The sequence below is a fragment of the Callospermophilus lateralis genome, chromosome 7 (assembly GCF_048772815.1).
Source record: "Callospermophilus lateralis isolate mCalLat2 chromosome 7, mCalLat2.hap1, whole genome shotgun sequence".
NCBI lineage: Eukaryota > Metazoa > Chordata > Mammalia > Rodentia > Sciuridae > Callospermophilus > Callospermophilus lateralis.
Genome location: NC_135311.1, coordinates 17,328,254 through 17,399,494, shown reverse-complemented (window position 1 = coordinate 17,399,494; position 71,241 = coordinate 17,328,254). Strand labels below are relative to the sequence as shown.

The window sequence follows — 71,241 nt, the reverse complement described above, 5'->3', positions numbered from 1 at the left end:
TAGAAAAGGATATATTGCCTCTTGGAGGACAGGAGGGTTTGAACAGAGGGCAACCCGGGCCTAAAAGTATGAGAAGATAAACTAAGAAAAACAGAACAGTGATTCCAGGGTTAGGAATATGGATAGGGTTTTGCTTTCTAAATAAAGTTGGAAGAACATGGAAAGACGAAAGATGAATGTCTCCAGTCTAGTGAATGCAAATTGAGTAAAATGAGATTCATCTCAGTTCTGTACATTTGTACTCTGAAATCCACTGTACGCTGAGCATGGTAGTATGGACTTTGGGGCTTGACATTTGTTGAGGAAGCCTAATCTTAGAGCCATGATTTGTGGGTTGGGGAGGGGAATGTTAATTTTTAAGGCTTTTGCAGGAAAGTAACTCTGTTCTCCACAGATACTTCATTTTGGGAAATGACTGTAAATAAAATGGGAAGAAACTTTCTGTCTTGTGTCTTCCTAGAGATGCTCTTTTGTTTTAAATTCCACTTTGTATGTATGTAGCAATCATGAAGGAAGTGACAGGGCCAGGGTCCTCTTCCAATCCATTGCAGCCCAAGACCCCAGTGGCATGAAGTGATCGGACTATGCCTTCTCTAGGCATTGTGACACAGGCTGAATCATCAGTGTGTGACAGAGAACCACACCTCAAACCACAGAAGCCCTTTTCATTTGGATGCACTTCCAGGTTCTCACGTGACCTCAACGGTGCACGTCTAAATTTGCTGGTTGTGTTAGCTTTTTGTCACTGAGACAAATGCCTGAGAAAAACAATGTAGAAGGAGGAAAGATTTATTTTGGTTCATGGTTTTGGAGGTTTCAGTCCAGAGTCAGCTGACTTCATTGCTATGAGCCTGTGGTGAGGCAGAGCATCATGGCAGAGAGGGAATGGACACTGGTTCTTGACCCACTTGCTGTGAGATTTAGCCTCTCTTCTGATGTTCTATGGATGCTCTTGTGATGGTACAATAATCTCTGCCATGATGCAGCCTGGGGGCTCTAGAATGATGTTCTGAGCATGCCCCGATCTCTGGACTTATTCAAGTTTCATGAACATGCTCACTCCCCATCTCCACACCAAAGGTTCTGCACTCACTGCTTCCTCTGCTTGGAACATTCTTTCCTCTTTTTCTCTCTTCCCCTGAAAGGATCAAAGGGCCAAGTTAACTTCTATGCCACCTTGAGGTTTCATATGGAGCTTCTCTCTCTCAAAGAAACCTTCCTACTCCTCTTCCTCCTCGCCCCACAAGTCTTAATTAAGTTCTTTTGTTAAAGACTCTCAAAGAACCAGTTCTACAGTCTGCTTATGCTAGGTTATAATTATTCCCTTATTTGTGGGATTACTTGATGCTTGTGACCTCCACTAGAAGTAAACTTCATGAAGGCAAGGACCTCAGTACCACCCTCAACTTGTCTCAGTATCAGTTATGTCAGGTTTGGGGAGAGACTGAATGAGGAGTGGGAAATGAATGAGTGCATCCCCTCTCCTTTCTCCCTCTGCCACCCAGGGGCCCTAAAGTGGCATTCCCTGTGACCTAGAGTCACCTCCCTTAAATACCTCCTCCAGATTTTGCCTACAGTGCCACATTCCACAGACTCAAAATCCAGCCCTTTGGACTGTTTGGGGGATGGACGGCACTTCCTGTGTCCTTCTCTCTAGCCCCAGATATCCTGAATCACTCACTGCAGGAAACAGATGCTTGAGGATTGGGGACCAGAGGTGAGACAAGTTCTCTAGGTCCCATTCAGCCTATCTCACCTTCAGGGTTAGTGGGGACTACTGGGGTTTTGTTATTGCTATTTTTCCGGTGCCTAGGATCAAATCCAGGACTATGCTAGCATATGCTCTTCCACTGAGCTACAACCCAGCCCTGTTGGTGTTTTTAAAGTAAATTTCTTGGTTAATTAGAAGCAATAGGGAAGGGGTCCATTAATGCTCCCTCTAGCCTACCTATCATCTAAACTTGCTTTTTATTTCACTGCTACTTAATCTCTCTCTCCTTGATGAAATTGGTTCTTTTAATTTTTCCTGGTTTCCAAGTATATTAGTTTCCTATTGCTGCTGTACAAATTAATCACTATTATGGTGTTTCTTTTTGCAGGCCTAAAGGGGCCCCAGGGTGCAGGCTGGGTTGCTTAGAAATTGCTTGTTTTGCATTCCAAGAGTGAATGGGTATTTCCTGTATCCCAATGGTTTATGGTGCTTTTCTTTTGAGACTTATATGTTTTTATTTCTCTGTAGCCCCAAATTCCTTTATCATCCCTAATACGTATTGTAATACCCAAGTCTTTTGCATTGTTTCTTAATTGAATATAATGAGTTAAGAAATTGAAGGACCTTAAACTTCTCATGGTGGCACATGCCTATAATCCCAGAGACTCAGGAGACTTCTAGGCAGGAGGATTACAAGTTCAAGGCCAGCCTGCACAATTTCGGGAGACCCTGTCTCAAAAGAAAAAATAAAAAGAACTAGGGATGTAGCTCAGTAGTAGAGCATCTATAGGTTCAATCTCCCCATCACTCAAAATAAATAAACAATAAAAAGAGCTGAGGCTATAGGACAGAGCACACTCCCAGGTTCAATCTCCAGTACTGCAAAAATAAATAAATAGATAGATAGATAGATAAATAAAATAAAAATGAGAAGAAAATAAATTGGAGGACCTTAAATTTCACTTTCATTTTGAAAAGTACAAAAGACAGCACATTAGAAGTTTAATTAGACATTTAAAGAATCCATAAACCAGGCCTGGAGGCACACACATGTAATCCCAGCTATTTAAGAGGTGGAGGCAGGAGGAATCACAAATTCTGTTACTCCAGCCAAGTCAAGGACCCTGTTGGATTCCAGCTGGTTAAATTCAGCTGTCCACCCACATTGGAAATAAACAAACAACATTAAAAGGGAAAATGAATTTCATGCAGTTTGGCCAAACTGGGAAGAAGCAGCTACATTACTTCTCTGCTGATCCTACAGAAGTGGTTACAATTTCCAGAAACAAAAGCCAGGTAATAAAAGTATGTAGATTTATTTAGGCTATGCGGGCCAGAGAACATTTCAGTTTCAGCTTTCTTGGTACCATGCAGGCAAGGGGGTAATTTCTTAGCATGACAACGTTCAGGAGCTGTTTCAGTTCAAGGCCATCCTGGAAACCTCAGCAAGATCCTGTCTTAAGATAAGGTAAAAAGTGCTGGGGATGTAGCTCAGTGGCATAGCACTTGCTTAGCATGTGCTAAAGCCCTGGTTACAATCCCCTCCCCTGACACCCCCAGCACAGAGAAAGAGAAAGAAACAAAAGGGGCTATGAACTCAAATTTATCCACTTATTGCCATATAACCTTCAGTAAATCATTTTACTTCTCTAAATTACAAAGTAGGAATAAATACAACAATGCATCTCAGATTTACCATCTATGAAATGAGAACAATTATGCTATCTATCCCATAGAGCTATTGTAAAGATCTGTTGAGTTATACTCACCTAGCACTTAAAATTGATCAGCAAATATTTGTATTGTTATTATAGCTAGTTTGTATTTTATCACCATGCCTAATCCATGTAAAATACAGGTTTTCATAAAAAAGGTTCATGGGATCCTAAAAGGGTCATGAATTGGCATCAGGAGGTGCATGAATCATTTAAATTACGTGCAAGCTTAGAAGGTGACAGAGCTCGTAGCTTTTCAGGTTCTTATAGAGTTTCAAGACACAGGTAGTTGAAATTAAAGACTTGAGATACCTGAGGGAAGTTCTCTGATTAGTAAATTTGCAAGGTAGCAAAAAACCTCTGGCTCTAACCTCTAGTCAATACATTTAAAATGTGATTGTTAATAGTTAGGGTTGTAGCCCAGCGGTAGAACATTTGTTTAGCTTGCACAAGGCCCTGGGTTCAATCTCCACACCCAAATAGGCAGATAGATAAATAGATAAATAAATACATACATACATAAATAAATAATTTTAAACCAAGTATGGTGGTGTACTCCCGTAATCCCAGCATCTCTGCAGGATCATAACTTCAAGGCCATCCTGGCCTGAAAAAAAAAAGAAAGAAAGAAAGTTAAGAGCTGGGGATGTAGCTCAGTGGTAGAGCATTCCTGGATTCAATCTCCAGTACTGCAAAGATAAACTATTAATAACAATAAAATAAATTGGAGGTCCTTAGATTTCATTTTGGAAGTCTCAAAAGACAGCACTATTAGAAATTTAACTAGACACTTAAAGAAGTTATAAACAGGCCTGGAGGCATACACCTGTAATTCCAGCTACTCACGAGGTGGGGGAGGAGGCTCCCAAGAAAAACATGTGATTTTATAAGAGCCCTACTATTAATCAGAGTTTCAGAGACCATCAAGATCCTAATTAATAAAAAAAAAAAAAATCTGTGAGCAAACCAGAATGCCAGGGATTGTTTGTCTAGTAACTAAAATACCTGTTCCACCAGGCATGGTGGTGCATGCCTGTAATCGCAGCAGCTTGGGAGGCTGAAGCAGGAGGATTTTGAGTTCAAAATCAGCCTCAGCAAAAGCGAGTCACTGAGCAACTCAGTGAGACCCTGTCTCTAAATAAAATATAAACTAGGGCTGGGGATGTGGCTCAGTGGTTGGGTGCTCCTGTGTTCAATCTCCAGCACCAAAATAAGTAAATCAATGAAATAAAATACCTGTTTTCCTTATTCATTTGCCTGATGGAGGTGCCTGAGCATGATTGACAGGGCCGTCAACCTATAGAAAACAGGGCCACTTGGTAGCTTCTTACAGGCATCAAGGTATCTGGAGAATAAATTACTTACTCAGAACAATGATAAAGAAAACCAGGTATAGAATTAGAAGAGATGTTTGTATATGGACTCTGATAAAATGTAATGAATTGTCCCTGTACCATATCAAAGCAACCTCAGTAATGCCCATATCATTCCTGTCACATGTACAGTCTTCCCCTCTTTCTCTTGGAGTATTACTGTGTAAAAGCAAGACCCACCTTAGCTCATCTTTTTGAACATGCAGACAAGCTCTTTCTATTCATGAATTCTTTCTGTAGAAAAGAAATAATATAATTGATCATGTTACAGGATTTTTCTTTTCTTTCTTTTTTTCTTTTTTTGGAGTGCTGGGGATTGAACCCAGGGCCCCACACATGTTTGACAGTACTTCACCACTGAGCTGCGCAGCCCACTTTTTTCTTTTTTAACAATCAGTTGCATTTTGATGAAACAGTATTCGTCTTACCTTAATTTCAATTGGTATTTCCCAAAACTCTCTTTTTAGGTATTCACTTTCTCTTGGGGTGATGACTTTCTCAGGTAGTTCATTCATTATTCATTGATTGGTTCTAGGTTTTCTGTCACAGTTGCCTTTTCATTACTAAGTCACTTCCTATGTCAACCAGAAGAATCCACCTCCCTGGTAATTACTATCATTATTGTCATCATCATCACCATAAGGATAATAAAAACAACTCTGTGAAGAGGAGTTGTGGGTGTGTATGTTAATAGAGCTATTCTTCCCCCCCCCCCCCCCACAACCCTTGGTACTTGTGATTGAATCCAGGGTCCTCTACCACTAAGCTACTGTACACATAAGCTACATCCCTAGTTCTTTGGACTTTTCATTTTGAAACAAGATCTTTCTAAGGTTCTGAGGGGGTAGTGACACCCTCAGTTGTTGAATCTGGCCTTTGAACTTGTGGCCTAAGCCTCCTGAGTTGCTGGAATTACAGGCATGCACCACCACACCCAGGCTGAGACTCTTTTTAAGAAAGGGGATAACACTAGACCCCTTCTTAAAACTAACCACACTTACCTAGCAGGCAGGAGACCCAGAGTTCAATTCCCAGTACCATTAAAAATAAGAAAAAGAAAGAAAGAAAAAAAATCTAATGCAAACTTCAAGATTGCTAAACTGCTAATATATACAGCCGACTCTCATATTTGTTGCTAATGTGAAACATTCTTTCCTCATTTTGCCTTTATGGAAATGAATCAACCCCCAAGGAAAATAGAGACACAGATTACCAGGGATACCAGAGGATACTTCAGTCCACACTTGATCTCCTCAGACATCAGAGTCAATAAATTCCTTTTTTTCTTTGAACTATTTTATTAAATATATATATATTTTATGGTGCTGGGGACCAAACCTAGGTCCTCGCACATGCTAAAAACCATACTGTACACTGAACTAAACCAAGGCCTGAATAGCGTTGTGACCAGGCTTGACACAGGGTCTTGCTGAGTTACCCCAGCTGGTCTCAGCCTCCCAAATTGCTAGGATTATGGGTGGGTTCCACTGGATCTAGCACATTGTCCTGTTTTATATTCTTCATCTTATTTATCATGTCCTGAGATTATCATGTTCAATTTTTTTTGCTTATTTTTTTGTCCCATCAGAATACAAGCTCCATAAGAACAGAGATTTTTCTCAGTCAGAACTTCATTTTCAGCACTTTTAGGAGTGCCTGGCTCATAAGAGGGTGTCAGTAATAGACACTGATTGATTGATTGAATGAATGAGTGTGTGAAAAATCAAGCAGTACAGATTCTAATCGTGCCCTCCCACACTGGAAATTTAACTCAGGGGCACTTCACCACTGAGCTACACCCATAGCCCTTTTGTTTGTTTGTTTTTATTTGAGACAGCTTCTAAGTTGTTTAGGGCCTTTCTTTCTTTCTTCCTTTTCTTTTTTTGGCATGGGGTTGGGGGGTACCAGGGCTCAAACCCAGGGTTGCTTAACCGCTGAACCACATCCTCATCCCTTTTTATTTTTTGAAACAGGGTCTTGCTAAATTGCTTAAGGCCTTGTTAAGCTGAGGCTGGCTTTGAACTTGCAATCCTTATGTGCCTCCGCCGCACAAGACCCTGTGAGCCACTGTGCCCAGCCATTCAGTGTCTTTTTAAGTTGCTGAGCCTGTCCTCAAACGTGAGATCCTCCTGTCTCAGCCTCCTGAGTCACTGGGATTACAGACATGTGCCACCTTGCCCGTTCAGAAATATAATCTTTTGTATGCTTTACTTTATCTAATCTTTACAATAACCTTATGAAATAAACAACTATCATATTATTAATTCACTTTATCATACTATTAATTTCATTTTAGAGAAGAAAACTCTTAGGGAAGCAATTTACCCAAAGTCATGTTTGATAGTAATTTGAGAAATTAGAATTCAAATCCAGACGTTCCATATACTTTCTATCCCTCAAAATATCTGCTTTATTTTTTGTAATGCAAGTCTGGAGATCACAAGTGAATTCCAAGTAGAAAAATGAGTTTCCTGCTGCTGTCCTCACCCCCACCAACCCTGTTGGTCTTATCCTCAGAGCCACCGTCAGAGAAGGTGGCTAGCTGCAGCCCCTGAAACCCCAGGGATATGGGATAGGGCCTGATCTGAAGGGTTCACTACACAAGAAAGCAGGAAAGTGCACATTATCGGTAGGCTTCCAGCTCCAAAGCAGGTAGCCAAGAAGGGCTGGCCTGGGTATGCACTAGAACCTTTTCCCCAAACTTCACTAATCAGAAGAGTCTCTCTTCCCAAGGGATGGGGCCAGGGGAGGGAGGGAGGGAATGAGGGGTCTAGAGAAAAGGGCAGAACTATTTATTTTCAAAATACTTCCATGGAGGCCAAAGTTCCTGTCTTACGGATGGAGACAGTAACAGAGGGAGAAATTTCCCAATCTCCAGCATTGAATTATAAAGAGGTACGCTTACTCCCCACCCTCCCCACAACTTTTTTTTTTTTTTTTTTTTTTGGTACTGAAGATTGAACCCACAGGCTCTTTACTACTGAGCTATACCCCCAGCCCTTTTATTTTTTATTTTTGAGATAGGGTCTCTATAAGTTGCTTAAGGCCTCACTAATTTGCTGAGACTAGCTTCGAATTGATAATCCTCCTGCCTCAACCTCCTGAGCCACTGGGATTACAGGCCTGTACCACTGCACCCAAATCAAATTTCTTCTGATTTTGTAGACTGCAGAGTGGAGCATTAGAAGACATTTTCTATATTAACAATATCAGGGCTCAATTAAACCCATAAATTATTCTGTATTCCTATATCATTCATTTATATTTGAAGAATAAACAATTGAGTTTTATTCTTGAAAGGTGTTTTCTGATATGCACAGACACTGGAGAAACTACGGGTTAATTTATTGCTCACTTTCACTTCATTCTCATTAATCTCAAATTATGCTCAAGTTAAGTAGCAGTTAAAGAGCTTCTTTCTGCCTATTAACCTATTATACTAGCTCGTATTCATATGTGAACAGTTCATGGTTCAAATAATGCTCTGGGCTTCGCAGCTCCAGCATAAAGACCAAATTTAAGACAACTAACCTGTTGTGTAGCCAGTCACATGCCCCTTCAATACACATAATGGAATCCCACAGGATTTCCATAGTGCTAATCATCAAAAGCCCTGACTAGTGTGTGTCACTGTATCAATAGCTGTGGAAACTGAGGCACTCAGTTTAATTGAGGTTAAATTTTAAATCATACAGAACACTAGGAAAGGAGGCTTAGTTTGGGGGCTTTGACCATTATAGCTACTCAACTGAAATCTCTGTATGCCAAGTATTTTTCCTGAATGCCACTGATTTCTAGGTAAAGAAAAAAATTAAGGAAAAATATAGTTAAAAGAAAAAAAAACATTAAACATGGTAACATGAAAGGTAAGACCCTTTGTGATTTAGACCTAAAATGCGTTGTGATTTAGACCTAAAAAAAAGACTCAATGCCTTTATATCACTATTTATGTACATTAAGTATGTAACACTATTTATGTACTTAAAATATGCTTAAATTATTAGAATAACTTCAGATGCTATCAAGATCCCAGCAAGCCATAAAATATGTGTATCTTTTTTTGAAATGGGGCATTGCTATGTTGCCCCGTTTCAAAAAAAAAAAAAAAAAAAATGGTTGACCTCAAACTCCTGCCTAGGCCTCCCAAGGATCTGGGACTACAGATGTGCACCACCACTCCAGGCCTACACTAGCTTTACAGCCAAACTTCAACTCCTTTTTAGGTAAAGGCTATTCACGAACAGCTCCAGGTCCTCTATAGCCTCATCTCCTAGTCTCCACAGCTATGGTGGAGAAACTGAGCATTTTGCAGTTTCTCATATCTCCCAGTCTTTGTGTCATTTCTTTTCCACCTGGCTACTTCCTAGGCAACCCTCAGGATAAGGGAGTTAGCCACGAGCAGCTTGAAGTCGGATTGTTTTATATATCCTTGTGTCCTTGGGTTGCTCAGAGTGACTTCCTTGAATGGATTTCAAAAATCAACTTTGCTGGACACTGTCTAAATTCACAGCCCAGAGGGCTTCCATACCTGATCACCTGACCTTTATTTTCTCTCTTTTCTATGCCCCACTGACTTTAAGACTCCAGTTGGGTGTGGTAGCACACACCTATAATCCTAGAGACTTGGGAGGATTATAAGTTTGAGGCCAGCCTCAGCAACTTAATGAGACCCTGTTTCAAAAGAAAAATAAATAAATAAGCAAGCAGACTCAAGCCACACAGTAAAAGACAATTCTAAATTCATTAAGAAAATAGTTAACAGGTAATAATTAATATCCAGGTCAAAAGGACAGTATATAATAATCACAACCACAAATTAGTGAGAAATGTTTCTTCCTCCCTCTTTTAAATTTCAATGCAATTAATTGTTTTCAAGTTACCTCACATAGCCTTGTATAATATGTATACAAGGTTTACTTGTAAACATTTTATGTCTTGTTTCTTTCTGGGCTCTCATTTCATAAAGACCAGAGACATGTTTTTATATCTCCACCCCAGGTGTGCTGAGAGTGCTTTCTTATTGTAGACATTCGGAAGAGATTTCATTGAAAATTTAATTTATTGAGAACCTACTGTGTGCTAGGTATGGTGACTTAACACTGGGGATATTGGTAATGCATAGTCACAGCCTCTTCCCTCAGAAAGAAAAACATTTAAAGTATAGCTTAAGGATTATAAACAGGGTTTGGGTGTAGCATAGTAGTAGAGCTTTTGCTTGGTGCATGTGAGGCCCTGTGTTCAATATCTCCAGCACTGAAAGAAAAAAAATTACAAACTGGCATATTGGAGTGCTTTGAGAGCAAGGAGAAATCACCGCACTGGGGTGCAGAAAGGTCTCCAAGCAAGGTTGCCTTGATTTGGTGTTAAGGGGTGGGATTAATACCAGGGTTTAAATCTACACTGAAAGGAAGAAGATGATGAGCCCAGCAGGAATTTAAGGCAACTGGTGCTTCCCAAGTCCCTCCATGAACTTCCTGGGATACATCTACTGTTCATCTGCAAGGCTCCCTTGAGAGGCAGAGAAATAGAATACTCATGGGTGCTAGAATTCAGAAACTCCAAATCGTCCAAACAAGTAAACAGGGTGGACAAATTATCTTCTTTCCAATGAGAATATTGTGCTAAAATCTGATTTGTACCTAGGAATCATTAGTATAAAAGTTCCTTACTTTATAGGATTGATAGTTCTGCAGGAGAACTTGGCACTTGAATTCTGTGGCTAGCTCAGAACAAATGCACACAATGTTCAATGGTTAAACATATAAGCATATAACAATGGTTAGCCAGAGTGGGAATGTTTATAAAGCTGAATTCCAATTTGATTATGAGCATCCTTGATTCTGATTTTGATCCTGGGTGACTCTAAACAACCCAAATAGGGCATGAAAGGGCATGTGTCATGGTTTGGATGTGATGCATTCCCCAAAAGCTCATGCATGAGACAAGGCAAGAACATTCAGAGGTGAAATTATTAGGTTATGAGACCCTTAACCCAATCAGTGAATTTATCCCCTAATGGGGACTAATTGAGTAGTAACTGAAGGTAGGTAGAGTGTGACTGGAGGAGGTGGGCATTGAGGCTGTGCCTTTAGGGTATATATTTTGTATCTGGTGAGCTGAGTCTCTATCTACTTACTGATCATCATGTGAGCTGCTTCCCTCCGCCACACTCTTCCACCACGTTGTTCAGTCTCACTTGGAGCCTAAAGGAATGGAGGTGGCTTTCTATGGACTGAAATCTCTGAAACTGTGAGTCCAAAATAAAACTTTTCCTTTAAGTCACTGCAGTGAAAAAGCTGACTGAAACAGCTGCTTTCCATGGGGTTTAAATATAAAGGAATTAGAGGTGGTAAGTGCCTCCTTGGTCAATATATAAATTAGGCCAGACTGACTTCATTTTTCTTTTTCAGAATCAGAGGAGTAGGGGAGGAAGAGAATACAGAACTTGAACAAAAAGTCTTGCTAGTCTAATTGCACCAGGTCCTCGCTCTCTTTTAAACTAGTATTTCTCATTGTATCATTCATTTCGAACTAATCACAGCTTTGTGATATCTCAGAAATAGTTTTAGATGTCTTTTAATTATTTAACTTTCCATGTCTGTGTTTGTATTCTTGTGTGTTAGCCCCCCCCCCCCCCCAGAGGAAGGGAGCTTTTTGATGTTTTAGCTCCCTACAAGTCTAACACAGTCCCTTGCACTTTACAGCTTAAAAAAAAAATACTAGTTAAGGAATTAATAAATGAGTTTTTAGGAAGAAAGAAATTAAGATAAAAAACTTCTCCGTGAGAATGTGTATTTCCATGTGTATTTCAGATATGAATCAGCTAGTCAGCGAAAATCGTGCTTTTAATGTTCACCAGGTGTAGACAAAATCTTCCGCTGAGCTTGAGAAATTCATCACAGGCAGAATAATAAAGTGGGCGGAGACATAGAAGGCTCAGAACCTTGAGGAGGTGGAGTCACAGAAAGTTTGAGCATTTCTGTCCAATCAAAATGAGACGGTAGGAGGAGGAGGGGGAGATAAAGGGGGAGCGGGAGATCAAGAATCCTGCCCAGTTACAGGAGCCAGCCAGTGCGAGCTGCAGCTTCTTGGCTTAAGTGCTTCTGCCCACCGAGAGTGTAGGATTCTTTGGCCTGCTCCACAATGGCCTTCGCAAATCTGCGGAAAGTGCTCATCAGTGATAGTCTGGACCCTTGCTGCAGGAAGATCCTGGAAGATGGAGGGTTAATGGTGGTGGAGAAGCAGAACTTGAGCAAAGAGGAGCTGATAGCCGAGCTGCAGGTAAGGTGAATCGGAGAAAAGCGAGGTCTCTGGGGCATCCTCCGCTGAAATAGGCTGGCTGCGCCCAGGCCTGCGCGCCCCCTTCCCGGCCCCGCATATCAGATTCTCGGCCTCCTGAGACTGGCAACTAGCGGGGAGAGGGAGAAGCGGGAGGAACTGTGAGCTGTAGGGTGCAAACTATCCGTCCAATTTGCAGCCGCGTGTTCGCGTTGGCTTGCCTCCCGCGAGCACTGCAAAGCGCAGGCTGCTCCAACTGGTCCTGCCGGCGGCCCGCGAGATGCCAGCGCGGCTCCTGCACCTTAGTGCCTAGTGGCTCTGGCTGCCAGGCGCCACCTCCCCATTCCACTCCTTCTCACCGGAGCATCGAGGGGAGGGGCGCCAAAGTAGCCTCCCCGAGTGGAGCCCAGCTACTGGCCTTCCCCATCTAGGTGCTGGCCCTCCGGGTCGCGTTCGGCCTTCGCTGGGGGGCGCTGGCGAGTCCCAGCCAGTCGCGTGGTTGCTGGGGAAGCTTCTGGGGAAGGCCCTCCTGGAGCTGCCGCTGCGAACCGCCTTTCGTCTGATGCAAGACCTCCGCGAGCTTTCACGGCTCCTCCGCCTCCTGAGAGCGCCTGAGGAAATGGGGCGGGCTGGGGGCGCGGCGAGATCCCCGGGCCGCCCACGCGGTCGCCGCCACAGCGGTCGCGGGTTGACCTCCACCTTTGGCCTCATCCCTGATTAAGGGTGACCGGACTAGACTAGAATCTGATTCCAATCGCCCGTGGTAACTTTATTCTTATCAGATCTTCCGATTGTTATATATAATTAATGAAACCGACTCCAAATCTTTATCTACCTTCTTTGAAAATGTCCTGTCAAGTTTGGGGACTTTTTTTCCCTCCAGTTGCTGCGTTTCCTGCCTCTACATTCCACCCAGCCTCCCAGTCTCTAACTGCCTTACCCCATCGAGCTGTTTTCCCTATCCGCTACACTCGCAGAGAAGCTTGTAGGCTAGTTCGGGAGCACAGAGGACACACAGGAGACAATTGATCTGGTGACATGGTGCTTGGTGCTCAGATTTCAAGTTAGAATGCCCAGCAGCCTAGCCTAGCTGATGCTCACTTTCCCACAGGAAGAGTGCAGAGAGAGGGTGATCATCACAGACTGAATTGGTGGGCAAGGGCTCGGGACCCGACCCTTGCCTTGAAGCACGGGTGCTTGGTTGGATGGTGGGCTCCTCACACTTTTCACCTCCTTTTTTTGTATAAATGGTATCAGTGGCCTTGGCTCTGGGAGATGACCAGCGTCTCACCTCCACCTCTACCAGAGCACCAGTGGCTGCAACTGGAGGCTTGACAACTTTGCAGTGGAAGTGAGAAATCTTATACCGCAATGAAGCAGGATTGAGAAGGGAAAGCCTCTTCAGGAAGCAGGGAGGGCTTCCATGAAGTCCGGAAGTTGCATGGTGGGGGTGGGAGTCTGTGCTGAAGCCAAGAACACTTTCAAGGCTCCGAGAATTCTTGGCAGGAAGAGAGGGGTGTTTGTTGGCTCAATTGACTGTGGGCATTGTTGGGTTGTTTGAGTGCTCAGCCTTCATGTCTGTCTTGGTAAAATAGTTCGGAATGCCAATTAGTCTCTTGGGCAGCCACTGAAGGGCTCTCCTTTCCACACTCATTTTATTCTGCAAGGAGAGGGGTCTGGCAGAGTGTCTCCAGCCCTCTGCCATTTAAATCTTTTCAATGCTGGAGCAAGCCTTAGCACCCATGACAGGACTGGTCTTCCTACTTTAGCTTCACTGCTTTGTATTCTGAGCAGGCGCTATTTGCACGCCCTCATCCCTGATCAAGAAGTGTAATCATCCCCTCTCTCTCCTAGTAGTGCATTTTAGACTTGAACAGAATCATAGCTCATTAGTGGGTAATGAAGTTAGTTTAATGGGTCAGCATTTTAAAAAACAAAATAGATAATCAGAGAGCAATGCAGATAGCAAGGATATTATTTCATTCACTTTGTTTCAGTTATATGTGTAGGTGTGGTGCCTTAGTATGAAATCACAACTTAAAACTGTTTCTCAGTTAAAAAAAAATAAAAAGCTTGGAAGGGGTTAGCGATGTAGCTCTGGAGTAGATTTCTGGCCTAGCCTATGTGAAGCCCAGGGTTCAATCCCCAGCACTGCAAATGAACAAACAAAAAAACTAATTTAGAAAACATTAAATTAGAAAAATAAAGCATCTGTGCAACTCATGTCTTAAATAAACCAAACATGCAGGAAAATGTTTAAATAATCTTATCATGTTTCAGGAACTTTCAAACTATGACCATGTGCCACCATTACATCCTAACTCAATACTCTCATCCACATGTGTGCACCTAGACATATATAAGTTTATGAAATAATACTACATAAGATGTATTCTGATATTTTCTTCTATTCATTAAATAGCAATGCTGGTCAGTACCACTAAATTGAACACTGGTAATGCATCTAATCTACTGAAGCACATTTATATTTTTATCTTAGAATTTTCAGAAATATTAAGAAGGAATAAATTTTTCTATGCAAGAGTCTACCATTTCAAAAGCTTTTTAAAAATAAACATTACATTAGGATTTGGTTTGCATGTGTTAAATAACCACCTAGTTAATCAGGATCATACATAGAGTGCAAAATAGAGTATACCTGTATTCCCTGTTGCTGGGGAACAAGACCAGGAGAGCTTCATTGATTTGCCCTAAGTCAGAGGCAAGAGCAACCCTGAACTACCTGCAAGATCAAGTCTGCCCTCCTGGGAAAGGAAGCATGTGTGAACTTGAGGAATGGGACTTGGTTTCCACTGCTGACTTAGCATAGTTTGTCTGGAACATTCATGAATCAAACTGATCTGTGGCCTGCTGTTTTCCACCTAAGGAGACGGGGAGTGGCAATGTGCAGGGAAGCCCTGGGTGTGCCTGTTCCAGCTGCAGCTCTGATACAGAAACCACAGCCAAGAGCAGTAAACAACAGAGTGTATTTGCAGTGAGATGCTTGATTCCCAAGATGGTAGGGAGGGGTGTTAAAAAGGAGGGCTGGTGTACTAAGAAGAAAGCTCTTTTGGATCTTTGGATGGGGCCATAGTTTGCACAAGTAGAAGAAAGGAGTGAGCAACCTGGAGCAATTTTGGAGGGAAGGAGTGTTACTTTGAGAGTTCCCTTGAAAGTAGGTTGGCTGTCGGGCTCTCAGTGAATTGTACTGATGGAATGAATAGGGAAAAGGTGGCTGGTGAGGTTGTGGGAGGTCTTGGAAGCTAGACAACTTTGACCAGTGCCATTCTAATATGGAACCAAGGTCTCCTGAATACAGTCTCCAAAGGCCAACTGGTCCTTGGGACAGGCCAGCACCAAATGCACACTAGTACCCATCAGATTGGGGGTGCTTCTGGCTCGTTGGTGTCCAAGAAGGCTGGCTTGGGAAAAGATAGAGAGATTGCAGGGTAAATCTCCATAAAGAGATCCCTCCAAAGAGGTGCTTTTGAAAGGAAAAATTGTGCTGTTTCTCTGCTTGTTCTTGGGTGATGCAAGAACAGGTGGATTCTTGGGGAATCTGCATCCTTTACTGTTGGTTTTTCTTGTGGGCAGCAGATTTCCAGAGCTTGGGGAGTGTGATGACAGCTTTGGAAGAAGCACTGAAGGAGGCCCAAGGGAATGACTGAGTAGAATATCCGGAACAGTTCTCAGGGAAGGATGTAGGCCTGGAACTGATACAAGGGATACATCCCTGCTTCATATCTTCCATCACCCCACCTTGTCAGTGGAACTTTGACCTTAGGTCCTGGGTTGACCATTTCCAAAGGTGGTTTAATTCCTCAGTGTGTAACCAGTTACCTAAGGGGTAATTACTGGCCTCGAAGGAACACACTAAAAATGAGCAAACCCTGTTTTTACTCATATTGTTCCAGTTGCCCTCCAAAAAGACTATACAAGACACACTCCCATTTCCCTACATGTCTGCCAACACAGAATTTTATCAATTTTCACTTTGCCAGTATGATGGCTGAAAACATTTGAAATTTGCATTTCTCTTTTTTTTCTTTTTCTTTTTTGAGATAAGAGTCATGCTAAATTTCCAAGGCTGGCTCAAATTCGTGACCCTCCTGATTATGCATGTTTTTTTTTTCCTAATGCTTTTTTTTTAAATTCTTTAATTCATTTGAAGTTTTAAAAATTTGAAGTGAGCTAGTAATTTAAATATTTTTCCTCTTGAATTTTCCTAACACTATACATGTTTAGTCCTTCCTATCCCTGTCAATTTGAATTCTGACTTTATTTTCTAAATTCCCACGTGTTCATAGGTCTGTTTGTCTAGTGCCTATTTGGTTCTGTTGATCAATTTCTAAATATGTTTCTTGTGCTCTCTTTCAACTTGTTCTCCCTTTTCAAAAAATTCCTGAAAATCCTTAAGCACTGTCACAGGTGGATGACATGCCTTGTTATCACAGTCAAGGGAGGGGGTTTCTGGTGTTTAATTGGGGGAAGGCAGTAGGTGTGGGTTTCTGTGGGCCTCAAATCACTGAGCTCATTCATTCACTGGGGGTGTTTAATATGGTTATTAATATGCACCAGCCTGCAACCCAGATTCAATTTGCTCTTGTAGTTAGAGCTATTCAAGGCCGTCTGTGGCTCCCCATGGGCAGGCTGACTGGAAGGAGTAGGTAGCCAGAAGATCTGGGGCCTTTATTGGGGGATCCTAGAGACCATCTCACAGGAGCCACATATTTCTGCCAGTGTCTCTCTTGGTTCAGGTGTTTTTAAATCCTATATTTGTAAGATCTTAGACTTAGACCCTCAAACAACTTGGACTTAGCCTGGCACAGTGGTGCCTGCCTCTAATCCCAGTGATTTAGGAGGCTGAGGCAGGAGGATCACAAGTTCAAAGCCAGCCTCAGCAACTTAAAGAGACCCTGTCTCAAAATAAGAAAATAAAAGTACTGAGGATGTGGTTCAGTGGTAAAGTGCCCTTGGGTTTAAAAAAAAAAAAAAAAAAAATGGGCTTGATTCCAGCTTCTGCTGTATCCTAGCTGGATATAGAAATTACCTAAATTCTTTAGGTTTCAGTGAACTTGTCTTAATATGGGGATCATCATACTGTTTCAGTATTACTGTGAAGCACAGTGCCTGATATAAGGGACTTGCTCAAAAAATGTTAACTCTTACTACTAGTAAATCCCTCCAAGGGATTTTACAGTTTAGATTTTACACCTAACCGGCCATGACCCTGACTCTGACCTTATCGTTTGGACATCTTGAGAAGCTTTGATATAGTCTGAGCTTGCCAACCGCAACGACTTTCCAGTTTTTAGGGCTGGTTTTCAATCTGTAAGAGTGACTTCGGGCAGCTTACCTGTCAAACCCTGTTTTTCACCTGAAAAATGAGAATAATTATGCCCCTTCTCTTTGGAGTTGTGATAGGAATAATGCAAAGCACCTGGTATAATGCCTATACTCAGTAGGTGCTCAGTCGATAGTTTACCAGCATAGCCCCAAGCCTGGTGAGACTGGTACTGTGGAGATACAGAATACAGATACAGAAAGTGTGTTAATACAAAATCCTCTCTAGGGCTTCAGTTTCTCATCTGCAAAATGGGCTTGGGCCAGATGTTCAGGAATGTTTCTTGGAATCTCCTACTTTGAAGTTCTGTTGCAGAACCACAAACACAAAAGGGGTTGGAGTGCCTTTCAAGCTGCCTGCATGGGGCTCTCTGCTGGCAGGCACAGCCCTAGCCAGTGAGGATGTGTAAGTGCAACCACCTCTAGACAGAAAGTTCTACCACCACTCTTGTATGAGTATACAAGTACAGTGCTTAGAAGCCCTCCAGATCTAAATATTCTATGCTACAGCATAAGCTTCATTCCTTTTCTCTCCTCAGGGAAGATAAATATCTCTCTCTGCAGTTAACTACTCTGTCCAAGTGTGTTCCTAAACTCTAGGCTTGTGCCTAATAATGTGGTTTTGTAGTAGTGGGGATTGAACTCAGGTGTGCTCTACCAGCCCATTTTATTTTTTATTTTGAGGCAGGGTCTCACTAAGTTGTTTGACTAAGATGTTCCTGATTGGCCTGGAATTTGTAATCCCGCTGCTACCACCTCCCAGGTAGCTGGGGTTACAGGCATGTGCTATCACCACCTAGCTGGGATCTAGATTTTTTCTAGAGGAGGTTTCATGGAATTCAGCTGAGACCTCTTGTGGGGAAAATGGATCAAACCCTTTCAATTTATAGATGGAGACTAGGGGTGAGGAGTCAGGGGACTTGTCTGGGTGAAAGATAGGGGTTTAATTTTAAAATTTATTTATTTATTTGATTTTGCAGTACTGGGGGTTGAACCCAAGGGTGCTTTCCAACTGAGCAACATCTCCAGTTCTTGTTATTTTTTATTTTGAGGCAGGGTCTCACTAAGTTGCTGAGGCTGGTCTCGAACTTGTGATCCTCTTGCCTCAGCCTCCTGAGTTGCTATGATTATAGGCATGCACCACTGTGCCTAGTTCTCCTTAACTATAATTGAAAATTACTGATTTCTGGTCCATATCTCCCTGTAGTTTTCAGTGAGGATATCTAAGTTGCCTGTGAGTGGCCACACATTGCCAATTGTGTGGCTTTGGGAACACATCTCTTACTCTGAAACCTCAGGAGGTCTTATAGAATGACTTGGTGTCCCCGATTTTTTCTTCATCTCCGTAGGACTGTGAAGGCCTTATCGTTCGCTCAGCCACTAAGGTCACTGCTGATGTCATCAATGCAGCTGAGAAGCTCCAGGTGGTTGGCAGGGCTGGCACAGGTGTGGATAATGTGGATCTGGAGGCTGCAACAAGAAAGGGCATCCTTGTCATGAAGTAAGTCATGGAGGCTGAGGGGTGGGTGTGGAGACTAACAGAGGGATGGGGGAAATTTTGCTTAGAGACCAGGTATGATGTGCACTCCTTTAATCCCAGCAATTTAGTGAGATTCTTAGCAACTTATCAAGACCCTGCCAGAGTTAGAAGGGCTTCCAGAGGGATTCCTGGTCCAGGCCCTGAGTCCCTATGGACCATCAACAACCTATAGTATAGCCTTTCCGAGATGTGTGAGGTTGAGGCTCTCTGTAATCTCAGTGTTTCACATACCCACCTATGTATAGTGCATGCACATTTGTAGCCTGGCTTGGAAATAAGAATATTAGTGAGTTTATCTGCTTGGCCCATCCCCTTCCATTGTTCTATTCATGGCTGTTTTCATTATTATTATTATTATTTTATTTTTATTTTTTATTGATTTGGAATGCATTACAATTCTTATTACATGTGTACAGTACAATTTTTCATATCTCTGGCTGTAAATAAAGTATGTTGACATCACTTTGTGTCTCATACATGTACTTTGGATGATGATGTCTGTCACATTCCACCATCCTTACTAATCCCCTGCTCTCTCTCTTTCCCTCTCACTTCTCTGCTCTATCTAGAATTCACCAATTCCTCCCATGCCCCCCCCCCCCACTGAATCAGCCTCCTTATATCAGAGAAAACATTCAGCATTTGTTTTTTGGGGGGTTGGCTAACTTTAATTCTTATGCTATAGGAGTCTTATTATTAGCATTATCTTCTCCAACGCCATCCCTTTACTTGCAAATGCCATGATTTTATTCTCTTTTATTGCTGAATAAAATTCCATTTGTGCTGCTATAAACATTGATGTGGCTGTGTTCCTGTAGTATGCTGTTTTTAAGTCTTTTGGGTATAAACAGAGAAGAGGGGATAGCTGGGGCAAATGGTGGTTCCATTCCCAGTTTTCCAAGGAATTTCCATACTGCTTTCCATATTGGCTGCACCAATTTTCAGTCCCACCAGCAATGTATGAGTGTACCTTTTCCCCCAGATCCTCGCCAACACTTGTTGTTTGTCTTCATAATAGCTGCCATTCTGACTGTAGTGAGATGATATCTAAGAGTAGTTTTGATTTGCATTTCTCTAATTGCTAGAGATGTTGAATATTTTTTCATATATTTGTTGATTCATTGTTTATCCTCTTCTGAGAATTGTCTGTTAATGTCCTTGGCCCATTTGTTGATTGGGTTATTTGTTTTTTTAGTGCTTAGCTTTTTGAGTTCTTTATATACCCTAGAGATTAGTGCTCTATCTGATGTGTGAGGGGTAAAGATTTGCTCCCAGGATGTAGGCTCTCTGTTCACCTCACAGATTGTTTCTTTTGCTGAGAAGAAACTTTTTAGTTCGTTTCCATCCCATTTATTGATTCTTGGTTTTAATTCTTACACTATAGGAGTCTTATTAAGGAAGTTGGGGTCTAATCCCACATGATGAAGATTAGGGCCTACTTTTTCTTCTATTAGACGTAGAGTCTCTGGTTTAATTCCTAGGTCCTTGATCCATTTTGTGTTGAGTTTTGTGCACACTGAGAGATAGGGGCTTAATTTCATTTTGTTGCATATGGATTTCCAGTTTTCCCAGCACCATTTGTTGAAGATGCTATCTTTTCTCCAGTGTATGTTTTTGGCACCTTTGTCTAATATAAGATAATTGTAGTTTTATGGATTAGTCTCTGTGGCCTCTATTCTGTACTATTGGTCTACCGGTCTGTTTTGTTGTCAGGGCTGGTTTTTGTTGGCTCTGTCATACTTAACCTCATACAGTCCACAAACTTTCCTAATGGAATTGAGAAACTGATGTGACTCCTTGAGAAACCAGCCTCTACCTCAGAGCAAAGCCTGTTCAAGGAAGGAGGTGTGACCCTTGTCCTTGGAAAAACCCACAGAGCACTCCTAGGCACATACCCTGCTGAGTTGTTTGTCTACAAATAACAGGAGAGATCTGCGGCACCAGGTGTCCCTGACTCAGTCAGGCTAGGTGAGGACCCATAGCAATCCCCTAGCAACCACCAATCAGCATGAGTCAGGGAAAATACCTGGGTTGCCAGATGACCCCCCCAGTAGTTTATGGTGGTTGATAACATGTTGGGAAACCATGTAGTTTAGCACGTACTACCCTCGTGGCTTAAACCAATCAGTTCAAATGAATCCCCCTTTTGTACTAACCAATCACCCCTACCCAACTTGTTCCCACCAGTGAATGTGCTAATCAAGGTTAAGAGTTGTTGTTTGACTTTCCCTCGGTGTGGAATGATTTGCTGTGTGATGTTGTGACGCATAGAGTATTCCCCAAAACCTACAAAATCTCACTGAACAAAGGACCGGGACTCACTCCCTGGGACCCCTGCATCGGAACGGTTGAGAGACAGCCTCGAGCTTGCAATAAAGACTCTTGTGTGATTGCATCGGATTCAGCTCCTGGAGGTCTATTGAGGTCCCACGAATCTGGCATTACAGAATAACTCCATCCTTTCTCTTCCTTCCCTTCTGGAAATTAGACCCTAGTTTTTTAGACCCAGGAGGAGAAGAGTCTCCTTTATGGTGATGTTTGCAGAAAGCTGTGGGCAAAGGTCATTGTCAGCATGTTAGTGCTGCACCACATCTATTCAGGCACTTTAGATGGTGTACAGGGCCACCACCCCCAGTCCTCCTCCCTGACCTTAGGCCTTTCTGATCCCTCAGGGATCCATTGTCCTTTAGACCTTTCCCTTCCACTGCCCTCCCCCTCCCCCTGGAGGGTAGGGGTCAATTTACCCAAGGATTGACTGAGGTCAATATCCGCGGGTAGAAATGTTAAATGCTAACTCACACTGGCCCTAGACCCAGAGGCAGCCAGCACCAACCCTCACCTCTTTCCCCTCCCTGGACAGCCTGTTCATTGGAGGAGAATGGGTAGTGGGGAGTTTTGTAGAAGACAGACTCTGGGAGTTCCTTTATCGTTTTCCGGATCTCTTGACTTTTCCTCCTTTATTTCTAGAGATGAAAGGATCCAAACCAGTAGGGGAAGAAGGAGGGTGAACCATGTGTGTTGAACTCTTTCAAAAAACATAAAAAGATTTTTAAAAAAAGAAAATAGTTCTGTAAGTTTCCTCCTCTAGTCTCCTTTCTGTAAAATGGTCAGTCAGCAGTGCCCCCTGTGGAGGAGGCATTCTTGCCAAACAAGTGAAGATGAAAATAAAACGCTTTGTGATTGTGTTCGTCAGCTTTTGATCACTGTGACCAAAATACCCAACAAGAACAACCTAGAGGAGGAAAAGTCTGTTTTGGCTCATGGTTACAGAGACTTCAGTGTGTTGTCAGTCGGCTCTTGCTCTGGGACTGAAGTGAGGCAAAGCATCATGGCAGAGGATATAAGATGGTAGCTCATGGCAGCCAGGAATCAGAGAGAGAGAGGCAGAGAGGAGCCAGAGAAGAGTCAGAGACAAAGTATATAATCCCCAAGGCAAGTCTCAAGACACCCACTTCCTCCAGCTGTGCCCCATCTACCTTTAGTTACCATCCAACAATCCATTTAAGTTACTAACTCATGAAACAAATTAATCCACTGATTAGATTATGGTTCCTCTGATCTAATCATCTTACCTTCAGCATTAACACAGGAGCTTTTGGGGGACACCTCATATCCCAACCAGAATGCTAATAAAAACCAGGTTGTGTAACCTAAAGAAGGTCTCTGGACAATGGCCTGACATGTGAATTCAGTAGACTGGCTCAGCCATCACCGACACAGCCTTGGTAAGATTGACGACATGGAGCAGCAGGGGATTTGTGCTTTCTATAGGCAGGTAGATATGAAAGGGCTGAGCCACTTACACGTCTCCTAATCATGTGGAGTCCTTCTCTGCCCTGGGAGAAGTGAGGTATGGGGTAGAAGGGCCAAGTGTTTCCCTGAAGGTCCCTCTGCTTAGGAACAGTAGGCCAGGACAAGGCAGCTTCCTGCCAGTCGTGGGCCTGGGGCAGGAGTTCATTGGAGAATCCAGGACAGGGGTCTGGGGTTGGGACAGAGGAATGCTGGGTCTGGGCCTACTGATGTCTCCTCTTTTCTCTGGGTTTTAGCACCCCCAATGGAAACAGCCTTAGTGCTGCAGAGCTCACCTGTGGGATGATCATGTGCCTGGCCAGGTAAGCATTTGGCTTCTCAGCAGAGCCAAACCCTCTGGTATGTCAGTTATTGTGACTTGTCAAGCAAACCGATGGAGAGAAACTTAAGAGGACTTTTCAACCTGGCAACCTGTAGACTGCCGAGAACCTTTGAGGCCATCAGTCCTCTACTCAGTACCCCTGTTCCCAGCACACAGGGGTTATGGCTGCTCAGGGTGCTAGTGAGTGCTCATGGGGAAGGGGTGGATACAGAGCTCATTGAGAGAGTGTGCACAGTGTGATCTTCCTTCTATATCTTCTTACTCATTTGCCTCTCTCTACACCTTCATGGGCTGTGACTCTCTAGCCTCCAATCCTTGCATGTTTTCCATACCCTGCTGCCTGGAACATCTTTCTCTACCACCTTTGTCTAGGTACTGCTTCTTATTTTTTAGCTTATTTAAACTCAAGATTTTAACATTTATCTCAAATGTCATCATTCATTCACGAAGCTCCCTTTGGTTTCCTTACCTGGGCCCTGGCTGATTCTCATAGCCCCCAGGGCTTACCTGTCACTGCCCTTATAAATATGTAGTGTAATAACATGGAATCCACACCTGCTCCAGATTCCTGTGCTCACCTGTGGATTCATAACAAAACCAAACCCAAGTGCTCAAATCTCTTACTCTTCCAGCAGGGGGTCCTGGAGGGTGTGAACCACTTGAATAGAGGGGACAGTCCAGTGATCGGATTGGATGTGGCGCATAATGTGCATGAGTCCCATTGTGTCCATTGTGTTTGGTACTCATTTGGCAAAAATGATGCACTTCTGTTGAATAGGCATTTCATGAATTTCTGTGATCAACAGGAAGGAAAAAGCTCTCATTAAACAAGGCAGGAAGCTATTCTAGGTTCCTTTGAAGATTCTTGAATCCTTATACCAGGGGTCCAGGTAGCCAGATCTCTTTACTCATGCTTGAAACCTGCTGGGCCCCAAAATTACCCTTTTCCCATCCAGAGATGATGGAATATTCCTATAACCCCAGTTACTTGGGGAAGTTGAGGCAGAAGGATCACAAGTTCAAGGCCATCCTGGGAAACTCTGTGAGATCCTGGTCCAGGTTTCCTGGTTCCAGGTTTCCTAAGTCAGGAGTTGCCAAGGGTCCCCTTATTTCTAGTAGAATGACCGTCGGAGGGTGGAAGCTGTGCAGCTCTGTCTTGGTACTTCCTTCCTGGGTTGGTGGGAGCCTTGGTGGGCCTGCTGAAACTGTCTCTGTCCTTGCAGGCAGATTCCCCAGGCGACAGCTTCCATGAAGAATGGGAAGTGGGAGCGGAAGAAGGTGAGCAGTGGCCTGGCCTCATCCAACCGGGGCTCAGTGCCTGAGCTCCACACTCAGTATTGAATCAACTTCTCTGCCTTTTGCCCTTTGCAGTTCATGGGAATCGAGCTGAATGGAAAGACCTTGGGAATTCTTGGCTTGGGCAGGATTGGGAGAGAGGTGGCCACCCGGATGCAGTCCTTTGGGATGAAGGTAAGAGGTTGCCAGACCCCTTGGACATGGGGCTTTCTGTACATTTTGGAAAATTCAGTTTAGCTTGGGAGAAAGCCAAAGCCTTTGTCTTAAATGGGTCCTTAGAGCTCCTGATTATACATTAAAGCCAGGGATGGAGGGAACACTGATATGCTATCCAGGACATTTGAACTCAAAAGCTGGGAATACTTGATAAAGGACCGTCAGCTCTCCAGTGAGTCAATAGCCCTGAATCCCAGTGAGCTGGAGAGGGTTTTAGCTCTCTGTCCATCCTGTCCTGTCTGGCTGTGAGGACTCCTGGTTTGCTGTCTCTGCTCTCCTGCATTACTTTATAAAACAGCATCAAATACTTTTAGTACTACAGTTGTCCAGTACTTTTTGTTTCTCTTCCTATTCCAGAAAAGATTAAAAAGTGTGTGGGGTGTGGTGGCACATACCTGTAATCCCAGCAACTCTGGACATTGAAGCAGGAGAATCCCAAGTTTGAGGCTACCCTCAGCAACTTAGCAACTTAAAAAAAATCCTGCCTGGCCCATACCTTTTCCTACTCTGGGAGCTCAGAAGACTTCTGGTCAAGGGAAAACTGTGATCAACAGTAGTGACATCCCCTCAGGCTAATCCAACAGACCATACCAACAGGAAGACCAGTCAATTGAGAGAAGGGTCCTGCAGTGTTGCCCAGAAAGGCTGGAGAGATGGGGGTGGCTAAGAGTGCCAGCAGACATCCCCGAGTTCACCATGGTTGTTGAAGGAGTTACAGGGGTTATGGGTCAAACTGCAGCCAGGAAGCCTTTAGTTAAACATTAAGGAAAATTGTCTTAAATATAATCAGACCATCATATGTCTAGAACATGTTTACATAGAGCTGCTTTGGAACTTTCCCGTTCTCCCTTGCTCTTTCTCTTCATCTCTATCCCTCCTACCTTCTTACAGCTAGAAGGGATGTTACAGGTCAACCCTTAACTCAATATTGATTTCCAGATTTGTAAGTCATTGCCTAAGAACTCAGAAATGGATGGCAGCCTAGAACCCATATGGGCGTCCCATTATACCACATTGAATATCTTCCTCTGCTTCCTGCCTCCATTCTTCACCCTATTTATTTAAGTCTGATTTCTTTCACAAATCTCAGCAACGGGAAGGAGAGATATTTTTCTAGATCCCTGAGAAAGGTGGGCATGGCCCAGCAGGATCTTTTGATCATGAAAACAAACCACATCCTTGCTCTGTGTGTAGGGGTAGAGGGATGCCATGAGCCATCAAGAACACTTTCTCCTCCTTTATGTTTTGTGAGAATCAAGGTCAACCTGTAGCCCATGGAGAATTCTGATCTTCTAAAACCTAAGATCAGGTATGCTAGTTGGATTTTCATCATGGTGACCAAGATACCTGACAAGAACAACTCAGAGGAGGAGAAGTTGATGTTGTGCTCCTAGTTTCAGAGGCTCAGTTCATGATTAGACCCCATTGCTGTGGGCCCAAGTGAGGCAGAACATCATGGTGGAAGAAGGCTGCTTTGATTATGACAGGAATCAGAAAGATTGATGCTTCAGGGACCAAACATGAACCCTAAAGACATGCCTCTTGTGACCTACTTCCTCCAGCCATGCCCCACCTGCCAGTAGTTATCACCCAGTGCAGTAGTCCTTCCAAATCATTAATCCATCAAATGGATTAGTACACTGATTAACTTACAGCTTCATAATATAATCTTCTCACCTCTGAACATTGCTCCATTATTTAATATAAGCTTTTTGTTGGGGGACCACATATCCAAACCACAACATCAGGGGTTAAATAGCACTAAGAGTACATGAAGCCAACCAGATGAGTGTTTCATTGATGATGCAGTGACTTGGAGACAGATGCCAGCTGCCAGTCCCTAATTCCCTCTCTCCTTCCTGATGCACCACCACCCACCAGACTCTTCTAGCTCAGGAGCATTCGTCCTCAAGGAGATCATGATGGTGACCGAGTCCAGCCGGTAAACCCCACTTCATTTCCTGAGTAGTGGCAATGGCAGTGAAGCTTGTTCATCTGCTTACCAACTGCCCCTAGCTGCTTTTGAGGTGCATGGCAATGTGGAACCTTCAGTGTCAACGTCAGGAAATGATTGATACCTCTCAGGCACGTGTTTATTCAGAGAGATGTCTGGAGCCTGCGGATTTCATTTCCTATGTTTCCGGCAGATCACCCACAACATATTTTCTCAAATGTTTTATTCCCACCATGGCCTTGAGAGTGCACATGCTTCCCCTGGGAAATCTTCTGTCCGAGAGTATCTGGAAGATCACTCACAACTGTCTTGATTTTGAAATACACTCTTTGTAAACCTCTGGAATGTCCCCCTCCCACCTCGGCTCCTCCAGAGCTGCCTGGCCCTGGTCATTTGTGAGTGATCCAAATGGGCCTCTCTTTCTTGGCTGCTCAACTTGGCCATGTTCTCTAATAATACACTTCTGTGTCCTGATGAGTTTTGTTTCAGGGCAGAGAGAGCCCAATCCCATCATCCAAACTTCTATCCATTGTCTAGCAGTCACGGAGAGCAAGACTCCTTTTTAAAGGAAGGAAGATTCTCTAACAAATTAAGAAAAAGATAGTTTCTAAGTGTCCAGAGAGGAAACAATGATTGATGTTTATTAAACACTGGCTGTTTCAAACTAGCCTTGTTCTCTTTGGAAACTATTATTGAACTGGTAGAGCATGGAAAATATTATTTATCTGGACTGTTTAAACCAGTTAAGTCCAAAGTTTTTAAATTCTGCAGATATTTCAATGAAATCTACACAGGTGCATTAAAATATGTTGGAAATCATAATCTGGAGCATATGTAGCCTTTACATATCTATCTGTTTATGTACACACACAAATTTTCATAAATACATCTAGAAATATACATATATTTTCAAAAGTATTAATATATCTATTTTCAAGTGTACCAATTACTTTTCTCACAAGAGCAGAACTTAAAGACAATAGTTAGTTCAAAGCAACCATAAGTACTACATTTATTGTTCAGTTTAGGTTTTTTATGGATATCCCATATATAGAATGATGGGGTATAATGGGTGAAAGTAATATATTTTAGTCATATAATAAATGAATTCATTCTCAGGAAAATTAGGTATAGATTTTTTTTAAAAAAAAGCCTTATCTAGTTTCCCAATCCTAGTCTTTTTGGCATGTATTACCCAAATGCACAAATTTTTTTTTTCTGTGCATTGACGTAAAATGCATACAGTTTTATGGATCTGTGCTGGTAGAGAACACAATATTGTGTGTGGTATTAAAATAAAAATATTGCCTGGTGAAGTGATGCATTTCTGTAATCCCAAGCAATTTGGGAGATTGAAGATCACAAGTTCAAGGCCAACCTGGACAACATAGTGAGATCCTGTCTCAAAATAAAAAAATAAATAGGACTGGGGATGTGGCTCAATGGTGGATTGTGCCTGGGTTCAATTCCCAGTATGGAAAGAAGGTGATAAAACTATAGGTTTTAGACTGGCTAGATTTACCATATTTTAAAACTTTTGTGTGGAATTCCATTATATGGATAAATTGCCTTTTTTTTTTTTTTTTTTTTTGCCATACCTTCAATGATAGATTGTTTGCAAATGTAGACTTTAGGTCTCTTTCATGATCTCTTGGGACTAAGATAGAGCCCCTGAGCTTGGTGGTGCTTCCACTGTTAAAGTGATTAGTAACAGGTTGAAGAACTGACATTGTCCATCTGGAGGAAGATGAATAGGGGTCTACTTTGTCTCCTAAAAGCCTGGACCATGTGTCATTTGTGGATGACAGGAAGCGAGGAAAGGAATTTAATACAGAATCAGAATTTAATGCAGAATCAGGTCCTAAAAGACATAAGAAAGCTCACGTAATTAGGCATCCTACCAGGAAATTTAGCTAGAATCATTTCTTTTTGTGTGTGTCCGAAAAACAACTATGCAAGGTTTTTTTTAAAAAAAATATTTATTTTTTAGTTGTAGTTGGACACAATACCTTTATTTTATTTATTTATTTTTGTGTGGTGTTGAGGATTGAACCCAGTACTTTGCACATGCTAGGGGAGCATTCTACTGCTGAGCCACAACCCCGGCCCAACTAGACAAGTTTTTCATGGAGAAGTGTTTGTGAAAACCTTTCCTTGGGAGAGGATGGCTTTGGTTGACAAAAAACCAGTGTGATTAATGTGATAAAAAAGATAATATGACTTTTGGCAGCATTAAAAGAAGTACAGATTCCAGAGCAAGGGAGGTGTAATTCCACACACTCTGTACTAATCAGCCTGCAGGCTGCTGGTGGTGTGAGCCATAAGGTCTCATACTTAATACTCCTCTTCCTTAGACATTTTTCTCAATAGTGTTGCCGAATAAAGACTCAGCTAGTTTGTGCCAGTCTGTCCCCTAGAATGTGTTAACAGACCCAAGCCAGTTTGGAACTAAGCCTTGTACTTTCTTATCCAAGTTTTCCAGAGGGAGGGGTCAGCATCCCTTAACCGTTTCTTTGTGGCCAGTGTTGGGATGAATCTGACTTTAGCCCAGGAGGATGGACCTTGAACCTGAGCCACCAGTTGTTACTGATCCATCAGACTCAGCTAATATTTACTGACGTTTGCCGTGTTGGTCACTCTGCTCACAACCACCCTGCTTACCAACTGAACATATTACCCCACGTTTACAGATAAGAAAACTGAGTCCCAGCAGGGTCCTCTGATAAGCTCCAGGTAATAGGACTAGACAGAGGAGCAGTCTCCTTCACTCTGCGTCTGCTCTTGGCCCAGGACCACCACTGGCTTCATTGGTGATCTCTACTAGTTCAATGTAGCTCCTGTACCAGGTCACTGTGCTCAGCTGTTCAGAGGACAGACACTCTCTGGGATAGGCCGCTCTCATCTCAGCTTGGTACCTGGAGTTCTTACTGCCTGAAAGCAGTGCTTTTAGACCTTCCCAGATCCTCAGGTTCTGGAAGGATGTCCTAGGGACAGAGGTAGGAGCGGAGAGGAAGCTCCAGGAGACAGCAGGTATTGGACTTTGGGTCTTTACCTCAGCAGCTTTGAACTGATCTGATCTTGTTGTGGTGGTTTGTTTGGTTTTTCTCAGCACTGGGGATTGAACTGGGATGCTGTACCACTCAGCGACATCCTTAGCCATTCTAATTTTTTATTTTGAGACAGGATTGCATTCAGTGGTTGAGACTGACCTCAATCTTGTGGTCCTCCTGACTCAGCCTCCAAGTGGCAGGGATTACAGGTGTGCACCACTGTGACTGGCTTTATCAGTTATTTTTTCCTTTAAGGTATTTTTTTTTTTAATTGGTGTAGTATAATTGCCCATCGTAGGCTCATACATGCACATAACATAATTTGATCAATTTTATTCTCCAGTACTTCTCTTTTCCCACCCCCTGGTTTCCTTCCTCTACTGAAATGGTCTCCCTTCTATTTTCCTGAGATTCTACCCTCCCCCCTTTCTTTCCTCCCCCTTTTTTTTTTCTCTCTACCTTCCACATTAGAAAAAACATACAATCCTTAACTTTCCGAGTTTGGCTTATTTTAGTTAACATTGTACTCTCAAGTTCCCTCATTTTCCTGCTTATGACACAATTGTTCTTCTTTATGGCTGAATAAAATTCCATATATATATATATATATCATTTTCTTTATCCATTTATCCATTGACAGACACCTAGGCTGGTTCCATAATTTGACTCTTGTGAATTGCACTGCTATAAACATGGGCATGCGTGTATCGCTATAGAACACTGACTTTAATTCTTTTGAATAAATGCCAAGGAGTGGTATAGCTGGGTCATGTGGTAGTTCCACTCCTGGTCTTCTGAAATAACTACTCCATAGCAGATGTACTAATTTATAACCTCATGAATGCTATATAAGGATTCCAAAACTATGGAATGTTTCATGAATTTGCATATCATCTTTGTGCAGGGGCCATACTAACCTGCTTTGTATTGTTCCAATTTTTGTATATGTGCTGCCAAAGTGAGCACTGAGTTCCAGTGATAAGCTAAAGAACTTGGCTGTGGGATAGAAGGGGGTGTGACCATTGTAGTTCTCCATTAGAGCCCCTTGAATTTGAAGGCTTTTTCTTTCCTCCATCCTGTGCTGAGCCAGCAGCACCCTAGAACTAGAAGAAGAGTCTCCCAGGGTGTCCTGAAATACCCCTGGAGAACTGCTTAGAAAAGGTGGTTTTCTCCTCTGTTGCTCCAACATTAAGAGTCTATGCTGGGGCTGGGGCTGGGGCTGGGGCTGGTACAGAGGTGGGGGAATCCTTCTTATTTCTCCCCAAGGATCCTCTCTGGGAATAATCTTTGAAAGGCATGTACTTGAAAGTGCTCCAACTTCTGCATCCTGTAGGACATCTGACCTTTTCCAGGATAGATGGGACACTGGGCAAGCACATGACTTCTGGACCTGATGTCATTTTTTCAACTCCCCAAACGCATGCTAGGCTATTCTCTCCTGTGCAGGAACCCTAACTGAGTTCAGCTACTTTCTGTTCTAGTTATCTCATGGGAAAAATGAGAACAAGGCTTTTTTTTTTTTTTTTTTCAGCCAAATTTGTTCCCCGTAGTTATTTATCTGCAAATAAATGAGATATTGTCTCTGTGAGAAAGAAGCTGAGTCGGTGCCTTGCCAACCACTAGGAAGATGCTTATCTGCTCCTCTCCCAGGCTGCTCCCAGCAGCCTCAGGCACCTGCTGGCTTAGCAGAGGCACTGGGCCAGGCCAGGACTGCAGGATCCTTCCTCCTCCCAGTCTTGGCTCCTGAGAACAGAACAGGCCAATAGGGGGCCGTGAGCTCCTTCCGTGAGGCTGTCCTTTTCTTCTCCTGGCTGCACATGAAGAACAACATGCATCTGGCTTAGAGATGAATGGGGATGTTGTTCCAGTCAGCCTCAGGGTCAGTAGACAAAGAAGACTTTTCAGGGTGAGAACAGGGATCCTCCCTCCTCCTCTGGACACTTCCTTCTCCGCACCGGAAATGAGTAGGTTTCATATAAAAGGGAACGGCAGCATCTGATTGGGGGTGCAGAACTTGTAAGCCCTTGGCGCCCTGTGGCTATGGTCCTGGTAGGGCCCCAGGAAGCAGCCTCAAATGGACAGCAGCGGTTGGGTTGGGGCTGCGTGGCTTTGCTCGGCTCATTCCACAAGGCAAATAATGAAATATGGAATCCAAAGGCTTTGACGTATGCATAAGCATTTTTATTTTCTTCCCCAGCTGTTCTGCATTGGAAATGAAAGTCTTCTTTTCCACTGTATTGTAAAATGATTTTTATGTCCCCCTAATTCCAAAAGGAATCTACAAACCCATATAGTTGAGAACTCAAAAGAGCAAAGGGGGGACCTAATTCCTCCACCCAGGGAGATCAAGTATTATGCTGTTTTTTTGTTTTGTTTTGTTTTTCCTGTTTTGTTTAATACTGGATTAGCTCTGAACATTCTCCTCTCAGTGTTAAGGGGAATTTTTTTTTTTTTTACAAGAAACTTTAAAGGATTGAGTATGAAAGCAGGGGGTGGCTGAAGTCATTCACCCACTCTTATTTGGGATTGAGGACCTGGGTCCAGAGGGGCCTGACACTTGCTTTGATGTGTGATCGGTGCCTCTGGGGCAGGGCTCTGGATCACAAGTACCTCCCTGGGGTGCTGCAGGCCTCCCCTGGCATGTCGTCTCCCTGCCTTCTTGGATGTGGATGCCTTTCAGACTCTTACGGCTCCTCTGCCTCTTTTCCCCCAGTTGGTATTGCAGACGGGGCCTGAGCTCCTGGAGGGAGCCCTGGAAAGGCCTCTTGGGTAGATCAAGCAGAAAGTGGATCGATCTTTGCTGTTGTAAGAGGTAGAACTTGATACCTGGTTGCTGACTCTGCCTGGCTTCTTGCACTGGCTTGGTAACCTTGAAAGCATGACCCTTGCTGAGACTGGCATGTTGGGCACCCAAGATTGTGTGATGCAGGAGACACGTTTTCATCTGGCTTCACCTTGGCTTTCTCACACAGGGTGATAGCCCTCTGATGGCTTAGATTCAGGGAGAGTGCCTTCTCTGGGTTCCCTGTGCTGATGGGAACCTGGCTGCTGTCTCCCAGGACAGACACTGGGCTCCTGTCACCACTCCCCACGTCCTCGTGTTGACCTGTGCCCTTTGCCCACCTCTTCTGTTTGCCCCGCTTCCAGCCACTTACACGAGGAGGGCGGGCTCCTGGAGTCAGAATGCCTGGCTCGTGTTCTGCATCGGCTGTCACCTCTCTGCCTCATTTTCTCCCTTGTAAAATGGGAAATAATAGGCGCTAGCCCATCGGGAATGAGGTAGGTGAAGACCCCAGTGAGAGCTTTATAAAAATATCTGTGTTTATTAGCCAGGAGCATGTGCCCTTTTTCCTATCTGAGCTTTCCGTTGTCCCACCACTGACATCTTATGACCTACAGCAGCCAATTTCATGAGGCTGCTGTAGTTGACACCTGAATTTCCTACCTGCCCCTACTTCCTGGGAGTCCGCCTTCCGTTTCAGTGGCCCCAGGTAGGATCCTCTTTGGGGGGTTCCACATCTTCCCTGGCCAGCCTAGACCAAGGTTGTCTCAGGCTTTCCTCTCCCTGATGCTTTTATATCTCAAACTTTCCTCCCCCAGATGTCCTTGCTCCCCATCCCAATCAAACCAGCCCTGTTAAAGAACTTGCCATTAGTCATTTATACCTCCGTGTTGTCTTAGATGCCAAGTGATACAAATCGTGCCATAAAGCCCTACTAAAAGAAATTTCAAAGAAAGGTACTGTTTTTTCTCTGCTGCTGTCGGCTCTGATATTTCAACCATGTCCCCAGTGACACATCTTGGTGTCATTCCTGATCCTGTCTGCACCAGTGATGCCCTCATCCCTCACTTCTTCCTCACTGTCTGAATCCTTAGTGCATCTGTCTGTTTCCTGGACCTGTATGCCTTCCATCTGCAGCCGCCCTTTCCTTGCCTGGTGTACCCTGTGATGACCTTATTGCTCCCCACGTGATCGTGGTCCCTCACTTAGGGTCCCTGTTTCAGGGTTTCCAAGCTCCACCTTGCCCAGCCACACCTGGAATGCTCTTGTAACTGCTTGTAGTTGGAGCTTTTCTCTGGCTGTGCCCCCTCCTGGTTGCACAGTCCTGCTTCCCGTGGTGCTAAAGTAGCACCAGGCTCGTTATCAGAATTCAACTGGAGGATGTTTTGTATTTAGCAAATGCTCGATAAATGGTAGCTGTTGTTAATAATGTCAGTGTCCAGAGTTGATAATGACGCTTTCTTCATCTCTCTCACTTCTGATCAGACTGTAGGGTACGATCCCATCATTTCTCCAGAAGTCTCAGCCTCCTTCGGTGTCCAGCAGCTGCCTCTGGAGGAGATCTGGCCTCTCTGCGATTTCATCACTGTTCACACACCTCTCCTGCCCTCCACGACAGGTAGCGTGCCTCTATCTTATGGGTTGGCCACGGAAGCCACAGACCAGATAGAGTGGACCTGTGGTCTGGGCCTTCTGCAGATGCTGCTGAGCCGGTTTGGGAAGGGGCCTACCAGGTCCTGCAGAACATGGTTATGTAGAGCATTTGTCAGCTGCTCCTGATGAGATGAAGGAGGGGTGAGCTAGCTGGAAATGTACAGGTGTCTGGGTGAGCTGATTGTATGAGCAACTAGTGACCCATGTGGATTTCCTATAGGGCCCCTGCAGGCCATTCTGATTCTTACACACACTAGAAGAACCAATAGCTCAACAACTCCTAGGATATTTCTAAACTGGGTCCAGAACAGGGATTCCACGTCTAGGAAGAGGTGAGAAGACAAAGGGAGCTTTCCAGAAGGAAGAGAGGCCTCTGGGGAAAGAGCTGGTTCAGGGGAGCCAAGGCCTCTGCAGTTGTGCCTCACATGAGACCCAACATGGTCACAGCAGGCAGGGTCCTCTCTTTCTTCCAGGCTTGCTGAATGACAGTACCTTCGCCCAGTGCAAGAAGGGTGTGCGTGTGGTGAACTGTGCTCGAGGAGGGATTGTGGATGAAGGTGCCCTGCTCCGGGCCCTGCAGTCTGGTCAGTGTGCGGGAGCCGCACTGGACGTGTTTACAGAAGTAAGTACTTGCAGTTCAGGTCTCAGAGGAGGAAGGGAGACAAGGAGCCGAGAGGCCAGGGCCTCAGGAAGTCTAGCACAGAGTGTCTGGCATTAATGGTAAATGAGAGAAACTGTGTCGCCAAAGAATACACCTGCCTGGTTTGAGGAACTTGCTAAGGAACAGCCATTCTGTCTTAGTTTTTTGTTGTTTGGTTTTATTTTGTTTTGGTACTAGGAGCTGAACCCCGTGTCATTCTATCACTGAACTACGTTTCCAGCCCCTTGTTATTTTTTATATTGAGTTAGGGTTTCTCTTACACACGTAAGTTTCTGAGGCTGGCCTCAAACTTGATTACAGGCATGTGCCACCCAGCAAAAACTCTTGTTTTAAATAGGACCCAAGTCCTGGTCTCAGACTTCTTTGACTGTTGTCATATTGATCACTGGGAGGAAAGACCATGTCAAATCAGTGAGGTTGAGGATTTGGGGAAGGGAGAGAACAGCTTAATGTATTGTTACAGGTCCCTGATTTAAGTGCAGTCCTGTGGCCAAGAAAGCAGTCCACCCTGTATCCACTGGCATTCCTCTTCCTTTCCTCTTTCCCAGAGAGGGACAGAAGCCCAAGGACAGTGGCAGTATTCCCTCAGGGTGCCTGTGTTGAGTTGCTCTCCCACCAGAAGCAGAAGCTCAACCTCAGCAGGTTGAATGCAGAAGAGTGCATTTCCATAGTATCATGCCTCCTAACTATGACTCAAGAGAGAGCATGTACTTTGGAATAGGCATTTGTGGTGTACAGGTTACTAGCTGTGTGGCTTTGGCAAATCACTGACCCTCTCTGAATCCCTGTAGCACTCACTGTCTATTCCTACCCTTGAGTGCACAGTGCATTTGGATTTGTATTCCTGGCCATCCATCTCTCTATTGTGGGCTCCATGAGGGAGGCAGCCCTCTTTGTATAGCCATCCTCTTTAATGTAGTACCTCGGATGTCTTCAATGTCTTTGTTCCAGCTGCTATTAGGTGGCTGGAAACAACAGATCCCTGGGGAGAGTGCCCAGAAAAGAAGAACCCTAAGTCACTTTCCCAAGGGCAGTATTCTGCTCAATGACTAGAAGGGGTGGAAGGGGCACAGGAGTGAGTGGTTGGGATGGTACCAGTGGGCAGCCTGTCCTGGTGAGTACCAATGCTCTTACGTGTGTAAGGTGCCTGTGAAGAGCAGGACATTGTGCTAAGAGCCCTACAAAACACACAGATGGTTAAATGCTATAAGGATGCCAGGTAGGGGTGAGTTACAGGGAAAAACCCAGTAACAATAGTAATGATTGCTTCCACTGGTTGGCAATATCAGGACCTCTAGTGTTCAATCCCCGCAACAATGTGATCTAGATAGTGTTCAACCATTTCATGGATAAGGAAACTGAGGCGTAAAGAGATGAAGGATTTTCCCCCAAGGCCCCTGGGTGGGAAGTGGTGGAAGTGAGATTGGAATCCACAGTTTCTGCTCTGCCCACTCTGCTATGATGTAACATTCATGAGGAAGCTGGTAAAGACTCCAGGGGCCACTGGCAAAACAAGTAGAAGGTGGTGCAGCCCCTGCCTTCCTCTCCTACAGCTTCCCTTGTGCCCAGGAGCAGCCCCAAGAGGTAGGGTCAGTCCATGGCGGCCAATCTAGAGGCATCTCTTTCTGAGCAGGAACCACCACGGGACCGAGCCTTGGTGGACCATGAGAACGTCATCAGCTGCCCCCACCTGGGTGCCAGCACCAAGGAGGCCCAGAGCCGCTGTGGGGAGGAGATCGCTGTCCAGTTTGTGGACATGGTGAAGGGGAAGTCTCTCACAGGGGTTGTAAGTATCACTGCGTGGGGCTGGGGCCTGGAGGCAGAGGGAGGAGACCTGGGGGTGGCAGCAGGGTTGGGGTGGGGGGTGAACAGATTCGTCCCTGGGGGCTGCAGAGGAGGGACTTCGCTTGGGTCTGCTCTCATCGGGACAGGGTGGGCAGGAGCTGCTTATCTGCAACCTTGAGAGCTGAGACCTTGGAGCAGGGAGCTCAGTTAGTGCTGTTATATTGTAGCCCTGCTGCAGAGATTGTGGCCCTTCCCAGGGCTCAGCCTCCAGAGAAAGAGCCTTTGTTCTGCACATGCCTTGGGAACACCAGTGTTGTTAGGGTAACACGGCTGTACGCAGTGGGTGGTGAGGGATGGGGCGGGGGGAAGCCTGCCCAGAAAGTCCCTGTAGGGAGCTGGCACCCTGTAAACTCCCCAGAGCATTCTGCATCGTGTCCAGGACCAGAGTCTCACCCTGCTGTGACAACTGCTCTCCTCAGCTACCAGTAGGAACCCTCCCTGCCAGCTGGCCCCTTGATTTCCCCAAATAGTGGCACAACATCCCCACTTCTTTGCTCAGTCGGGCCCTTCCTGGCATATGTTTCTCCCCCAAGCCTCTTCTGCCTCATAGCAAGTGTGTCTGGATATTCCTTCAGTTCTGGTGAGTACCAAATACTGCCATAGCCCTTGGAGGACTCGCTTGAATGAGGAAAGCATAGCTCCTTCAAGGGGCTCACCTCTCCTTCGCCCAAACCTGCTTGGCCTTTCCAGCACCACCTCAATTCTTTCATTAATTACATTCTCTTTTGTTCTAAAGCTTCACAAATTTATATGTTTGTGGGTTTATGTTTGTTTGTTAATTAATTTTTGGTGGGGCGGATACTGGGGATTGAACCCAGGGGTGCTTGACCACTGAGCTATGTCCCCAGTCTCTTTTATTTTTTTTATTTTGGGACAGGGTCTTCCTAAATTGCTGAGGATGTCACTAAGTTGCTGAATCTGACCGTGAACATGTGATCCTCCTCCTTAGCCTCCCGAGTCACTGGATTGCAGGCATGCACCACGGCATCCAGCTTGTATCTTTACTTTGAATAAATCTGAAGTTCCCTGAGGACCAAAAAACCCGACTTAATTTTCTCTGCAGCTTATATAGGTGGGCCCAGAGCATATAACAAAACTTGGAAAAAGGCAGTGGATGAGACTTAGTATGGGTGGGAGTGAGGGGTTCCTGGCCTTCCTGGTTGACCCTCAGCCTGATGATGTTTGCTGGTGAGGACTGTAGGAAGGGCACCCTCTTTTCTAGGTAGCCCGGCTTGCTAATCTACCCAGCCCTCTATGTCCTGAGAAAATGGGGGTACCTTCTGCCATCTGGCAAACCTCCTGCCCATTTGTTCTGTGGAAATCAGGAGGGATTCTTAGGGCCAGTTATCACAGGTGTGATGGTGGAGGCTGGAAAGCCTGCATGGTCTAAGACACTAGGTCTAAGACACTAGACCTGCCCATGTTCCGTCTCCTCCCATAGTGTATTGGCTCCTCAGGCTGAAGCACACTTACCCACCTTCTTACCTACCTACTAGGCTTCTGAGCAGGTTCATTCTTCCCAGGTGACCCTGATTGGGACACAGACTGAGGCATGGGCCCATGTCCCTTGCCAGGCAATCTGGGTGAGGCCTGACCCTCTTAGATCTTTCCTAAAGCACTTGTCTGCCCTCCCCGTTGCAGCCCATGTGAGATACGTACCTTATCAGTAGGGAGTGGGGACATTCCACGGCTTTTCCTCCCTGGGACTCCCTTAACTCCACCAAATGGAACCGCACAATGTCTCCATCTAAACCTAGAAAGTTAAAACCTAGTGAAACATCAGCGCATTTAACTATCCACCCAAAGTGGCCGATTAGTTTTAAGAAGGCATTTGTAGCCAGGTGTAGTGGCTTAGCTCAGGAGACTAAGACAGGAGGATCGCAAGTTCAAATCCAGCCTCAGCAATTTAGGCATTTGGAAAGAGATGTTTTTGTTGCATAGGAGATATTTTCTCCCTAATACTTCACTGTATCATCTCCAGTTCAGTTCTGCCCTCATCTTAGCAGAGATGAATGCTAGGGTCAGGTTGGTGTCCAGAGACACCTGTCTCTTCCCTGGTGTCCTGCTTGTTCTCTAGAGATTGAGGACTGTCCTGTTATTTCATAGATCTGCAATGAGCACCTTCCCAGGGCTGGGCTGTGTGGGCCCCACATAGAGGACGGAGGAATGAGGCATGGTGTCTGTTTTGCGGGGCTTCTTGGTGGCATCCAGTTCCTGTTCCAGCCATGGGTTTCTGGCCCGACTGTTGCATAGTTTTCTGGCCCTCTTTAGGAGCTGCTCAGTCTCTGGTTCCTCTTTCTCACTCATTGCTCTTCCTGTGTCTCTGCAGAGAGGATAAAGAAAAGTCCTATAGCAGGGAGCCCTCATACCAGGTTGCCTCCCACCCAGATGGGTCTCCAGTGTCACTTTCAAACCTGAGACTGTCACACTCTTCTAATGATATATTGTGTGTGTATGTGTGTGCGTGTGTACTAGGAATGGGACCCAGAATCACTCTACCATTGAGCTACCCCATCTCTCTTTTGAGATAGGTCTCACTAAGTTGCCAAGACTGACCTTGAACTTGCCATCCTCCTGCTTCAGCATCCTGAATCACTGGGATTGCAGGTGTGCACCACTGTGCTTGGCTACTCTGCCAATGACATCTTTATGAGAACAGAGATAGAACCATCATGTTTTCATCTCTTCACATCTTGTAGCTGCCTGTTCAATTTGCATCAAACTCCACGTTTCTCATAAAATCCTTCTCAGATGGTTCTTTTCACGGGTTGCCTCCATAAAAGTGGCAATTATCTAACTCATAACTTCAGCACCGTGAACCACTAAATGGAATAGAAATTTCATCCAAGAACAAACTGGCTTTGTTATCAGGCCCCTGCTGGGGACCCAACCCGGCTGACCCTCAATTTGGAACTCTGTGGCTGGCTCCCGCAACTGTGCGGTATGCGCTTGACACACACTAATTTTCAAAGCATGATAGGATCTCACAACAATATGAATCTAGCTTTATAAATTGGGATAATTTATCATGGTATTTAGCGACAAAATAGACATTTTAAAGAAAAATCGAGATAGAAAATTTCTAAATGGAAGACAAATTAGAAATGCCATTCCAGAGAGAAGCACCATTCTACTTTCAAGTCATCTGTGACTCCATATTTTTTGTTTAATAATTTTTTAGGTGTAGTTGGACACAATACCTTTATTTTATTTATTTATTTTTATGTGGTGCTGAGGATTGAACCCAGGGCCTCATATGTGCAAGGCAGCTGCTCTGCCACTGAGCCACAATCCCAGCCCATTCCATATGTTTTATGTCAAAAACCCACCTTTATTGTGCTCTCCAGACCCTTCCCCAGAATAGGACAAACAAGTCTCCCCTGGAGAGAGGGCCAAGACCAACTGCTTGGTGAAGGCAGAGGGCCTCTTTTCCTGCTCTGTCCATTATGTGGGGTCTTAGCCTTTTGTTTCCATTTCTAGTTCTACAGCTCTCCTTATCTATAAGGTTAAGTCATTGTCTTCTAGTTGGTGGCAGATGGAAGTTGTCACCCACCAGCCATCGAAACATGGATGGCCCTAGGCCTCTTCTCCCTGCAGAGCTGGCTCTAGTCAACAAAATCTCAATTTTGTATCGGAGTTGGCCTAACCCGCCTCTTCCTGACTTCCCCTGTGCCCCCTTTCTCTGCAGGTAAATGCACAGGCTCTTACCAGTGCCTTCTCTCCGCACACAAAGCCTTGGATTGGTCTGGCAGAAGCTCTAGGGACGCTGATGCGAGCCTGGGCTGGCTCCCCCAAAGGGACCATTCAGGTGGTAACACAGGGTGAGTCAGGATCTGGGGGCACTGGGGAAGCATGGGTACGGAGTGGCACAGACCCATCCCTATTGGGTGTATCTGCCGCTAGCCTCAGAGGTGATGGGAGACTCAGGTGACTTGGGCCCTCCTCTCAGTACAGGTCACTTAGTATAAAGGGTAGGGGAGAAGGGTGGGCAATACAAAAATTCATTGGGAAAATACATTTAATTTTGATAAATTAAGTTTATGTAGTAATTTTAGGACAGAAAATGTCCTTCACAGAGATGATTGAATGCAAGAGAAAATGTGGGACCCGGTACAAGGAGTCCCAGATTAAGCAACAGTACCATTTGGTTCTGGTTTTGACCTGTTGCTTATCTGCTGGGTGACTCCTTCCTTTGAACCTTGATTTTTTTCCCCACAGTCAAATGGGAGTCCAGGTGGTTGTGCCTCGTGAGGCAATGGGGATATTTTGTGTGGTGTGACTTACCAAGGTGGGCCCTTGTGCAGTCTGAGAGTCCTGGGCGGGGTGTTTGCCTAGCTGCAGAGAGGGAATGAGAACACTGCTGTCAGTCTGTCCACCCCCAGGCTCCGGCTGACTTTCTAGCAGCTCCACTGCTGTACAGATATGGTTGAGTGGCCAGGAAGGGCTCCAGTTCCCTTGACGCTGCAAAGGGGTGTTTTCCCTCACTAACTGCTGGGCACCTGACACTTAAGGAGAAATTATGGAGTGGGGGGAGTTAGATCCAGAGCATCGGCAAAAACACCAGGGAAAGAGAGCCAGGGGATCCCCACCCAGACCCCAGAGGAAACAAAGTAGTTGCCCCTTTCTGCTCATAAAAAATTATGTAGGAGTCGGGAATTTTCCAGGTCTCCTGGGAGACCCATAGGCAGGCCAGGGTGGCCAGTGGAGTTGGGCTGTATTTTGGAGAGGAGTTTCTCAGACTGGCCAAAGTCCTGGACCCAGGTATGTCTCCCTCGCCGGCTCTGAGTGATCTCTGCAGGAGAGGCAGAACTATCTAGTGCAGGCTGCATTTGGGGTCCTCAGGGCAATGAGGATCCTGTTGTAGTTCAAGGTCCTGTTGTGGCCTCCTGCTCCCTCCTGTGATGCTTGTTGAAGAAGGACTTAGCGTAGCTTTTCTCTGTCCCTAGGAACATCTCTGAAGAATGCTGGGAACTGCCTAAGCCCTGCAGTCATTGTCGGCCTCCTGAAAGAAGCTTCCAAGCAGGCGGATGTGAACTTGGTGAACGCCAAGCTGCTGGTGAAAGAGGCCGGCCTCAATGTGCGTCCCCCTCTCTCCACATTCCCTGCCAGCACTGCTCTTCGACCCCACCTTTCTAGAACTTACTCACAGCTGAACTCATGGGGTGGAAGTGCTGCCTTCACCCTTACCTGTGAGGGGTGGCCATGATTCCTTTATCTGCCCCTTAAGAGGAGCTACCATCTGCCTCTAAGCGTTGCTGAAGGAGCTGAGACTCAGGAAGGTGCTTTAGGGATCAATAAACAAGTGCTCTGTGAATTGGAGAAAGTTTGCTACCCCTGTTTCACAGCTCAGGAAAATGAGGAGCTGGACTGAATCTGAATGGAGGCTTAAAGATGGCCCAGTGTGTTCCAACTCGGATTCCATCCGGTGCACCTTATACCATAGCACCCATTGTTTTTTTTTGGTTTTTTTTTTCCTCCCACTTTTTTTTTTTTTTTTGTATTGGTGCAGTACAGTTGTGTATAATGGATTCTTTGTTACATATTTGTGAATGCACACAGTAGAACAATATAATTTGACCAATATCATTCCCCAGCACTAACCTCCTCTTGTCATCCCTCCTAACCCTGGTCCCTTTCCTTTACTGATCTCCCTGATGTTCCTGATATCTGTTCACACCTTTCTTTTCCTTTTTCTCCTCTAGCTTCTGCATATGAAAGAAAACACGCCCCTTGACCTTATGAGTTTGACTTACTTTGCTTAACATAATGGTATCTCTAGTTCCATTCATTTTCCTGCTAATGACGTAATTATATTTTTGTCTGTGGCTGAATAAAACTCCCCTGTGTGTACATACCACGTTTTTTTTTAATCCATTCATCCATTGTTGGACACCTAGGCTGGCTCTATAGTTTGGCTGTTGTGAATTGTGCTGCTATTAACATGGGTATGGGTGTATCACTGTACTTAGATGACTTTAATTCTTTAGGATAAATACCAAGGAGTGGTATATAGCTGGGTCATATGGTGGTTCCATGCCTAGTCTTTTGAGGAACCTGCATACTGATTTCCGTAATGATTGCACTAATTCATAATCCAACCAGCTGTGTAAAAGTGTTCCTTTTTCTTCACATCTTCTTCAGCATTTATTGTTTGTATTCTTGATGACTACCATTCTTACTGGTATGAGATGAAATCTCGTGTAGTTTTGATTTGCATTTCCTCGATTACTAATGAGGAATATTTTTTTTTTCATATATTTGTTGGCCATTTGTTTTTCTTTTGAGAAGTGTCTGTTTAATTTGTTTGCCCATTAATTAATCAGGTTTTTTGATTTTTTTGGAGTTTAAAGTTGTTTGATTCTTTACTCTAGATACTAATCCTCTGTTAGAAGAGTAGCTAGCAAATATTTTCTCCTATTCTGAAGATTCTCTCTTCACATTCCTACTTATTTTCTTGGCTGTGCAGAAGCTTTTTAATTTGATGCCATCCCATTTATTAGTTCTTGGCATTATTTCCTGAGCTTTAGGGGTCCTATTGAGAAAGTCATTGCTTGTGCTTAACAGCTGGAGTATTGACCCTATATTCTCTTCTAGGAGTTGCATAGTTTCTGGTCTAATACTGAGGTCTTTGATCCACTTAGAGTTGATTTTTGTGCAGGGTGAGAGATAAGGGTCTAGTTTTGTTTTTCTACATTCAGATAACCAGGTGTCCTAACACAATTTGTTAAAAAGGCTGTCTTTTCTTCAGTGTATGCTTTTGGTACCTTTGTTAAACATCAGATAACTAGATTTGTGGGTTTGTCTCTGGGTCTTTTATTCTGTACCGTTGATCTAGGTGTCTGTTTTATGCCAATCCCATGCAGTTTTTGTTAATATAGCTCTGTATTATAATTTGAAATCAGGTATTATGATGCCTACAGCACTGCTTTTTTGGCTTAGAATTGCTTTGACTATTCTGGGTCTTTTATTCTTCCAAATGACTTTTTAAGACTTTTTTTTCCCCTGCTAGTTCTATAAAGAATGTTATTGGTGTTTTGATGGGGACTTCAGTGAATCTGTATATTGCTTTCCGTAGCATGGCCATTTTTTCCATATTAATTCTGCCTCTCCATGAACATGGGAAGTCTTTCCATCTTTTGAGGTCTTTACCTTTTTTCCTCTTCAGTGTTCCATATTTTTTATTATAGAGGTCTTTTGTCTTCTTGGTTAGATTTACTCATAGGTTTGTTTTGAGGTTATTGGATAGCACCCATTTCTCGGTTAGCTTGCAAATTCTTGGAGCAGGCATCTTTGTTTGCTGCCTCTCACAACTTCCCTTTGGCATCTTCCCCTCTGCTTCTCTTTTCAGATCAAAGTCTGTTTCTCAGCTGGTGGGAGCTGGCAGGGAGTAGAGCTCCCGTGATCCCCCGCCCCCGCCCCGGCTCCTTCCCTCCACTTCTCTACCCCAGGAATGAAGGAGGCAGAGCAGGAGAGTCATCCTGGGTCCACTGGGTCCTCACAGCCCTGCCTTCCTCCCTCTCCCCAGTTCCCACCCCTCTACTATAATCCTGCACCTGTTAAATCTTTTGCCCTTCCTTTGGAGGGTCATTAACTGTTCTAGGAAGCTAATGCTCAGGGGCACAAGCTTTACCCCTGTTCGCCCCTACCCCTGAATTGCTGAGCCTTTTGGCCAGGCTGGAGCCCTGCAAATGGGTGATTAGATTGTAAGAGAAATGTTGGGCATGATGCAATCAGGAAAAGTAATCGTGCCTCCTTGCATTCTCTCCGCAGGTCACCACCTCCCACAGCCCAGCTGCAGGTGGGGAGCAGGGCAGCGGAGAATGCCTCCTGACCGTAACCCTGGCTGGTGCTCCGTATCAGGCTGTGGGCTCCGTCCAGGGCACCACACCTGTGCTGCAGGTGCTCAATGGCGCAGTCTTCAAACCAGAAGTGCCTCTCCGCCGGGGCCTGCCCCTGCTCATGTTCCGGGCTCAGCCCTCCAACCCTGCAATGCTGCCTACCATGATTGGTGAGGAGGGGTTTGGGTGGTAGGGTTGGCCAGGGTTCTTAAGGCAGAGGTGAGGTCTCCCCTATGATGGGGCCCTGCAGATCGTCTTTTGATCCTTCTCCATGCATTAGGGAATGTCTGGCTCTCTACCACACAGAGGATCTGTCTTGCCAATTTATAGAACAGTTAGGGTAGATACCAAGTTCAGAGAGAGAAAATGCTTTATCTAAGCCTCAGAGCAGTGTGGCAGGGTTGGGACCAGAATGTCCATCACCATCCTGGCCATGAGTCCCAAGATTGCCATATTAAGCACCCTGCTTGCACCTGCCTGCAGAGCCATGTCCCATGAGTTCAGGGCCATTGAGTAGAGATTTCCTTCTTGCCTGTAAGCCCTGGTGGCCAGCCTAGCCACAGCAAAACCTATCTGGGCATCCCATTCTATACATGGGGCATCTTACACCTACCCCAATCTCCTGGGGCCTATACTCCTGGGGTTTTGAGCATGTCCAGGGGTTCCTAATTTCATCATTTTTGCCAACTGCCCAGAGGAACTTTTCCTGTTTTTCTCCCTTGCTGTTGGCCTGGCAAACAGCAAGTCAAGAGCTATATAGTTCTTTGTTGATATGCCTGATGGTCAGAGTGTGCCTGAAGAATCTCCGAAATAATCAAGGGAGGCTGGGCAGATGTTCTGTTGCTCCTTCCATCTAGGCTCCTCAGTACTGAGACCAGCATCCTCCTATTGCAACTTTGATCATAGAACCCTGACTTCTGACTGCTCCCAGCTCCTCACTTTCCCCTACGCTCTATGCCAACAAGGGTTTCTTTTACTTCTAGGCCTCCTGGCGGAGGCAGGTGTGCAGCTGCTATCCTACCAGACCTCGATGGTATCTGATGGAGAGACCTGGCACGTCATGGGCATCTCCTCCCTGCTGCCCAGCCTGGAACCATGGAAGCAGCATGTGTCTGAGGCTTTCCAGTTCTACTTCTAACCCTGGGACTCACTGCCTCTGAGTCTTCTCTAAAGAAAACTACCCACTGTGAACCAAGAGGAAGGGAGATCCACATTCCTAGGGCTGACATTGCTGCAATCCTCTGACCCCTGCAATGTAGCATCTAATAAAGAGCCTCCCCCAAGTTCTCCATGTATCTTTTTGGTGTTGTTATTCTTAAGAGCCACCAGAGGGCATCCGTGGCTAGCTATAGGGCTTGGTTTTGGCTGCCAAAGGGTAGCGGGTGTGGAAGAAGTTTGCAGTGGACAAATGCATTACTGTGGTATTCTGAATGTATCCCTCTCCTATTTAAGGTTATTCAAAGGTGTTTCCACCGGAACAAAGCTCAGGATATTTCAGATTCCTATGGTATTTCAGATCCCTTCCTTCGGGAAATATCTGTGCACATTAATGAATAAAATTCATCCAACAAATGTCGCACGATGTGCTAGGAACTGGATTAGTTCCTAACCCAGCTTTGCTTTAAGAGAAATCAAACCCCCCGTAGAAATCTTCTGGTGGGAGGGGCACAGCCTGCCATTCACTGGACCCATGCAGTTGTATGGGAGATGACCTTGAGTCCCAAGAAGAAAGCACGTTGGAGGTTGTTGGTGTCTCAGGGCAGGTGTTTGGAAGAATTCCACAAGGGGAACAAAGCGTGTGTAAAGGTTTGGGGGCATGTGGATATTTGGCAAGCTCACAAAAAAGCAAACTCGGTATAGTTTTTTTTTTTTAAAAGTGATTTTCACGAAAAGTATGGGCTTCTGGATGCAATTTTCCTCTTGAGAGCTTTTCTGCCCCAGTAGTTCATTCCCAGGCTGCCTGCTGAGAAGGCCTGGCACTGGGCACCTGCCTGGGTTCAAAGGAAGCAAATTCACCACTTTAGCCTCCTTAGTTCCAGAGTTGAATACCAACCACAAAGGCTCTGCCGGCATCTTCAGTGAGCTTGGAATGTACACTGTGGCCTTAATGTAGCAAACCTTGAAGTGATGGGCCCACACAAGAACAGAAGGTCAGCTCTGTGCAGCTCCTTGACCTGGAACACAGTGTTAATTCTCCCAAGCCTGTTTCTTTATCTATAGGAGGGATAGCAAGGCTTTCAAAGCTGCAGTGACAGATTGATGGGTTAAGAAGTGGTATGTGGGTGCCTGGGACACATGGTAAACATCGGTGTCTGCATTCCTATGCCTTCCTGACAGTAGACAAGCAGGTATCAATCTTACATGGAACCCCACAGACCAAAGAGCCTTCCACAGGCCCTCATGGTGATGGCATCTGGCCACATCTAAACAATGGGTGTCCTAACATCAGACAACCCACTTCCTCCTATTGGAAAAATATCTGTGCTTCACATGGCATCTCTCAAGGTCACACACTCTCACTGATAACTGGAAAAACAGGCTAAGATGGTCAAGATCATCAAACAGTTAAATTGAGCTAAATTTTTAACCCCTTAGTCTCCTTGCTGAAAATCCCTAGATAAACCACAGTGCACACTAAGGTGGTCAAGACAATTCTAGAAATCCAAATGACTTGAGCATCTCAAAATGTCTTCTGGGACATGATTCACACAAGAGTGCATGGGCAATTTCATTGCAACACCTGGCTGTTCACATAACCTCTCCTACATTTAAAAGACATTGATTTATCCCTGCTGTGCACCTGCAACCCAGGGCCTTAAGCATGTTGGGCAAACACCCTTCTGTGGAGCCCTATGCCAAGCACCAGGATTAATTTTGAAATGCAGCTGGTGCTACATGGAGGATGCCATTAACTCTTTTGTGTTACTCTGGCTTGTGGTATCTCTGTACCACCTAACTTTAGAGTGGAGTTTCACTCTTGTATATGTTGGCTGGAAAGCAGAAGTTTCCAGAAGTTCAGTAATGGAGGTAGAGCAAATGCTGGAAGGACACAAGGGAACTGGTTTCAAAATAACTGACTCCTGAGGCTCTGAGATTCAGAAATAGCTATGTGTGTGCACAGTGCGTCCTCTTAGAGACCTGAAGTTGCCTCATGGACACTGGATTGGGCCCTTTCTTCACATCTGTCTACATATAACATTTGAGCATTTTCATTTGAGATGAGCATTCTAGTCTAATACTCCATCCTCTTGTACATCTTGCTGTAGGTCACTCCTGAGTGATGCTTTGCCCACACAGGCAAGTTCTTTTGTCTGCCTGGTATCAGCAGATCTTTGGGTGCACATGGTGACAGGACAATTGGAAACTCATGAAATAAAACTCAGACATATTTTTATTTTATTTTTAGACAGGGTCTAAGTTGCCCAGGCTGACCTTGAACTTGTGATCCTCTTTCCTGAGTTTCTGGAGTAGCTGGGATTACAAGTGTATGCCACCACACCCGGCAGGTGCCAGTTTTAATGAAATGGATCCTAGAATTGTCGGAGGAAGGCTTAGGGCTCAGTATAAAAGATGGTTAGAAAGGTGAGTGGAGGGGGACCAAAGATATGTGTGGTACAATGGTGGTGACCAAAAGTGATGACCAAGGCCATCCTGAGTGCCCTGCCTGTGATCTAAGGCTGATATTCATCTGGTGTACCAAGGCAGTGTCCACTGATATTCTGTGCCCTGATGGGCCAGTGCCCTGATATTCTGGTTCCTAAACATTCTTAAGATCATTTTTGGTTGTGTTCAAATGATCCCTAGCGGAGGCAGGCCTGGTCCTAGCACTGAGTAGTGGGGAAGTCCTGTTGCTAAGAACTAGGGAGGCCTTTCCAAACACCAACAACCTACAGAGAGCCCCAGCCTGGATGGAAGGTCAGGCTAAATTTTGTCCATCTCAGAACTCAGGTAACATGGACTTTTCTCCCTTGAAGACGGACACTGCTTCAGAGATCTTGGGAAGGGCCGTAATTGTTCCGCCAGAGATGGCCCAAGGATTGAGGGCCCCTGAGCAACTTTCTGAGGGGATACAGAAAGTAGGGAGAATGAGGAGCTGGTTAAAGAGTCTTCCAACAGCACCTGACAAGGCCTGGGCAGTAACAGTTGATGCTGGATTAGCTGCTCAAACATGTCTATCATTGCCGGTGACTGTGTGACATGATCAGTCTTGAGCAAAACAGCAAAGGCCCAGCATCTCATTTCCATGTGGACCCCTTGGACTCCTCAGCCAGTTGGCTTTGCACCAACAGAACCTGTCTCTTCCACAGCCTTGTTTTTTTTTTTTTTTAAAAAAGGCTTCAACTCCTGCTCTCCCCCCCCCCCTTCCTGTCCCTCTCTTTCCCCTACTCAGTTCAACCCTTGCCTCCCTGAACCTTTGTTATGAAGATCCTAGAAAAAGGAGAGTCCTCATCCAAGAGGGGGAAATTGTTTTAACAGAAATTTTCCTGCTAGGCATCAACCCTGTAAAAATTTTTTTCTTTTTCTTTTTTTGATCATGGTAGCTAACACTGGCCAGGTATGGCATGGAGGTCTGATCCACAGATCCAACTGGCCCCTGCCTGGATGACGATTGTAGAGCAGAGAATTGGGGGAAGCTATGTGTCACCATATTTATCTACCTTGTATTTTCCATGGTACTCGACACATGACAGAATTAAATTGGCACTGGAAAGGAAAGAGAGGGGACGAGACTATTCCAGTGGGCTGACGTACCTATTGGCTTGTTTGTGTTTTGTGTTTTAGGTTCCAGAAAACACAAGAATCACTTCCTCCTCCTTAGTTTTTTAATTGCCGTATATTAGCTCAGAACAAGATACAAAATTGAAAAATTCATGGGAAACCTTAAGAAATGAGCAAAAATATAACAGCACAGAGGTTTAATAATAATAATAATAACAAGGCTGTAACAAATGAGCTTGATCTGGATCTTGAAGGAGACAACTGATCTGCCACATTTCTGGAGGCCAGGGATTCAGGAAGAGGCCTCCTCCCCTTTCCTCCATCTCCCTCTTTCAAAAAGGGGCCCTGGTCCATAGCACCATGAGCCTGTGATAGTGACTACAGCAGGAAAAGGTAGAAGAACCTGCCAAGGATGGTCCCTCACTACAGGGCCAATGCTTATGGGGGCTATTGTGTCATTTCTGATTTATTTACCAGCTAAGGGTGGAATTTGAAATATATGATTCGTGGGCAGAAGCGCTGCTAGCATACTTTCCCCAGGAACCAGTCCATGATTCTGTAGAAACAAAAAAAAGATTCAATTGTGAGTCTCATCCTAGGCATCCTGACTCCCTGTACCTATGCCTTGGCTGAGGCACAGCTGTGCAAAGGTGCTCCCCTAGCAGCATCCTGAGTTCTAGGGTGCTCTAACTGCCAGTTTAGCTTCAATCCTAAATGCCTGAGGGACCTAGCATCCATAGCTGCAGGAGCCAAGTCTGGAGGGGGGGTGGTCCCCCCTTATAAGCTCTGCTTGTGATAGGAGAACAGCCTAGGCAGGCTGGAACAGTGCAGGAAAAAATCCACAGAGCTCCACACTGACGTAAGACCTTCATTTTAGCTAAAATCTCATTACCGTGAGTTCATTGCTCATGTGAATAATCAGCACGAGACAAGTACAAGAGCCCCGGTATTCTCTTTATAGGCACAACGCCATCTAGACACATGCGAAGTAAGGAGCCTGATTTAGAAATTCTCCTTGGAGGTACTTTGCATTAGGCAGAGGGGAGAGAAGAAAGGGGAGAGAGTATGGGGGTAGAAATGACAGTAGAATGAATCAGACATTATTACCCTATGTGCATATGTGACTACACAACCCTTTGTGAATCTACATCATGTACAATCTGAAAAAGGAGAAGTTGCACTCCATTTACGTATGAGGTATGTACGTGTATATACAATGCATTCTACTGTCATGTAAAACTAATAAGAACAAATTAAAAAAAAAAGAAATTCTCCTTTGAAAACCCCAATAGATAAGCAGAATGGAAGAGGGACAAGCAATTTCTCTCTGTCTCTGTCCGTCTCTTGGCTACTGAACTAGTTAAACACATTTAATAGCTGCCTCTTTGCCACTGATTGTTTTGTCCCAAAAAACTCTATTTCAAACTCTCTGGTTATACCGAAGTCTTCTGAGCTGATTCTCAGCCTCATCCTGCAGCCCTGGCCTGTCAGCACCCCTGTCCACTTTGCCTAGTCCCTAACATCTGAGCTACAGAACCTCAGCAGCCTAGCTGAGGAGGCTAAGCAACAGAGAATGCTCCAGTGGTTAGGGTCAAACTGAGGGGACCTTGTCCTGCACTTTTCTTGCCTCTTCTCATGAAGCTTATCTGTGCCTCTCCCTTATCCACTGACTTCTTCCTTTCCTCCTCCTGCTCCCTGCTCTGCCCTTGACATACCTTCTTATTCTTCCCACTTCATTTACCAAAGGAACAGAAAAAAATAATTTTAAAACTTGGGTATGGCGATTGTATTCATTGAGATTTGGGGTTGTAAAAGAAATTGCTTCTTGTTCTTTCATTCTGTGTATCTATTTGATAGATACACCGAAGCCGATACACTGGGCACATGGACTACAAGATTGCAATTTTGAGTACTTGAATGCCATAAATAAATAATTCTTTCACTTTTCCTCTCACCCCAGTCCTCTTCTATTAAACTCTCTTCTCTCCCTACACTCATCCCACTACTGTCCCAAGACTCACTTCTTCTCCCCAGAAAGAATCTTGTAACATCCAAGAATTGTCACATAGTTGTAACCTAGAGCTCCCTCCCACCAAGGCTTCTGGCTCTAGAGAAACCCACAGTCCCCCAGCTCCTTCGTGACTGTCCCCAACACATTAATGGATTGCCTTTCTGAAGCCATCATCTTTGTCCCTGATTTCGTCTCCTTGGAGCAATGAGTTCCTTAGGCTCAGGGTCACTGCCAACTTCCTCTTACAGATGCTAAGTTTGTTTCTATCAAGGCTCTAGATGAGGCTCTATCTAAGGCTCTTTTTTGAGTTAAACAAGTCTGAATTTTTTTTCTTCATATTCAAGATTTCAGAACAGGTCCCTCTCTTTTGCCTTTCCAAGGCAAAGAGTTCCTAGAGTTTTCATTTTCCCACCTAGTATAACCCGCCCCCCCCACCCATCATATCAGAAGCTATAAATCCTCTCTCCCCTGGTAACAGAACTTCATATGTCACCAGAGGAAGGCATCAGGGTATTATGCCACCAACCCTGCAAGCTCTCACTCATCACCTTTAGATGGGACGCCGGGCATACTTTCGGCGATGCATTTCATCCACTCGCTCTAGGTACCAAGTACCTGGGAAAAGGTTGTTTGTATCTCCAGGTGGTGAGAAATTTACTGTGGAATGAAGAAAAGGGACAAGACTCACAAAGAGGAAGAGAAAATATTAATAGGAGTGCCTACGGATTCACAATTAAGTGATCCCGACTCAGGGTCACCTTCAATACAGCAAATAGAACACTGGACCAGCCTGGCAGGGTGGTCACTCTTGTAATCCCAAGGTCTTGGGAGGCTGAAAAAGGAGGATCACAAATTCAAGGCAAGCCTCAGAGATGTAGCAAGACCCTCAGCAAGTTAGTAAGACTCTTATCTCAAAATTAAAAAATAAAAAGGCCTGGAGATGTAGCTTAGCCATAAAGCCCTTCTGGGTTCAATCCCTAGTACCAAAAAAGAAAAGAACATAGAACCAAAGAAGCGTCATCTTGGATCAGGTACTTCAGGCTACCCAGCTATTAACAATTTCATCATATGGGTTTAACATTTTGCCACAGTAAACATGCCCTTAATCCACTAAAATCTTCACATATCCATCCCTTTGCCAGTGGTATGTAGGTTGATGTGTATCTCAGAACATCCTATTCCCTAATAAATACTACCTTCCTGGTTGTAAGATCTCTGGCTCTGGTTCATTATAGTGCTTTAGTGCTTTTTCCATTAATGGGCATCTCAGAAGGCCAATTTTTATTTTTATTGTTTTTCTTCATTCTAATATGTCCCTGTTCCAGATGAGATCAACAACCACTGGGTCAAGGTCTTTGGAACATTCCCAGTTCCATATATTCTTTCTCCTTTTTAGACCACTCTGAAAATCATATGCTTTAAGTTCTGCTTGATAATATCTAGTTACCATTGTTTGAAAAATCTCCATCTAATCTCTACAATTTTTTTTTCTTTTCATCTATTGCTTTTGGGGAGCTTTTTTTTTTTTTTTGGTTTTTATGTTTGATGGAGAAAGGGGTCCATTGGGAGGAGATAATAATATTTGTTGATATTTGTTGATAATTTATTTAAGTCCATTAATTTATTGAATCTCTTTGAAAATCCTGCAGTTAGTGTGATTTTAGAAATGTGACATCTGAAAAAAGTTCAATAGTTTTTCCCCAAAGACAAAGAGATAGTAAATGACACAGCTCAAGTTTAGATTTAGATATCTAGCTTTAAAGTCTGGGATCCTGCAACATTTAAACAGGAACATTTTCATAGCTTTCCTGGGACAGCATTGACTGGTATGTGAAGTGTGCATAGCTATAATCCATGCTGAGAAGCACCATGCTGCCTCCTTTTTCTTCCCAACTCTGTCTTCTGCTTCCCCTGGGTGGGAGTTTTTACTCCTTTTAACAACATATCTTGTCCTAATCATATGTCACAAAAGTCTGGACTGTGGCCCAGGATAAGCTAGATTTCTGGTGAATCCTGGATCCCCAGCTACTGGCCTGGAACACGAGAGGACTTGCCTCTCTCCTCCTCCTCTCTTCTGCCCTCTTTCTTACCTTTGTGGAAGAATTGCTCTCTCTGGTTCATAATTTCTGTGAATTCCTCGGGAGACATGCGTTTCCGAGAGGCAAGGCGATTTGGCAGGTCTGATATGCTATTCACCAGTGTGTCTAGTGGGGAACCTGGGGAGCCAAAGCAAGATTGTTAGGCCTTCTTTACTGTCATCACGCACTAGAACAGTGCTAGGTTCTGTGGTAGCTTGCACCCTGGGGGGAAGTGTCTTAGTGTCCCTTTGACTATCAGGAAACGATAAACAACACACAGGCAGACAAACTCACTTAGTTTAGGTTAGATCTTAGACGTGCTTGGATGTGTGTCCTGGATTATACCAATCATAAAGTAATCAACAAACACTTACTGGAAATCTCAAATCCAGCAACTTGTCTCTAGCCAGTTGCAACTAAACCCCTATTAACTCTTGCCTAGACTATCACACAGGAATGCTCTAACTGGTCTCCTTATACCCACCTTTATTCTTCCTCAACCTAGTCTCTAAACAGTAGCTAGGGAAGTGCTGTAAATACATAAATTACATAAATTAATCCCTTGCTTAAATATCTTCAATGGTCTTTTATTTGGTTTTAATCAAAACATAACAGCCTCCAGCAGAGGTGAGGTAGAAGATGGCGTCTTGCACGAGATGAGTCTGGTCAGGAGTGGCTGATGAAGATCGAAGACTCACCTGGAGAAGCATCTTGGGACACTCGAAACGAAAAAAAACTTGCTGCTAAGCCAGAGCCATAGGAAAAGGCACCAATCCTGGAGCCAGCCAAGTCCTGAGCAGAGTGACTGCGGGGGAAAGAAATTAAAACCAATGACACGCCAGCATTACATCTGACACTTCAAATAAAAAAACCATCTGCCTATCAGCCCAATCTTGTCCCCGTGTACCTCATGCAACTAGAAATGCACTCTGAGCGCTGCACACAAAGAGGGCCTTTTGGTAGATCCTGGGGACAGGCCCAGATGTGGGAAACCTTGCCAAAAGGAGAACAAGCAAAATCCAAAACATATAAGGCACAAGGAGCACAACAGAATTTCAGGGGTAAAAGGAACTACTCCCCTCTCGTGATGACAAGCAGGATTCAGTGAAGGTGCATCCAGGTGGAAGCAGGCCCCTGGACTCACCCTTAAGGCTCCCAGTTGACTGGTAAGGGACTCAGATTTTTGATCACCCCCATCAGTAAAAATTTAATCAAGCTCCCCCATAAATATTTTTTTTCTATGTCATATGCAATGTTTTCCTATGAACATCATAAAATAGAAAAGAAAAACAGCTAACATTTGAGTCTGCCGAGAATTGTAGTTTTGTTTTTAGACACCCCCCCTCCAAAAAAAATGTAGTTTTTATTCTCATTCAAACTTTAAAAGCAGGTATTGTTATACATGTATTTCACAGGTATGGAAAGTGAGACACATACAGTATTAATTTTTTGGTTGTTTTTGCTGCTTTTTTGGAAACAAGGTCTCTACGTTGCCCAGGCTGACCTTGAACTCCTGGGCTCAAGCAATCCTCCTGCCTCAGTATTGCAAGTAGCTGGAACTATAAGAATAAGTCACCATGCCTGACCCAGGTTAAGTATTGTTTCCAAGGTCAATGTTTCTAGATTTGAACCCAGGTTGTGGGCTCTAAAGCTAGACCCTATTAACCCAGAATTTCTCCTAAATACAGAGTACATAAGTAAATGAAATGAAAATATGTACCCAACTTCTACTATTTTTGTGCTATGCCCAAGGAGATCTTATATAGCTATCCCCTGCAATACACTTTGGAGATCACTATTTAACACAAATAGAAAGTCTGCCTATACGGACACCTTCAAAGCAAGTTTCTTTCATCTTCTTTCCTTCTTCCTTTCCTCCCACTTCTCTCCCTTCCTTCCTTTTAAGTCTGAACCAGAAGAGGAACCGGATTTGGTTGTCTCCTCAGACCATGGGAAAGGAAAGTGTGAGGTGGGCCAGAAGAAGTACTCACTGGGACAGAAGTGAGGCCAGGCACCCGTATAGGGACGAGGTGTACATGTTCCCGTTGTGTGTGGAAAGGTAAAGGGAGGCCTTGGTTTTTTTGTTGAATGTGTCCAGAGAGGCCTTTAGAAGTGCCTTGTCCAGGTCCTTGTTGGTGTAGGTGTCTTCCAGCTTTAGATCCCTGTAGGGAGCAGAGGTAGCAGTTCAGAGGTCACAGGAGGGGAGAGGGTACAAGGGGGAAAGAAACAACGCCCGTAAAGGAGGCTTTGGGGTACGTATTTTTATTGCAATACTCAGACATACAGAAAATCTCAAAGAAAACACAGCACTGACAGTTCTACTATTCATAGAATTTATGGCTTATTTTTCCTGTGGAATCAATTTCTCCTTTCATAAAAGTCTATTAGAAAATCAGGAATAAAATCATATGACACATTCTGTTTGGCAAGCCTTTTTAACTCAGAATATGTAGTTAGCAAATAATCATAAGCTCTGTTCATTCATTTTTGTATGTTTCCTAAGTATCTTCATATACAGGGAAATAAGGGAAAGAACATCTTTATATATACTATGGCCAACCTCTATGACAGATGCATTCTCTAAATCAATCTGTGTTGTATCATTTTCCAGGGGAGGAAATTGTTATATAGATATATACATATAGACAGGTATGGATTGATATATATAGATAGATAGATAGATAGATAGATTTAATTTATTTATATATGTGTGTGTATGTGTGTGTGTGTGTATGTGTGTGTGTGTGTGTGTGTGTGTGTGTGTATCTCCTTGGCATTAAATCACCTTCTAAAACATTATCATTATTATTATTCTTGTTGCTATTATTTTGGAGCTGGAGATTGAACAAAGGGCCTTGCATATGCTAAGCACGCTGAGCTATACCTCCCGCCCTATAACATTATTTTTAAGCATTGCAGGGTTTATGACAAGGTATATCCTACTTTAACCAATCTCCCTACTCCTGTTCCTCACTAGTTAAAATATTACAGTGAATAGCTACATGCTCTTTTAACACATGGAATTAATAAGACAACAACTATGCACATCTATAAGACTTTTGCTCCATGTTCTCCATTACTCCTCAAAATATTGTATCAGTTTTCAATTCACTGTTGTTCATTTTCCCACAGCCTCATCAGTTCTAGGTATTCAGATTTTTTAAAGACTATGGTAACCTGCTTATATATTTTTTTTACTATTGAGCTTAAACATTTTAAAATATGATGATATGCTTTTCTTCTTTGAGGAAATTTCTTGTTCATATCTTTTGCTCATTCTCCACTAGAGAATTTACCTTATTATTGATGAGATCTTTATATATTAAAGATATTAAGCCATTCTCTTTTGCATAGGTGACATTTTGTTTTGATAGGACTGGTCTCATAGGCAGTGCTTGTGCTAATTCTGATGTTTTAGTGTCAGGTTTTATAGTAGTAAGCAATCGAGGAAGATGTGGGTAGTTCAAAACTTGACATAAACAGACACCAAGAAGAGAAAGATTCCCTCCTCAGTGAGAATTCTTATACCACAGATGACGTCTTTTCTAAACACCATAGAGTAGAGTGCCAATAAATAGCATTTTTCTCGCTTTTTGACATCTAGGGGATGAGCTGAATTATGTTCATTTTGTAGATGAGAAATTGAGGCACAAGCAAGACATTAAGACAAGTGAGAATGGGACCCTACACCTGGGTTACCATCCTGTTCTATGATTATTTGCTTCTGTGCATCTGTGTCTGTGTAGACTATGAGATCCCCCCTAGGAAAGGATCATGGAGTCACAGTAAGTACAATGCCTAGCACATATCACATGTTCAGAAAATATCAATTGAATAAATGGCCACACTCCGTTTCCCCATCCCCTTTTCTTATTCTCTTTGGCTTCTTTTAGTCACTAGATGCAGAGGTGCAGGTAAACCCTGCATGCTCCCCTGAGATAACCCAAGGAGGGCCCCATGCAGATTTAGCCCACCTCTCTCTCCACGTCAGAGCTTGACAGCCTCTCTGTTGCATTGTAGGATTGCCATTTGCTCCCCCACAATAATGCCTGTAGTCTAGACTCAGGGAGTGGGGAGTCCTCCCCTTGGCTCACCCCTTGCCAGCCTCCTGGCTCCCCATAAAGGGCTTACCTAAAGGCCTCCAGCCCCTGATATAAAGCCTGGGTGTCACCACTGGATGATCGGAAGTCATTGAACATCAGGCGAGCCAGAGATTTCTGGACCATCTTGCAAAAGGGTGTGTGAAAGATCATATACTGTAAATCATCCAGGGTGAAAGGCCGGTCGATGCCAGCTGGAAAAGTAAGTGTGACAGCAAGAAGGTGACATGATGATGCACCACTTAGATCTACTCTCTGAGCTCTAACTGTCCAAAGGACTCTAAGCCTCCCAGGGAACTAGCTCCTACCTCCAGCACATGCACATAAAGTTTGTTCTATTATTATTATTATGATTATTATTATGTTACCAGGGATTGAAACCAGGGGTGCTTTACCACTCAGCCACATCCCCAGCCCTTTTTATTTTTTATTTTTGAAACAGGGTCTCTCTAAATTGCTTAGGGCCTCACTAAATTGCTTAGGCTGGCCTCAGACTTGCAATCTTCTTGCCTCAGCCCCCGAGTCACTGGGATTATAGGTGTGCACCACTGCACTCAGCTATTTGCTCATCTTACATGTATTATTATGTGAAAGAAGGGAAAGAAAGGCCTTTGTGTCTACTATTGCTAACCTCTATGGCAGATGCTGTCACTAAATCAACTTTGTGATGTATCATTTTCCAGAGAAACAATCTCTAAGTTATTAAGTGATATGTCCAGGGCCACTCCACTGGAAAAAGGTTGGTTTTGAATTCTAGCTCAGGTATCTCAGCTTGTATACTACAGTCTGTCCCTCTTATTCTAAATAGGAGGATAATGCAACTTCTGCCCTTAAGGAAGTTTGAAGTTCAGTGCTATGATTCAAAGCAGCATCCATTCAAACTTCTTATAAGAACAAGGAGCAAAATTAAAATGCCATAAGAATCTAAAAGAGATGAGAGCAATTAGTCAACAGCGATTTTATAGTGGATGGGCAAAGGTAAAGGCGAGTCAACTCCTTACCCATGGGTATCACCTCTGGTAGCAGTACCCATCCAGGTCAGTGGAAAGGAGCAAAAAAGAGGTTGCGCTCTGATGCTTAAGTTCATGTCTTCTCTCACCTTAAACCTGTTTTTACCAATGCCCATTTAGCTATAACTAAGCTGGTAATAATACTTTTTCAAAAAGTGGATTTCTCTGCATTTAAAAAAAATACTCATTTTCTGATTATCAAAGCAAGTACATATTTTTAACAGGAAAATTCAGAAACTATTCAGGTGAATATAAAAAAAAAATCAACCTGTAATGTCATCCTCCAGAGAAAAATCACTGGTGAACTTAATATTTTTAAAATGTAAGTAAGACTTTTCAACATCAATCATACTACAAATTAGAAACCAAACCAGGCACAGTGGCGCATGTCTATAATCCCAGCAGCTCAGGAGGCTGGGGCAGGAGGATTATAAATTTAAAGCCAGCCTCAGCAACTTAGTAAGGCCCTGAGCAACTTAAAAGAGGTAAGAGCAATTAGTCAACAGCAATTTTTAGCCATTAATCAACATCCAATTTTAGCAATTTGGATGGGCTAAATCCCAATCCCAGAAGGATGTGGCCACTCTTTCTTACGAGTATCTTCCCAGATAGGGGATGCACTGGTTTCATATTTGTGGCTTTAGCCCTGGATTGCTTATTTTATTAATTTTTTAACCTTAACTTATAGGCAATTTTGTACTTGAATTTGAATGACCTTCAAATGGATTTTAGCACAGACCCAGGAAGAGTCTAGAAGGGGATTTAAAATATTTTTCTTGACATCATTTTCAGGGAAGGAGAAAAGAAACCTAATCTTAAGCTTTTTACACACTCTTAGCCCATGGAAACAGAACCCCCCGCTTTCTGCTCTCTGAATCCCTTACCTTTCTTCCACTGTTTTTGGATTTTCTGGCGGTATGATGTGTAACATCGATCCAAGGCCCTCAAGTAGCACTGGATGGACAGTTTCCCGTCCACCATCGGGTACTCTGAGGCCAAATTCGGCTTGTAGAAGTCATATGCATTCTCCATATGGGTTCCCCTAAGCCCTGTAAAGGCACACAGAGGGCTTCAGAGACCACACAGTGCAGGTCACCTTCCACAGAAAGGATGGGAGAACCGTGTGGAAGGAGCTGCCTGTGTTTTATTCGTCTCCCCTGCCAAGACCACGCCTATTCCAATCTCTTACATATTCCAAAGGAGCTGAAAGACAGTTGTCTTTACATAAATGAGGTTTACAGTTCCCTCACTCCATCTATGTGGGCTTAAGAAAACCTGGAATAGAAGTCAGAATTCTCAAAGGAAGACTTACTTCGTATCCAGTTCTCTTCTTTCCTTGCCAATACCCAGTTTAGTTCCCTAGGTTTTCTTCATCAGCATCTGCACCACTCATTGTATGCATCATTATCCTAATGCACGATGATGCAGAAGAAGAAACTTCTCTGATTCCCCTCTTCTCTTCCTCCCCACCTTCTGCTCCCAAGAACAGAATTTTGGAGGCAAGCGACACCATCCTCAAACCCATACCACATCCCTGAGTAGCAATTTGGGATTAGGATCTATGGGTTTGGCTATGCCATGCACAGCCTCTTGGTTACAGGTTCCTACAAACCTTGCTCCAGGGCTAGAGGGGCCTTGGGCCCAATCAGCATTGCCACAGCTCCAGCCCCACCTGTGGGGCGCGCATTACCATTGGGATAGACGGCGATGTCTCCACAGACCACCAATGCATAGCGACCTGCAAAGACAGGCAAGAAGTCATTTTATCACTGACAAATCTAGAATGGACTGAGTGCCTACCATGTGCCAGGCACAAATTTAGGAACTGGAAACAGAGAAAACAAAACAAAACAAAAAATTTCCAGTCCCATGAAGTTTATGCTGTGGCAAAACTCATGATGGATTTGAAATGCAAAGTCAAAACTCAGTAGCCTTGCATTCTAGCTGCTGAATGCTCATTTATTCAGAATTCTGCTCCTGAATTTAATAAAAAATTATTTGCTGGCACTTGTGGAGACAACTTAGGTTCGTATCAATCACCTTATAGCCCTCCACAATCCTGAAATATCTCCCAAATCATAGAAGGAAGGCCAAGAAATAGGGAGGGAAACTAACATTTAAAATGCCAGCTAGACAAAAGTTACCTTTAAACAGTTCTTCAACATGCCTAATGAGGCGGTTAATATCTACATTCATAGTGAAGATGTTGCCCTCCAAAAACATTAAATAATTTGTCTCAGGTCACATATATAGAATTCAAGAGTCAAACCAAATTATGACTAGATCCTAAAACCATGTACCCTGAAGAGTTTATGTTGAATAACCACAATTCCTGCAATTGATTCACAGTACCTAACTCTGTGACAGAATATTATTCATTCCACTCTTATCCAATAGTAGTACTGTCATCAAAAGTCAAATCTAGGGCTGGGAATATAGCTCAGTTGACAAGAGTGCTTGCCTTGCATGCACAAAACTGTGGGTTCAATCCCCAGCACCACACACACACACAAAAATTCAAAACTATAGGACAGACATGTTAGTGATTTTAGTGTTCTATCTAACCCATGAGTAAGCCCCCAACATTCACCCCAATCCTGTGTTGGAAACAAGATTTTCATATAATTTAAACCTCACGATAATCCTATGTAGCAGATATAATAAACTCCTCTTTATAGGTGAAGAAACTGAGACCCTAAGAACTTAAGTCACTTGTCCAAAACCACATAGCTAAATGGTAAGATAAAGATTCAGAGTGAGGATACCTACCCAAGTTCATGAAGTCCAAGGACCATCTCTTAAGAATCAAAACAATCCCAACAAAAAGTTTTGCTTTTTCCCCCAGAGTGGTGTGTGTACATGTGTGTGTATATGTGTTTACACACACATATGTATTGATGTATATATATTTTTTCCACATACATTGTGCAAAATTGAGAAACTACAGGAAAAAACTTAGAAACAATTCAGAAAAACACTAGAATCTGACTACCTAAAAAGCAATACCTTCTATCAGGAACAAAGTAAAAAGAAAATAACTTGTTAAACATTTACAAGATTTACAAACAACAATACCTAATTTCCTTCATTTATAAAGGTCTTATAACAATGGCCTGTAGATACTGTAAAAAATATTCAAGGTATCTTATAATAAGAGAAAAGCAAATAGAAATCACTATGATTTTAATTATTAAATTGACAAAGATGAAAAGGCTTGAAAACATGTATTGTAGAAATGCAGTTTAACCCAATATTTTGTAGATCAATTTGGTACATTTTAAACAAACCTTTACATAGATATATCCCACAATTCAACTTTTGCAATTCTATTTTTATACCATACTTCTGCATGTAAAGCTATTGTAAAGTGTTAAAAAACTTTAATTATAAAACTTTAATTATAAAAATCTAAATATCCATCAGTATAAAATGAATTAAATAAAGTTTGCCATATCCATCAATAGAATATACTATGTAGCTTTTTTAAAAATGATGCAGCCAGGCACAGTGGTGCACGCCTGTAATCCCAGCAGCTTGTGAGGCTGAGGCAGGAGGATGGCGAGTTCAAAGCCAGCCTCAGCAACAGTGAGGCACTAAGCAACTCAGTGAGACCCTGTCTCTAAACAAAATACAAAATAGGGCTGGGGATGTGGCTCAGTGGTCGAGTGCCCCTGAGTTTAGTCCCCAGTAACCGCCCCCCCTTCAAAAATGAAAGAAACTTCTAAACTCCCATCAACATCAAAATTTTATGATTATTCTTATAATAATTAACGTTTACAATGGTTCTCAAGGTTTTTAGTCCTAGTTTTAAGCTCAGCAAACAGAGTACCTTGATGGTCAAGTTACTGTGTTTTATATACATTTGGATTGTTTTATTCAAAGTTTCTTACCAGCCCTGCAAGGCAGATAGGCAAATAAGAACCCTGAGGTTCCAAGAGGTTAAGGGATTTGTCAGCAATTACTGAGAGAGCTAGGGTTTCCAACTTTCATCTTGTACTCTTTCCCTTTGTCATTTTTGTCCCATCACAACTGGTGGTATTCCTCCAGTTTAGCTTTGAGGGAAGGTATAAATAAGACACAAGGTATTGTTAATACATTAAGCAAAATCAATATCCTAGGAGTCAAGCAAGAGAGAAAGAGCAAAATATTATGCAAACAGTTTTTCCTGTGATTCTCTGCCATAGAAATTTTTCTTTACTATATAAATTTGTACGAACCTTTCACCATCACCAATCTCTCAGAGACTTAGGAAATATTTAAGAGAAATAGGTACAGTAAAGGGAGAAATATATTGGATTGGATTTGTGTCTTGCCTCTGCACTCCCTGCAGGTTAGCTATCAGGTCTTTCATTTTTATTATCTAAGATGTAACACCCACATCCTCCTCTGCTGTAAGGAGTAAATGAACAGCTATGTGAACTTGCTACCTGACTAACTGTATAAAGCTATCCACGTCTAAGTGGTTATTTACACTGTGGCTGTTGGATGACAGCAGCGGCTATGGGAATGAGTTGTCTTTCCCTCCTGGGATGAAGCCCCCTGAGGAATTAAGAACAAATCTAATAAGATTCAGCCTCCAACCCAAGCTCCTTTCTTACATAATGCCCCTGGAAGGCACTTACCGTCCCAGTAGCTGGACTCCATCCAGTTGGCAGCATTGAAGAGGGAGGCAGTGCCACCATAGCATGCATTGGTGGTATCTATGCCCTCAATGTCAGTGTTGCCAGAATCCTGGAAGAGTTCCATGAGCACTGTCTTGACAGCCTTGGACTTGTCGATGATGGTCTCCGTGCCCACTTCCAGCCGGCCCACAGCATCCCACGGGAGCTGTGTGCGCTCCATCAGCCGCTGTACCACTGTCAGGCAGAGGGAGTTGATGTCCTCCTGGACTGAGCAAAAGCCCATATGAGTTTGGCCCAAGCCCACTGTGTACTTCCCTGCCTCCACATTGTTGTACTTCTCCAAGTCAGTCTGGTCCACGTATTGGGCTGGGAAGTAGACCTCCATGGCAAGGATGCCCACATCTTTTGGCCAAGTGTCTGTTTTGGCCAGGGGGACGGCAGAGAGACTGGCAAACCTGTGGTGAAGACAGCAATCATAATTCCTCTAATAGTCTGTAGCCAATTTCCTCAAGAAACAGTATTATAGCAACCATTAAATTCATGTTTTAGTATGTTTTGAAGCTATGTTATCAAATGAGTAAAAGTTTAGTATTTTTCTGTTGAATTAATACTTCTACTAGGGAGGTGACATCATCAAGATGGTTGACTAGAAGTACATGGGTGCTCCCCTCTACAAGGAAAAACTATAGCTATTTTATGGGCATATTTTAGATAGAATGCTAGTGTGAAATGGGAATGTGGCAAAGACATTGCAGAGCATGGAGATACATGATAACCTTATGAAGAAGGGAACTAAACAATAGCACCTATCTTTCTATCCACCCTGAACAAAGAGGGCTTTCACTTAGTGGGGAAAGGGTAAGCAGGAGGCAACCAGAAATCCTAACTCATCTTATGATATTTGCTATTGGAAAAGTCTGTAGCCCTTGCAGACTCTTAGCCAAGTGAATGGCATTGCTGGTTTATTACACTCCTACATTGCCCCAAAGAAAGAGCCCCATTCACACAGTGCCTTCCCTCACCCATGCTCCTGCTGCATAGTGTTACCTTGAGATCCTGTCCAATTCAGGTTCTATGAAACTGCTGGGCAACTGCCCCCATCAGCTTGGCCAGCCCAATCCAGTTAAACAGCTGTGTGGCCCTGTTAACCCACTTTCAGCCCTAGGAAGCAGATGGGTAAGCAGTCATCCCCCTAAGTGGCTCATCTCACAAAGGCCCTGGGAAGCAGCCAGGTGGCCCTACCTATCTTCCTGAAGCCCTCAAGAAATAGTTGAGAAGTTCAGTTGAGCTCACTAAAACCCTGAGAAGCAGATAAGCAGACTGGAGATCACATAATGATATCCATAGCCTTTAGCCCCTTACAGGTGCCCTGTACCACTCAGGTCTTGTGCAGCCCTCGGATATTGGCAAGCTCCCCACCTCACTTCTGAACATGCAGTGTCACACATGACTCAGCCCTGCAGAGTGAACTTGTCCCCACATCATCTGTGGAAACTAACAGAAGCCCCCCACACCACCACACACACACACAGAGCACCAAACCTAGAGCTGCTCCTTGCCTAAGAAAGCAGCATTCCATCTAATGATATGATCCTGTAAGTGCTATAGCCCAATGATATCACCGACATTAATTACAGCTGATGAAGCTACAATAGTCACTACATTAAAGTGCCCACCTGGAACCAACCCAGTTCAGCATATCTAACCAATACCATGTGACACACAATGAGGAGAAAGTCTTTTACCATGAAAGTCACAGTTTCTTGATCCACCAGATGCACAAATACCAATGTAGGGACACTGGAAGCATGAAAACCAAGGTAATGTGAAATGTGTAAAGGAACAAAATAACTCTGGAAACAAACCCCAAAGAAAAGGAAAATAATGAATTGCCTGAAAAAGAATAAAAAACAATGATTTTTAAGGAAACTTTATGAGATACAAAAGAATATAGACAATTCAATGAAATTAGAGAGATAATTCATGACATAAATGAGAAATCCAACAAAGAGGTAAGATCATTAAAAAAAAAAACCAAAGGAGAATATTGGAGCTAAAAATATAAAAATATAATTGAGAACCTCAACAGCATAATAGTGAGAAGAAATAATGTAATAATTTCTGAACCTGAAAATACAGGTCTTTTAAAATAACACAGAGAAGAAGAAGGAGGGGGAGGAAGAGGAGGAGGATGAGAGGAAGAAGAAGGATGAGGAGGAGGAGAAGGAGGAGGAAGAGAAACAAAAATTAATGAAGAAAGCTTTTGAGACTTATTTGATGTATATGCCGGCAAACTTTTGCATTCTGGGTGTTCCACGATAAGAGACAAGAAATGACCCAGGAAATCTATTCTATAAAATGAAACTGACAAAATCTTGGAAAACATGTGAATGTTCAGATTCAGAAAACTCAAAGCTCCCCTAGTGGATTGGACGAAAACACACACACACACACACACACACACACACACACACACACAGCAAGAGAAATGTGTCAAGTTACATATAAGGCAATCTCCATTAGACCCAAAACATATTTCTCAGCAGAAACATGAGCTAGAGAAATTTGATAAATTGCCAACCAAGAATACTATAACCAGCAAAGGTATCCTTCAAAAGGAAAACAAAAAATAAAGTCTTTCCAAACAACAACAAAACTTGAGTGTATTTATCACCACCAGATTAGCCCCATAAAGAATGCTGAAGAGAGTCCTACACTAGAAGTGAAGTGATAACCACTACTATGAAAATATCCAGAAGTACAAAACTTCATAGTAGAGCAGATACACAAAAGAGAATAAAACCCTATCAATATGGAAAAACATCAAACAATAGACAAAATGACCAGAAAAAATTAACAAAATGCTTTTGCTTATCAATGGTAACCTTGAATGGAAATATTTAATTTCTAAATTAAAAGATAGACGGGCTGAATAGATTTAACAAAAACAAAATTCAATGATATGCTGTATATAAGAAACTCTCTTCACCAGGAAATACACAAATCAACTGACTGTGAAAGCATAGAAAAAAATGTACAATGTAAATGGAAACCAAAACTAATCAGGAAACCAAAATTACCAGATAGAACTGACTATAAGTCAAAATTTGTAGAAAGTGCTATAGAGGCTCACTATATAATAAGGGAATCAATTCAATAAGAGGAGATAATTTTGAATATTTATGAACCCAATTCAGGAGCACTCAGTTGTATAAAGCAAACACTATTAGATCAAAAAGGAGAAATTGACTATAACACAACAATAATGGGCAACTTCACCTCCCCACATTCATCCATGGACAAATGAGCCAGACAAAAAAAGGGAACAAAGAAACAACAGAGTTAAAACTAGACTATGGGCCAAAAAAATTTAAGAGACATTTATAGGATATTTTGGCTGCAGAATACACATTCTTCACATCAGTATCTGGCACATTCTCCAGGATAGACCTTTATTATAAGCAAACAAAATCAGTCTTAATGAATTCAAAAAACTTGAAATCATAGCACGTATCTTCTCTAACCACATGGAATAATACTAGAAATCAACAGCAGGAGGCTCCTTAGAAATTGTAAAACTACATGGAATAATACTAGAAATCAACAGTAGGAGGCTCCTTAGAAATTGTACAACTACATGGAAATTAAACGACATTCTCTTGAATGAGCAGTAGGTCAATGGAGAAATCAAAAGGGAAATTTTAAAATTTCTTGAAACAAATGAAAATGAAAATATACAGCAAGAGTGGTACTAAGGATAACGTTTATAGCAATAAATGCCTACATCAAACCAACAGAAATATTCCAAATGAACAACCTAATGACACAACTGAAGAAATTGGGGAGGCAAAACCAAACCAAACCCCAAATTAGATATCAGAGCAGAAATAAGTGAAATAAAGACTTTAAAAAGTACAAAAGATGAATAAAACATAGAGTTGGTTTTTTGAAAAGAAAAATAAGATTCACAAACCTTTAGCTAGACTAACCAAGAAAAAATAGAGAAGACCCAAATAAATAAAATCAGAGATGGAAAAGAAGATATCACACCGAACACCACAGGAATACAAAGGATCGTTAGGGATTATTGTGAACATCTACAGGTCAATAAACTGGAAAACCTAGAACAAATTGACAAATTTCTGGACACACACAACCTACTAAAATTGAACCATGTGGATAAAGAAAACCTGAAGAAACCAGTTTCAAGTAATAAGGATGAATAAGTAGTAAAAAGTCTCCCAACAAATAAAAAAGCCATACTTGGCTTTACCATTAAATTTTATCAAAACTCCAAAAGAGAACAACGTCACTCAGTTTTTAAAATGTCACTCTTATTACCTCCCCCTTTCCTCCTTTTTTTCTTTTTCCCACCCAAGAACATAATCACCATTTTCCTGCTCTTTAAGGACATTTTCTGCTTATTCCATCCTGTCTGCTTTTGGGGACACTCAACCCAGGACTGACAGACAATAGTGAACCAGACATCCTGTGTGCCCAGGAAGAGACAGACATTGTCACAGATCAAGGAAGAGACAGACATTGTCACAGATCAACACCTAGTGGAGCAAGTAACCTGCAGAGGGCAGAGATAAAAATGGGGGTCAGTAAAAGAGGGAAGAGAATCTATTTCCTTTCTGGACCCAATACATTTCTCTTCAACCCGACTCTCCAATTCTCTTGGTAAAAAATCTGAAGTTTCTCCTCCCAGCTGCAAGTGTAGAGCTCACCAAGTCCACTTCCTACAGGCTCCTGTGGGAAAGCACTTGAGAACTGGACACTTCAGTGACACTCTTTACTGTACTGATGGTGAAATCAGGGCACACCTTGGTGAAATCATGTGCTCAGGGGAACATCATAGTTTTTCATGTGTTAGAAATATTCCATCCCTTCACTTCCTTGGGTTCCTGACTTATAACCTTATCCCTATGCCATAAGAGCTGTAGCTTATATTAAATGGTTCTATTCCTCATTTCTGTGCCTCTGGAAGCACCAGATTCAGGAAGGTCACTTTCAGGGACTGCTGGGAGGCAAAGCTGGATCCTGTGATCACAAGATAGCAGGCAAAGTGATAACATGCTCATCAATATCTGTCAGGAGAGGTTTGCAGTTCATTTATCTGCCTTATTTATTTGGTGCCCCCCAAATAAATGGAGTTTGTACTTTCAAATATTTATGGAGGAGCTTCCCAGTACCTAGGAGCTAATGGTTAGCCAGCCCTTGAAGCTGCCAACCTGGCTGGCTTTCCCCAGCTTCCTTCTCACTCTGCCTCTCCTAGGCTGACTTCCTTCCTCTTTTCCCAACTAGAAATCTGTGGCTCAAGGAGAGTTTCCAAGAACCAGTCATTTGGTATCATTGTAATTGTCTTAGTAAGACAATTTCTGGACATGGATTTCAGAGGCTTGAAAACAAGGATTATTTCAAGGTTTCCGGAAGCATCAGGGCATTGGAGTGAAGAGTGTGTCCTTCTAATCTTGCATTTTCTCTGCGAAATAATCACTCTAATTTAAAATTTGTTCTGGTTTCACTTCCTTCAAGAACGTGCACCAAACCTTTCTTCCTTTACTCCATCTTGCCTCTTTCAAAATGAACTATTACAGGCCAGGCACTCTGCTGGCCTTGGGGGTGAAGGGGTTATATAAAAAAAGAGGGCAAGGCTCATGATGATGTCCTTTATCAGGGCAAGAAATGAGATGAGCAGGTGCATAACCCAACTACCAGGTGGAATGTGGTGAGGACCACAAAAAAAGATATGGGCAAAATCCTGCAGTTCAAAGGAAGCAGAGATTTGCATGGGTGGGAAGATAAGGAAAGGCTTCATGAGAGAGGCTGCATTTGAGATCAGCCCTGGTGGATGGGGAAGTTTCTGCTGATGAAGAATTGGAAGGAGATGAAAGGGTCGTTGTTACAGCAGGGGCGTTAGAACAGACTAGGGAACCTGGAGGGGAGGGTGGGTCGGGGAGGAGGGAACAATAGTGAGAAACATAAGACAGTTGGGGCCAGGACCTTGCTTAACTTCTTTAGAAGCAGAGAAGCAGATACTAAGGCAGGAATAGTTCTTGGGTTGGACTTAAAACTGAACAGGTTAGATTAGAGGAGCTAGACATTTGGAGAAAATGTGACCCATAATGAGCATTCTTGGTATAAGTTCAGACCACAGATAATGGAGTTAGATGCAAATGAGGATTCTAAGAGTTTAATTCAAAGATATCAGAACACTGAGGACTGAGGTTTGTCTTTTGGTTACTGGCCAACTGTTGCTTATCGAAATAGGCAAACCCATGCTAATTGCTTCTCTACAAATACAGAGACAAGTTAAATTCTGAGCTGGGGTATGTAGTGGTGTGGCAAAGGTGGGTGGGATAGGAGGGATGTAAATGATGATGAAGTCATGAGGAAAATAAGGGGGCTAAATCCATATCCATGTGTGCAGGTTCCCAGTGTCAGGTAAGAGAAGACACTAGCACAGAATCTTTTTTCTACGTGTTCAGTATGTATGGAGTGCTGAGTAAAAATGCAAGAAAAGATAGGGCTAGTCCTGAGATGTAGTTGATGATTTGGGGACTAGATAATAACACACAGCTGGCTGGGAGCCCAAGGCACTGACTACAGCTGTCACTGGGAGATTGCAGACACTTAGAAGAAACTGAGTAGATATTTACAAAGAAAAGAAATATGTGTATTCTTCTTGCCCAAGCACATGCATGCACACACATAAACAAGTTACATGCTTTATCTTTACATTTCATTTCCCCCTTGTATAAAATTAGAGCACCAAGAAGCACAGCTTCTTATCCTCAGTCCACTTTGCATTTTGCTGAAGCAACTTAAATTCAGTGGTATTACTAATATGGTAGTTGCATAATCCTGAGGGGCTTGTCAGGAGCAGGACAGGGGTAGTAGTCAAAGAGTGGAGGAGAGGAGAGAGAGACGTGGATCCTGATACTGATAATTTTGCTGTTTGTTGCAGCTGGCAGGGTAAACGATGCTATTGTCCCCAAACAGCATGTGTCAGGGGTTTGGGGTCCTCCAATTCTAGAGTAGAAATGGACCTGTCTGTTTAAGGATGAGGTAACTGAAACGCTGATAAGTTGCTTCTCTAAGGCTGTGCACAAATCTTGCCAATTTTTGACTGGGATTCTAGTAATCTTTTGACAGATTACTTCTCAAACAGTTATCTGTTCAGACCCTGGGGAGAAGGCAACTCACCTTTGGTGGGCTGCTGGGAGCAGGCGAGCAGGTGTGAGGGAAGCCTCCTGCATCACTCTTCCCACCTGCAAGACCCGCCTCGCTGGAGTCAACAGCCGCTGCATTTCCAGAGAAGCAAGCAGACAAGCTAACAGTTCACAGTCCTTGGGAGAGATGCCCAGCAAAGATTGGTTGGGCTTTATAGAGCCCTGGAACTTCTGCCTCAGAAAGCCCCGCCTCAGCTTGGCTCAGCCTGCTTCTAAAACTGGGCCAAAGGTCTCCCTCAGAACATGGGTGAGTCAAAGAAAAACATCATCTGTCCAACATGTACACAGTTGCTCTATTCCTGGGTGTGTGTGGGAATGGTTCTTCCTTTCTCAGTCTCTCCTGGGAGCTTTGTTTTTGTCCTGCTACCTAATAGGGAGGTTTTGATGTTTCTTCTAACACATCTGTGGAAACCCCAACTGGCCTTTCTTGGACCCTGACTCCTCATTTGAGTGATGATATATATAATTTTTTTTTGTCCATAATCCTCTCAGTGGTGTTAGTTATTACTGGTTTCATGTATTATGCATTATAAGAAAAATTTTAAATAAAGTACAGTGACTAAAAGGTTTTTCAGGCATGGAGCTTGCAATCCCAGCAACTCGGGTGACTGAGACAGAGGATTGTAAGTTCAAGGCTAAACTTGACAACTTAATGAGCTCCTGTCTCAAAAAAAAAAAAAAAAAAAAAAAAGTCTGGGGACACAGTTCAATGGTAGAGCATCCCTGGAGTTAATCTCCAGTATTAAAACAAAGACAAAAAAACAAACAAAGAAAAGAAAAATCTTTCAAAACTAAAGGAAATTAATCTTTTAATAGTAACTCTATTAAAAGATGTGGCTCAAGCGGTATCACGCTTGCCTGGCATGTGCAGGGTGCTAGGTTCGATCCTCAGCACCACATAAAAAAAAAAATAAAAATAAAGATGTTGTGTCCACCGAAAACTGAAAAATAAATATTAAAAAATTCTCTCTCTTTCTCTAAAAAAAAAATAGTAGCTCTTCAAGTAGTTGGGAGTGGGTATTGGCACAGAGGCAAAGGACTCTGTGTAAGATTATATTGAACTAGTTATATTTTTTCTA

General features: G+C 43.4%; 2 protein-coding genes and 1 non-coding gene across 3 annotated transcripts; 1 reads left to right on the top strand and 2 right to left on the bottom strand.

Annotated features, from left to right (window-relative positions):
• The first annotated feature begins 11,830 nt into the window (after positions 1-11,830).
• Phgdh (phosphoglycerate dehydrogenase) lies at positions 11,831-45,682 on the top strand. Its single transcript, XM_076862804.1, has 12 exons — positions 11,831-12,080; positions 18,770-18,921; positions 23,007-23,072; positions 24,316-24,370; positions 24,464-24,562; positions 33,876-34,008; positions 34,517-34,665; positions 36,338-36,490; positions 40,238-40,370; positions 41,496-41,626; positions 44,320-44,557; positions 45,371-45,682. Exons 1-12 carry the CDS (start codon positions 11,943-11,945, stop codon positions 45,523-45,525), a joined length of 1,602 nt encoding a protein of 533 aa, XP_076718919.1. The 5' UTR covers positions 11,831-11,942; the 3' UTR covers positions 45,526-45,682.
• LOC143405418 (U6 spliceosomal RNA) lies at positions 30,468-30,574 on the bottom strand. Its single transcript, XR_013092115.1, has one exon. It is a non-coding gene; the product is annotated as a U6 spliceosomal RNA (small nuclear RNA).
• A 3,503-nt stretch (positions 45,683-49,185) lies between the features above and the next one.
• Hmgcs2 (3-hydroxy-3-methylglutaryl-CoA synthase 2) lies at positions 49,186-70,287 on the bottom strand. The gene is made up of 10 exons (XM_076861523.1): positions 70,137-70,287; positions 62,928-63,382; positions 59,918-60,043; positions 59,190-59,354; positions 57,327-57,489; positions 55,187-55,357; positions 53,894-54,000; positions 53,208-53,333; positions 51,666-51,774; positions 49,186-49,662 (listed from the first exon to the last, which is right to left on the bottom strand). Exons 1-9 carry the CDS (start codon positions 70,238-70,240, stop codon positions 51,668-51,670), a joined length of 1,524 nt encoding a protein of 507 aa, XP_076717638.1. The 5' UTR covers positions 70,241-70,287; the 3' UTR covers positions 49,186-49,662; positions 51,666-51,667.
• Between the last annotated feature and the right edge of the window lie 954 nt (positions 70,288-71,241).

Bases quoted from the DNA above. Each gene is read 5' to 3' on its own strand.
- Phgdh (XM_076862804.1), top strand. From the start codon at position 11,943: ATGGCCTTCGCAAATCTGCGGAAAGTGCTCATCAGTGATAGTCTGGAC. The intron at 18,922-23,006 runs GTAAGTCATGGA...TCTGGGTTTTAG, and splicing joins AAGGGCATCCTTGTCATGAA to CACCCCCAATGGAAACAGCC. The intron at 41,627-44,319 runs GTGCGTCCCCCT...TTCTCTCCGCAG, and splicing joins TGAAAGAGGCCGGCCTCAAT to GTCACCACCTCCCACAGCCC.
- Hmgcs2 (XM_076861523.1), bottom strand. From the start codon at position 70,240: ATGCAGCGGCTGTTGACTCCAGCGAGGCGGGTCTTGCAGGTGGGAAGA. The intron at 63,383-70,136 runs GTGAGTTGCCTT...TCTTCACCACAG, and splicing joins CTCCCAGCAGCCCACCAAAG to GTTTGCCAGTCTCTCTGCCG. The intron at 55,358-57,326 runs GTAAGCCCTTTA...TGCTCCCTACAG, and splicing joins CAGGGGCTGGAGGCCTTTAG to GGATCTAAAGCTGGAAGACA.